This window comes from Monodelphis domestica, chromosome 2 (assembly GCF_027887165.1).
Source record: "Monodelphis domestica isolate mMonDom1 chromosome 2, mMonDom1.pri, whole genome shotgun sequence".
NCBI classification, from domain to species: Eukaryota; Metazoa; Chordata; class Mammalia; order Didelphimorphia; family Didelphidae; genus Monodelphis; species Monodelphis domestica.
Window position 1 is genome coordinate 19,325,729 of NC_077228.1, and position 71,335 is coordinate 19,397,063.

General features: G+C 45.2%; 1 protein-coding gene across 3 annotated transcripts; it reads left to right on the forward strand.

Annotated features, from left to right (window-relative positions):
* Positions 1-15,957: 15,957 nt before the first annotated feature.
* On the forward strand, positions 15,958-48,490 carry MYSM1 (Myb like, SWIRM and MPN domains 1). Of its 3 annotated transcripts, XM_001381122.5 has the most exons (20): positions 15,958-16,093; positions 18,143-18,221; positions 18,501-18,571; positions 20,319-20,396; positions 20,498-20,521; positions 23,981-24,059; positions 25,930-26,028; positions 28,499-29,259; positions 30,334-30,464; positions 32,808-32,911; positions 33,365-33,442; positions 34,874-34,962; positions 36,412-36,466; positions 37,273-37,323; positions 37,895-37,969; positions 38,289-38,477; positions 39,514-39,646; positions 42,911-43,016; positions 43,159-43,216; positions 45,848-48,490. In XM_001381122.5, exons 1-20 carry the CDS (start codon positions 16,014-16,016, stop codon positions 46,013-46,015), a joined length of 2,508 nt encoding a protein of 835 aa, XP_001381159.3. In that variant the 5' UTR covers positions 15,958-16,013; the 3' UTR covers positions 46,016-48,490. The 3 variants fall into 3 exon arrangements, with proteins under 3 accessions (XP_001381159.3, XP_007480567.1, XP_007480568.1); XM_007480505.2 differs by lacking the exons at positions 18,143-18,221; positions 18,501-18,571; positions 20,319-20,396 and having other exon boundaries at positions 15,962-16,093; XM_007480506.2 differs by lacking the exons at positions 18,143-18,221; positions 18,501-18,571; positions 20,319-20,396; positions 20,498-20,521 and having other exon boundaries at positions 15,973-16,093.
* Positions 48,491-71,335: the final 22,845 nt, after the last annotated feature.

Consider the following 71,335-nt stretch of genomic DNA (forward strand, 5'->3'; position numbering starts at 1 on the left):
TCCCCCTGTGGACTTTACCATAGCAATGATCTCCACACATACCACCATCTGTAGCTTCTGGAATGTTTTTGCACTCTGGCAAATATTGTAGAAAAATACATTCATTCATGATGGCTATAGCAGACACCAGGTTTTTCAATTTATTCTATTTTGCTTTAGTTAGCCATTTGTGCCAATTTGTGCCATTAAACTCTAGGGCTTTTTGACATTCTCTTCTGCCCATCACTCTTTCAAATTCTAATAAGGCTTCATTTTTCCCATCTGTTTACTTTATTATTAGATAGCAAGTCTGGAATTTGTGTGAATATCATCAGATTCTTTAGCTTTTCCCTCTTCAAATTTAAGTAACTCCTCAATTTCTACTCTGATTTCATCTGATAGGAGTTTAAGAATGAAATTATTTCTTATAATTGTACTGAATTGATTATAAGGTGTTAGAATGGAGGATGTCATTGATAAAGAGCAGTGTGAAATGGCAATATAAAGTCTTTGCCTATAATATTGCTTAGCAAAGTGTCTAGTATACAGTAGGTGCCTAATAGATGTTGTATGATTAATTGATAACTGCTCAGATCTGGTTCCAGTTTTGCTATAATATCACATAGGTATTTTTAAACCCTTATCTTTCATCTTAGAACCAATACTGTGTATTAGTTCCAAGGCAGAAGAGCAATAAGAACTAGGCAGTCAGGGTTAAGTGACTTGCACAGGGTCACACAAGTAGAAAGTATCGGAGGTCAGATTTGAACCCAGGGCCTCCTGGCACTCTATCCATGGTGCTACCTAGCCTTCATGTTCTCACAATTTAGTAGCTTTAAATGGTCAGCACCATCTTCAATGAAACATTTCTAGCAGATGGGTTCTTGGTACTTCGGATTTGTCCTGATGTATCTCACTTTCTTTTGGTACCAAAAGCAGAAAGAGAATTAACTCGGTTCATGGTAGTTTTTATTAAGATGATCACCACAGGAGAACAATTTATACAATAAAAGCATTGTCAGATCGAAGAGATTTAAGAACTCTGATCAATCTAATAATCCGCCACAGTCCAGAAGACTGATGGACGGTCCCCACCTCCTGACAGAGAGATGATGGACTAATGCCCCAGACGAGAGCCTGCTTTGGAGAGTTGGCCAATGTGGGAATTTGTTTTGCTTGACCACGCTTCTTTTGTATAAGGGTTTGTTTTTCTTTCCTTTAAGGGACCAAAAAGGGTAAAATAAATGCCCTAGTAATGGGGAAAAATAAATTTAATTTGAAAAAAAAGAAATTCTTGTGAGTTGGCAGCTCTGTTGCTGCACTAGGCACTCACAGCTACCATCCTTGGCCCCTTGCGGGTACCCAGAGACTCATAAATGTCCAACACCTTGGCTGGCATTCCTTTACTTTGCTGTTGCCCCCTTCTCATTAAATAATGAATGAGGGACTGGGACTCAAGGGGGGATAATAATAATAATAATAATAGCAATGCTTATAATGATAATAAATGACTTTCATTAGCACTTTAAGGTTTGTAGAGCTCTTAATTTAAATTATTTCATTTTTTCCTCACATCAGCCCTGAAGTAGGTGCTATTATTTTCCCTATTTGCTAGCTGTGTGACCTAGAGCAAATCAGTTAACCTTTCTGAGCCTCAGCTCCCTCAGATGAAGCAGTCAGACTTTTTATCAAACTGTCTTCTAGCTCTTGGCTCATCCCAGAGAACATTTAACCACTCTGAATCATGGATAAAAGGCCAAAGGATGCCTTTACCTGGAGAGGAAAAGGAAGTTTAGAAGGTTTAGAAAGCTGCTGTCCCCCAATGTAAAGTTTAAAAGTATGGGTGCTTAAAAGGGCCAAACCAGTGGATTGGAAAATTCTTCATGGAACCCCTTATCATCCAGTGATTCATGATAAACACGGGGCTCTAAGGAGGCTTCGTGATGTCATAGAACAAGGGCAGGGTTAGAAGTCAGGATGGAACTGCATTCAAATCCTGCTTTAAACACTAAATACCTGTGCAATTAGGGACAAGTCAATTCACCTCATTAAGCTTCATTTTTTTCTAGTCTGGAAAATGGAGCCAATAATAATACTGAGTAGCTTGCTGTGAGGTTCAAAAGAGAGAATGGGGGTAAAAATGTTTTATAAGCCAGAAATGCTGGCTATTATCGTCATTAAGATTGTTGGGTGGGGGCAGCTGGGTAGCTCAGTGGATTGAGAACCAGGCCTAGAGACAGGAGGTCCTAGGTTCAAATCCGGCCTCAGCCACTTCCCAGCTGTGTGATCCTGGGCAAGTCACTTGACCCCCATTGCCTAGCCCTTACCACTCTTCTGCCTTGGAGCCAATACACAGTATTGACTCCAAGATGGAAGGTAAGGGTTTAATAAAAAAAAAAAAAGATTGTTGGGAGGCAGCTGGGTAGCTCAGTGTATTAAGAGCCAGGCCTAGAGATGGGAGGTCCTAGGTTCAAATCTGGCCTCAGACACTTCCCAGCTGGGTGACCCTGGACAAGTCCCTTAACCCCCATTGCCTAGCCCTGACCACTCTTCTGCTTTGGAGCCAATACACAGTATTGATTACAAGATGGAAGGTGAGGGTTTAAAAAAAAAGATAAGATTATTGGCAGAATCTCCTTTAACATACTGGAGGCAACTGTCTAGAAGGGGGAGCCTTGTGGTTTGGGGGAAGAGAAATATACACACCACACCCCACATCATATCTCGCCTCTTCTGGAAAAACCCAAGCCATTTCAGTCACCCTGCCAAGCTGAGGCTTTCTCGATCACTTCTCTATACATTCCATCCCTCTTCGCAAAAACGAGCTATTTTCTTCTTCAAATGTAAAATAGTTCGCATGCAAAACAATCATTTTACTGGCAGTTAGGAGCCATAATGTAATAATAACAAGCCTGAAGATGCAGAGTTCCAACTTCTGGGCTCCAAAGTACTTCGCAAATACCACCCAATTAGCATGGCCACTAGCGTGCCAACTTTCACAGCACTGATCCTCTAATTATGCTTTCCTGCTCTCACCGAAAAAGCCTCGAAATCTGATTGGCAAGAAGCAGGCAAGAAGAGGGGGTGAAGAAAGGCCCCCCGAAATGAGCTGAAGTCGAACACTCCCCAGCCAGGTTAGCACAGCAGTCTGATGTTTATTTGGATTCCGGCAAAGCACTCCAGAGAGAAGGACGGCAAAAGAATTCATGACGTTCTGTCAACAAGAAGGCAGTTCTAGGATGCTCTACAGCTGACAAAGTGCACGGCAGACTTTATCCTATTTGAGCCCTAGACAGCCCTGTGAGGTAGATGCTCTGATCATCCCCACTTCATGGATAAGAAAGAGTATCATGGAGAGCAGCTAGGTGACTCAATGGACAAAGCACGGGGCTGGGAATCAGGAAGACTCATCTTCCTGAATTCAAATCTAGCCTTGGACACCAACTCTGTGACTCTGGGCAAATCACTTCACCTTTTTTGCCTCCGTTTCCTCATCTTTAAAATGAACTAGAGACAGTAATGATAAGTCACTCTAATATCTTAGCTGCGTGACCCTGGACAAGTCATTGAACATTATTTGCCTCAGTTTCCTCACCTGTTCAATGAGCTAGGAAAGGAAAGGGCAAACCACCTCAATATCTCTGCCAAGAAAAGCCCAAATGGGGTCAGGGAGAATCAGACCCAACTAAACAAAAACAAAAGCATGGAGTAGTTTAGAAAACTCATTGGACTACAAGTTGGTGAGGAAAATGCTGACCTCAATTAGTTAGGGTAGTTTCCTAACAGGAGAATTTCCCATAGGAATAAGAAGGGATGCAGTCCCTGTTCACAGAGAACCGAGATGCAGAGAGGGCTAGCTGGTAAACATATGAAGTGGGATTCTTCGTGGCACAGTGAGAAGAACATTGGCTGTAAAGTCAGAGGGCATAGGTGTGAATTCCATCCTTACTGTTTATTGTCTATGTGACCTTGGACAAGTCATCTGACCTGAGTGGACTCCAGTTTTCATATCTGTGAAATGGGGATATGAATAGTCTTTACCTCATGGAGCTGATTTGAGGCTTAAATAAGACAATATCTTTAAAGTACTTCATAAACCTTAAAGGGTTGTATAAAGGTGAACTACCCTTAATCCAAGGTCATCAATTCTTTTTTTCCCCAACCGGAATTCACCCACTCAATCCACTTGAAGTGCCACTACTAAATACGTCAATCTTTTATTCTATTTTTTTGCTATAGAGCATCTTTAGTGAATCAAAATTAGCAATAGATTCTAACCTGCAAATCCCTCTACGTGGGACCAGGAGAATGCTAAGTCAGTAAAGCTCCCACCTCATATTTGATGTTTGGAATGAGAAACTGATATTGGATGGCCTCTAAGGCCCCCCACTTCTAAATCTATGTAACCCCAAGTCCAGCGTTCTGGCTACTTTGGTTCTGAGAGGGCGTGAGGGGAACTAGGGTTCTAATCTGTACGAATGGGTCAGTAGTTATTAAGCATTTACTATGCCCCAGGCACTGTGCTAAGTACTGAGGATGCAAAAAGAGGTAAAAGGCAGCCCCTATCCTAGTTTATTTCTTTTGTCCTTTTTAAATATATATGTATGTATGTATGTACGTATCTATAATTTATTTTTAATCTTTTAAATTTTTGAGTTCCCAATTCTCTCTCCCTCCCTCCTATCTCTACCCACCCCACCGAGAAGGCAAGCAATATGATACCAATTATACATGTAAAATCATGCAAAACATATTTCCAAATTAGCCATATTGCAAAAAAAAAAAAGTGAAACAAAAACAAAGCGAGAAAATGATTCTCCAGCTTACACTCTGGTTTGCACTCAGAACTGATGAGTTTCTCTCCAGAGGTGACCAGCGTCTTTGGTCATGAGTCCTTTAGGGTTCTCTTGGATCACTGCATGGATCGGAATAGCTCAGTCTTTCACAGTTACACACCATTACAGCATTGCTGTTATTGTGTGCAATGATCTCTGGGGTTTTCTCTCTTCCTTTCGCATCAGTTCAGAAAGCTCTTGCCATGTTTTTTTCTGAAACGAGCCCCTCAACATTTCTTATAGCATAGTGTTCCATCACACTCAACCGCCATAACTTGTTCGTCCATTCCCCCATTGATGGGCATCCCCTCGATTTCCAGTTCTTAAATATTGTTCTACATGTAGGTCCCTTTCCTTTTACTTGGATCTCTTTAGGGTCCAGACCTAGTAGTGGTATCTCAACCACTTTACAATGGAATATAATCTGTATAGAGGGGAAAGACAGAAAGGATCATATCCCAACCTTCCTATCTCTGTGGAGGGCACTACCAGGCTCCCAGCTACTCAGGGGAAAATCCACAACTCTTTCCTCTCTCTAAAATGCCAAGGTGGGTGGCTCAGTGGATTGAAAGCCAGGCCTAGAGAAGGGAGGTTCTAGCTTCAAATCTGGCCTCAGACACTTCCCAGCTGGGTGACCCTGGTCAAGTCACTTCACCACCATTGTCTAATCCTTACCACTCTTCTGCCTTGGAGCCAATACACAGTATTGACTCCAAGATGGAAGGTGAGGGTTTTAAAAAAAAAAAAAGAATCAGGCCTAGAGATGGGAGGTCCTGGGTTCAAATCTGGCCTCAGACACTTCCCAGTTGTGTGACCCTGGGCAAGTCACTTGACCCCCATTGCCTAGCCCTTACCACTCTTCTGCCTTGGAGCCAATACACAGTATTAATTCTAAGGCAGAAGGTGAGGGTTTAAAAAAATAAAATGCCGAGTCTTGTTGATTCAGCCTCCACAATCTTTTCTTCCTTCACTGCCAATGTAATCCTGTAACTCAATCCCACGTTGCCCAAGACTCTCTGCCAGCCATTCAACAACAAATAAAACTCAACCAATATCTATCTGGTAAGTAGCTGTGTTGTTCTGGGCACTGGGATACCAAGCCACAAAGTCACAAAAGAAAGAACTCCCTCCTGATTAGAGCCCTCCCCAAAGAGGAAAAAGCACGAGCTTTGAATCAGGGAAGATTCCAATTCCCCCTCCTGGACTTTTTAGCTGGGTGACTTCAGGCAATCCATTGGACCTCTTGAGTCTTCCGCTTTCTCTTCTGTAACATGAGAGCTGTAATCTATATTCTACGTGCCTTTTAAGGTTTGGTCAGGAGAGTGCTTTGGAAACCTTATCGTGCCACAAAAACAGGAGTTATTATTTCCTAATCCGTTGCCTTCTCGGTGAGTTTTCTATTTTCCAGTCCTCTCTGACTCTTCATGACCCTATCTGGGGTTTTCTTGGCAGAGATACGAGAGAGGTTTGCTATTTCCTTCTCTGGTTCATTTGACAGATGAGGAAATTGAGGTAAAAAGGGTAAAGGGATTTGCCCAGTGCCACCCAGCTAGGATACATCTGAGGCCAGATTTGAACTCAGGACTTCCTGATTCCCAAGCCCAGAGGTCTACCTAGCCTACCCCGACCTAACACTGCAGGGTTTTAAGTAGGGGCTGGAGGCCCTGATAGAGATCCTAGATGTTTCGGGGGAGGCTTGGTTTAGATGGCCTCTGAATTCCTGTTAAACTCCATGAATCCACAATTCTATGATTCTTTTTTTGCAGGAAATGGGGGTAGGGAGAGGTATATGTGCTGGTTGGTTGTTTTTTCAAATGATAACAAAAACAATAACAACCCAATTTTTCTACTTCAAGGATTGGGTTTGTGTTTTTAAAGGGCACCTGGGAAGTCGGGCAAATTGAATTTCTATTACGCCTTGGACGGAATTGATGAAGCAAGGCCTAGGAGGGAGAAAAGTTCATTTCTGTGGGGAAAGTCTCAACAGACGGTTGTGAGCAGGTTACGTAGTTGGGAAAATTCACAAGTCTCAAGCTCAAGGTCATTTCTTTTGCACAAGGTAGTTTCTATTTCGTGAATGCCAAAGCTAGGCTGGCAAATGTGTGTTTGGCTTTCTTTATATTCATTTCATTGTAATTGTAGCTTTTGAAAATTAAAAAAACCAAGAATGCAAAAAAAAAAGTTTTACAAGGCTGGAAAGAGCTAATATTTTTGTAGGTGTGTTTGCACATGGAGCGTGATTATAGAAGCCAGAGTTCTCCCTCTCCACCACCTTCATTTTTCCTCTCTCTTGGACGGGGGAACTTGACTGACGTCATAATGAAAAACCGCCTTGGTGAAACTGATGAATTTCCCCCAAACTCATGGCTGGTTAGTGCCAGGTTTTTGTAAAAGAAATTTTCTAGGAACACGTCTCCCCGAGCTCTGGCAGTCAGGACTAAGCTTTGGGAATCCCGCCCTACTTTTGCCTGCTTTCAGTCTGTTATGATGGGAGGGAAGGTGAGGGAGCACAGTGGATAGAGTGCTAAGCTTAGAGTTGGGAGGATCTGGGTTCGAATTTGAGCTCGGACACTTCCTAGTTATGGGTGACCCTAAGCAAATCCCATAATCCCAACTGCCTAATCCTTGCTGGAACTGATACTAAGACAGAAGGTAAGGACTTTAAAACAAAAATCTGTTATTAAGGGAGTTTTTCAATTCCACAAGCTCTTAAAAGGGAATTTGAGAAGAGGGAGGACTGAAAAATGTTCTGATTACTCCCAAGTGACTCTGGTCATCACCTCTTTACATTCCCCAGAAATTGTTTAGGAGGTCCTTCCTTGCCATCTACAAAACGTGTGATTCTGAGAGAGTTATATTATAGCCGTGATCCTCAATTTTTTCATCTCCCTGGGGAAGGGAGAGGGCATTAACAGCCAGAGGGGTGGGAGGGAGAGGAGAGAGGTGAAGACCACCATTTCCATCAGGCAGAGCCAGGACTCACACCCATATTTTCTGGCTCTACTAGAATTCTCAAACTGTACAACATGGGGCAGCTAGGTAGCCCAGTAGAGAGAGTGCCTGGAGTCAGGAAGACTTGAGTTCAAATTTGACCTCAGACACCAATTGGGTGACCCAGGGCAAGTCACTTTACTCTGTTTGCCTCCATTTCTTCATCTATAAAATGAACTGGAAAAGGAAATGGCAGACAACTCCAGTATCTTTGCCCAAAAAACCTCCAAATAAGGTCAAACCCTTTCACTATCTAAGCTTATCTCTTATCATAGATCTCTGCCCCAGAGACACCCCATGACCTTCTTCCTTCTAGATATTCCATTCCTAGAATTTCCTTGTCCCATCAATGGGAACACAGTTTTCTCAAGGAGACCCTCCTCCTCCATGACATGATGTCTCTCAGCCCTGGGTGAGCCTTTCCTTTATTCTGATGACCCCCTCAACGTACACATTTATTAACATATACTTTGTAGAAGGTTACTTCTACTGGCACCGGAACTGTTTCCATGGCATTTGGCTCATCTGACCATTGAGACTAGAAACTTCCTTGTGGGCAGGGACAGAGATGTGACACAATGTATTGGAAATGAGTGCTGAAACTTGAGTCAGGAGACCTGGATTCAAATACTGCCACGGGCACTTCCTAGCTACATGATACCCTCCGGAAGCTGTGGTTTCTGTATCTGCTCTAAGGGTGATGGTCATGATGATGGATGGATGATGACGATGATAGCTAGCATTTATATCGTGCTTTCCATTTGGTCACTTCCACTTATCTCATTTGATCTTCATAATTATCAGCATTTTACATATGTCAGAACTGAGGCTGCCAGAAGTGAAGTGACTTATTCACGACCATAAAGTGCCTAAGGCAGGAAGCTCTTCCTGCCTCCAGTCCAGCACTCTCTCCACCTCACTCCCTTGGACCTGGAGTAAGCAAAGGAAGAATGCAAAAGGATTTTTGCAATATGAACATTCATTTGATTGACAGGGATATGGGACAGAAGGTCACATGGGGAGCCTGAGTCAAGAATTCTAATGTCCCAACTGTAAGCAGTCTCCTGAAGGAAGTTTTGGAGATTGGAGAGTCTCCATCTGTCTACCAGGTTTCTGGCCCTTTGGAAGATACCAGCTTGATTGAGAGAAAACCTGCTAGGACTGGCTGCTGGCAGCTGGACAGAAGACCAAAGAAGAACTGCTTCTCTGCTGGACCTAATTTGGACATTTTCTTCTGGGATGTTGGCTCATTTACTGGACTCTATTTTGTGAGATTGTGTTTGGGGAAACTTAATTTATTTAGCTGAGATAAGTTAGCTATTAAGATAGTTTTTTTACGGGAATTAGTTTTGGGTTAAAGATCAAAAACCATCCCTTACCCTTTTACCCTCCTTCCTCTCAACCTTCCATCAATAAACTTAAAATATTTAGATGCTTTTCCCTCTTGTTATTCCCCCTAACAATCCCACCGTAACAGACCTGACCAGTAAGCCTCTATAGATCTAAGAGCAGGGAGGAATTACAGGCCGTCTACTCTAACCCTATCATTTTGCAAATGGCGGGCCATAAATACCAGTCTGGGGAGTTTAGATTTCATTTTAATAGCAAATAAGGAACCACATGAGGTGGTTTGTTTAGAAGAAATAGCTTTGTACACCTTGAAGGACTACTGAAATGTGAGTTCAGAGGATACTAGGATTTGGAGTTTAAACCCTCTGATCGAGCAGATAAGGAAACTGAGGCCAAGAGGAAGTTAAAGTTAGAAACAGCTGAGAATGATCATAGCCTGGATTCAAACCCAACTCAAGTAAATAACTAACTCGATCCTTCTTATTCCTGACTAGCTTATTGGAAAATGGATGCTACCTTGGCTTGTACTCCATTGGGAATGTAACCAAAAGACTGTTTCTGTCCTTACTGCACCATGCTCATTTTCATACCATCACCATACTAACCCAAATAAGCTCGTAGCGCTTCCCAATTTCATTTTCCCCGGGCCTCAAATGCAATCCTTCCATTTCGTGTAATATTTGAAATCTTTTTCTGAAGACCCATTTCAGAATTCATATCTTCCCAGCTGAAAGACATGTCTCCTTCCTCAAATGTTCTTGAGCTTTTCTCACTTTGGACTTTGACATATCTACTTCTTTTTTTTTTAATTGAAAAAATGTATTTAATTAATTTAGAATATTTTTCCAGGGTTACATGATTCATGTTCTTTCCCTTCCCACCCCCCTCAAGGACCCCCCCCCCCACCATAGCCCATGAGCAATTTCACTGGGTTTTAAATGTGACATATCTACTTCTTACCATAGCTTGGGACCTTCTGACATGAGTTTGAGCACCTGGAGGTAATCTATTGAAAGTCTAAGGCCCCCCACCCATAATTCCCTTTGAACACACCAAACCAGATTATACATTAATCAAAGCAAAAGGCATTTAAATAGAACAGAACAGCTAAGCAAATAATAAGAAATGCCCCACATATACAGATCTATGACCAAGTTAAAGGACTTCTTTGCCTCTGAAACTTCTGCTAGCTGCCTTCTCCTATAGCTGCTGCTTTATCCAAAGCTCCCCAGATGCTTTAGCAGAATCTCATGTTTTCTGTTGAATTACTCCTGCCATCTACTGCATTTTTCCTGAATTGCAGAGGTGGTGGACCGGTCACAGCTTTTTAACAAAATCAATCCAGTGCCTAAGAGAAGGGGCTCTTCACTTGGTGGGGTATACAGAGACTTCCCCAAAAAGTTCATGAGAAGATTTCAGGGGATCCATGAACTTAGATGGGAAAATAATTACATGCTTATTTCAACAACTTTTGGATTCATTTGTAATATATATGTTTATACATATGTATAATTTGTATTTTTATTTTACGCATTCATGAACTTGATGCTGAGAAGGCTCCAAGGCAGATTTCACCGAATTGCCAAAAAAAGAAGAAGGAGGAGGAAGAGGAGGAGGAGGAGGAGGAAGAGGAAGAGGAAGAGGAAGAGGAAGAGGAAGAAGAAGAAGAAAGAAGAAGAAGAAGAAGAAGAAGAAGAAGAAGAAGAAGAAGAAGAAGAAGAAGAAGAAGAAGAAGAAGAAGAAGAAGAAGAAGAAGAAGAAGAAGAAGAAGAAAGAAGAAGAAGAAGAAAGAAGAAGAAGAAGATGGAAACCCTTTGCCTCAAAGCTATTTGGGGTTTTGGTGGATTAGATCACTAAGTAGCAGAAAGAGGCAACCAAACAAAATTTCCCTCAGACAAAATCTTTTTTTTTAATGATTTTACTTCCCCCTTAGGAGCATATCCCCAGATCCATATGACATGTAAGCACCGAGATGAAAGAATTCTTGCCAACTCCTGTCATGGCCCTGATAGAGATGACATCCTGGAGTTTCACTTAATAAGACTGGGGGAAGGATTTTGGGGAAGAACTGGCAAAAGTGGAATCTGAGCTAAACTAACCTCGTGGGACTCTTATCCCACCCAACCCTTCTGAAGGCTTTAGATTTCTTAACTACTAGATCTGAATTCAAAGGAGTTTATTTCAAAACAATTCCAGATATGCAAATAACTACTCTAAACATCACTATTTACCTCCAAGCTTTCACTGAAAGGATTAGCTTTTCAGTCACAAGCTTCCTGGCCTTCAAGTCTCACCATGTGGTATCAAGAATTGGTCCTTCAAGAGACATTTATGAACCATCTACTACTTGCCAAAGCTGTTTTTCTTTTTTTTTTTCCAGTAGCAATGTATGGCTGTGAGAGTTGAACTATGAGCACAGCTGAACACGGTAGAATCAATGCTTTCAAATTGTGGTGCTGCAGAAGACTTGAGAGTTCTTTGGACAGCAAGGATATTAAATCAGTTAATACCTGAAGGAAATTAATTCAGACTACTCATTTTAAGGTCAAATACTGAAGTTGCAGCTCAAATACTTTGGCTATATAATAATAAGACAGGACTCATTGGAAAAGACCCTGATGTTGGGAAAGATTGCTGCAACAGAAGGGGACAGAGGGTTAGATGGATAGATAATGTCATGGAAACAATAAACATGAGCTTGAACAGATTTTGGGAGACAGTAAAAGACAGAAAGGCCAATGGTCCTTGGAGTGCTGAAGAATCAGACATGACTGAACAATTGCCAAGTGTTGAGCCAAACTCTGGGGATCTGAAGAAAGGAGAAGAAAGTCCCTACCCTCAAGGGGCTCTCAGTCTAATGGGGGAGAAAACATGTGATCCATCCATCCATCCATCCATCCGTCCATCCATCCATCCATCCATCCATCCGCCCATCCATCCGTCCGTCTGTCCATCCATCTGTCTATTTACCTGTCTATCTATCTAGCTATCTGTCTGCCTGTCTGTCTATCCATCTATCTACCTACCTACCTATCCACTTATCCATCTCTATCATCTATTAATCTGTCTGTTTGTCTTTCTTTCTATCTATTATAAATTAGAAATAATCACAGAGGAAAGGCACTACCATTGAGGGGAATGAGGAAAGACTTCCTATAAAATCTAGTCAAAAGACCTGGTTTTGAATATTAATTCTGCTGTTAACTACCTGTGTGACATTGGAGAAGTCCCATTCTCTTCATAAGCTTTGGTTTCCTTCTTTGGAAAATGGAGGAGTGAGATTAGATGAAGTATAAAGTTCTTCCTGTTCTAAGATCACAGATTTTATGGCCTTATGACCCAAACATAAAAATAATTAGAAATAACTCAGACAGACTCTGCACGTGAGAAAAGTACCAATTGTCATTTGAGATTAGAGGAATACAAAATTTCTAACTGGGGTGTGGGGAGATCAGGGAAGGCTACATAGAGGAGATGGCATTTGAACTGGGGCTTAAAAGATATGTCAGAAAGTGAAGATGGCTTTAAAGGGCCTCAGTTCCCCTCTCTATAAAAAGTAGAGATCTGAGGGCAGCTGGGTGGCTCAGTGGATTGAGAGCCAGCCCTATCTGACCTCAGACAGACCCTGGGCAAGTCACTTAACCCCCTTACCTGGCCCTTACCAGTCTTCTGCCTTGGAACCCATACATAATATTGATTCTAAGACAGAAAATAAGGCTTTAAAAAAAGAAAAGTAGAGATTGGATTAGATGCCTTCTATATTTAGTCCAATCCTGAATCTTATTGCAAAGTAAGGAGTGGATACAGAATCAAACTTAGAGATAGAAAATTCAAAACTTGCCATAGGTACTTGGTTGGTGGCTGGTTGGTTGTCCTTACTCAGAGAGGACCAACATGGCATCCCTCTGGTGATGTCTTCCGCCTCGAGTATAAATCAGATTGAAGTGATTTGCACAAAGTCTTCAGCCTCACTCTCTCTTCCAGGGTCGTCCAAGTCCAGTGGCAGGACAAAAGTCAAGATGGCCTGCGATGGCCCAGGATGCAGTGGGTGACCTTGGCTTCTTCGATGTCTATAATCTCTCAGGACTCCACAGTGCCTGCTTCAGCCTGCTTTATAGCCACTGAAACAAATTGTTTTCATCTGCCTCTTTGGTCAAGGGAAGTCTTCACATGCTTAGGATAGATATCACACTAGTTCATTGACAGTTTTGAAGCCTGTCAATTATCCTAAGCCAGGTTTAACCAACCTGATGGGACAGCTAATAAAGTGTGCCCACTAGACATGCTACAGAGAGTCAAAAAAGAGAGCTGGGTGGCAGGTAGACATCAAAGGGGGATGAGCAGCCCTGAAAAGGACTCAGCAAACCCTCCCACCAGAGCTGCTAGTCTTTCCTGAACACTTCTTTCACCCCTACAGACACCAGCTATATATGATTATGGGCAATTCTTATTTTCCTTCTCTGTAAAAAGACTACTAGGTGGCACAGTAGACCTGAGTTCAAATCTAGCTTCAGACATTTCCTAGTTACATGACCATGGACAAGTCACTTAACCCTGTTGGCCTCAGTTTCCTCATCTGTCAAATGAGCCAAAGAAGGAAATGGCAAAGCACTGCAGTATCTTTGCCAAGAAAACCCCAAATGGGGTCATAAAGAGTCAGACATGTTTGAAAGACAATAACAACAAGGTATCTATTTCAGAGAGTTATTGTGAGGCTTAAGGGAGAAAATGAATGTATTTTTTTTATAAGTATTGCACAAATGTTCCTTATGACTCCACCCACCTTACCTATGGAAGATTGTTTCCCTCCCAAGAGAAGACTGGTGCTAGGGGGTAGTTATTGTACCCCAAGTGCCTAGAAACCTATCAAGCATTGAATGAAGGAGTGAATAATCATTCTAAGGTCACAGGCTCACAGATCTAGAGGTAGAAGGATCCTTAGGGATCATCAGGTTCAACCCTCTCATTTTACAGAGGAAGAAACTAAGTTCCAGAAGGTTAAATAACAGCTAGAATGCTCAAGACCTGGAGTCAGGAAGATCTGAGGTCAAATCCAGTCTCAGACACTCCCTAGCTGTGTGACTCTGGGAAACTTATTCAACCTCTATCTGCCTCAGTTTCCCCATCTGTAAAGTAGGATTGATAATAATAGTACCTGCCTACTCCAGTTGTTCTGAAGATCAGGTGAATTAATATATGTAAAATGCTTTGCAAATCTTAAAATGTTATCTAAATGTGAACTATAAATGTTGTGGCATTATGATCATCATTACCCAAGGTCACATGGTTGATCTATAGAGCCCATTTATAATATAAGTGAAATCCCCTCATTTTCAAGTGGGGAAACAGAGGCCCAAAGAAAGTAGGAGGTTGATGTACTCAAGGTCACACAAAGAGTAGGTATTTGAGGAAGCATTTGGACCCAGACGTCTTGGCCCTTGAAGGACACCATTCTGTTTCTTCTAGGGGCAGGATCAGATGATCTCCAGATTTCCTTCTAGCTCTCAATCCAACATTTCTCTGCACTGGAAAAAAGCACTAGGTTTGGAGGGCATCATGAAGTTGAACTCCAACTCATTCTATAGTATCATATTATGCATTATATAATATCCATTATTATACTGTGAATTATTTATACTTATTGACTGATGGATGACTGACTACCTCTCTGTTCCTGTGAAATGAAGGGGTTGTCAAGATCTCCAAGTCTTCTTCCAGGTCCAGATGCAAAAAGTAGTAATTCTGGAGTCTGTGACCCAAGGGAACACAGAAAAACTTTCTGGGTCACTGTCTCCTCATAGGGAAAATAATGGAATTTGATTAGCTGGGCTCAGTAGGCCCTTCTAGCTCTAGATTCATGACTAGAATGATCTTAAGGCACTTTATAAATCTCAGCTATAATTACTATTGCCCCTGTGAGCTCAATCAAGTCAGTCTTTGTCTCTTTAGGGCTCAGTTTCACCAACTGTAACAGAAACAGATGACCTTAGATCCTCTCTAAGTCTATGGCCCCAATTCACTTTAACCACTCTGAGCGTTACTCTATCTGTAAAAGGTCCAGTTCAGGTAATATGGTCTTCTTCCCACTGATCTGGTCAATTAACGTTCGGGGCTCAGTTTCTCCATCTGTAAAATGAGGTAGCTGAATTAAATCACCTTGTACATCTCTTCCAGTTCTACCTCAAAGATCGGGTCCTTTCCCTTCCCTGGGGCTCAGCTTTCAGCTGTAAAACGTAAAGGTGATACAGAGCAGAGACAGAAACGTATTGGGGGGAACTCGGGCAGTTGGAGGAATGTTATGGAAGACTGGTCGCATTTTCTTTTTCTTTTTTCAATAGTGAGGGGTGGGAATAAGAAAAAAAATCTTTCTTTTTTTTTTTTTTTGTTAGTTCAAAAAATAAAACAAATTACTAGGAATCAAAAATAAAGTTAATGACAAAATAAAATTGTGAGCTCTAAATCAATGTCCTTTCAAGGAAGGCGGCTCCACAGAGTTCACAGATTAACAGAATTAGAAGGGAAGGGGACGGTCAGACATGTCCTGTCCACTTTTCTTGGGGACCCCGAGCTTCCAAACGGTGAGCACAGCAACATTCAGGCAGCCGTCAGTTTCCCCCTACTTCCGGCTCGACCCTCTCCTAAATCCGTCCCTCCGGCCTTAGGGTACGTCCCTGAGCTGTAGACCCGCCCCTCGCGGCTAGCCGTCCCTGGTGGAAGCCATGCCTCCAAGCCATAGTCCCGCCTACTCCGGCCTCTCCTCTCGGGTGATGCTCCCTCCCCTCCCCGTCTGTTTTCCCAAGTCTCGCGGGATCTCGTGCGGGGTCGCGCGGGGCCACGGCGAGGTCGAGAGTCGCGATCATGGCGGCCGAGGAAGCGGATGTGGATATCGAGGGAGACTCGGGGGTGGTGGTGGCGGCGGTGCCTCCTCTTCCGCACGGGTGAGGCCGGGGTCGAGGTTAGGGCCGAGAGGAGCGGGCGGGAGATCGAGGCCGCCTCGGGCAGAGCTTGCTCCTCGGAGCGGGCCGGGGTCACGAGGTCACGGGCCTCACCTTCCCTGGTTGTCAAATGGAATGGCCACTCCCCCATAGCACAGAGGAGGAAACTGAGACCAAGGTCACTGTGGAGGCCAGCCCCGTCCTTGTACAGTCGGGGAAACTGAAACCTGGGTTTGGGGCCTCGCTGAAACCCTGACTCTCCCTCCTAGGCAGGTGCCGCCTTGTTGTCCCACGTGATCCTGCGCACCGCCCGCCCTAAGGGAGCTTCCATTCTGCGGAGGCGGGCAGGGAGCCCTTGCTTCTACTGGAGCTTTAGTGGGGAGGGAGGGTCTGTCCATTTCTGCCCGGGACCTTCTCTGGAGCGGGGCCTGTGGGTCATGTCTGTTCTTGGTCCAGAAAGGCCAGGCTTGGCAGGGCTGGCGTGTGCTGAACCCGGGACTAAGCGACCGATTCCTGCCTTAGAATCAGTGCCGTGGATCGGCTATAACACCGAAGAATGTTAAGTGACTTGGGCAGGGTCACCCAGTCAAGAAGTTCTAAGGTCGGATTGGAACCCAGGACCTCTGGCTCTAACCACTGAGCCCCCCAGCGGGCATTTCTCAAACACTAACCCCGGGTTCAGCGCTTTTCTTGGGGTGGCGATCAGAGGCCAGAATGGAACACGGCCCTGTAGGAGCTTCCACTCTGTTCCATGGACCTGGCTCGGGAAGCAGGAGGCCTAGGAAGACCCAGAGCTACAGGGCCATTGAGTGTTAGCACAAAGGTTGTGGAAGGGGGAGGGAACCCCTTGGGCATCTGTGACTTAATAAACCCAGAACAGTCTCTAGAATCTGAGATCCTTGTTACATTCAGCTCTAACCCTGGTCTGGAACCCTAGACCCCAAGTTGGGCCACCCTCAACCCTAACCCTAGAGTCCACCCATAACCTGGTGTTTGAGACCCTCCCTTCCCCCTTGGGAAGATGCAGGGACTCAACATAGACTGGATGAAGGTGGATCCTAATTTCCTTTTACACAAGTTTGTCCAAAGGCACCCCACAGGTGTCCCAGAACTGACCTTTTCATTCCACACTGCAGGTGATGCCAGTGAGAGTAAGTGATTGGCCCAGGACCACACACCGGGCCAGTTAGGAAACTTTTGGATATCCAGACTCTGGGCCTCATGACCACTCCTCCCCTTACTCTTGGTTCTGCCCCTGGGGCAAAAGAAAGTCTAGTATCTCATTCCCTGGGCAGCCTTCACACACTTCAAGGCAGCTCCCATGGCCTCCTTGAGCATTTGCTTCTCCATCCCCAGTTCCTTCATCCAGTCCTGCTTGTGGCCTTTGGACAACTCTCTCACCTTAATTGTGCTTACTAGACCCAAACATTGTACTCCAGAGCTTGTCTGTCTATGACTAAGGATGATGGGACTCTTCAGGTGCCAGATTACAGGAGCCTTTTGGCTGGCACATCTCACTTGGCACATATTCTTGTTTTTCATCCTGCTTTAAGATGACCCTATTGGTGGTGGGCCTGTTTTCTTGATGCCTTAAAAAAAAAATTCCACTTATCATCAGCAGCCTTTGCTGTGTGCTCATCTTCTAATGCCATCATAAGACAAGGTGAGATAGCCAGAGGAACCCTAGAGGCTTTCTGACCTTGAACTGTCTCTGGCACTTACTCGATGGATGTTCACTGGCACGCAACTCTTATGAATCAATCTCTTGTTTCCTCTCTGAAACGGCATGGTTGGGCTTTTGATACCCACCTCCTGTGATTATCATTGTGAGAGAAGCCATATGTAAGTGTGAAGAGAATTCTTTTAAGGAGGCACCAGCTAGTGTGGAGAGCTGGCTAATGGTTGTGGAGGCTGGTCCTAAAGTCAGCAGACTGAATTGCTACATCGAAAGCAGTGAGAGAAGGCCAGCAAGGACCTCAAGGCCCAGGAGAAAGTCCCAAAGCAGGCTCACTGTTTTAAGCATCTTTGTACCCATTTTCTTATCTATTACAGAGGCCATGAAAATACAGCAGGTGATTTCCAGCAAGATCACTACCTTGATTCAACCTGGAGAACTGATAATGGCCTCATTGTAAGTGCTTTATGAGAAGATCATGTCATTTTGCTTTTTAAAATATGCAAATGAGAGAGGCTTCCTATCTTGGACTCCTACTTTTTCTGCTTCTGTCTTTGTTCTCAGTTCTTGCAGATTTTCCTTGGTTTAAAAAAGATAAATCTGAATTCTTTTGATCTTGAAGAAGGTCTTGGTGGGCTGTTTCAATTAAACATCACACATTTTTATCTGATATATCAAAGTAGATATTTTCAAAAATCAATTAGTTAAAAAAAAATTACCTTTCTCTTTTAATAGCCTTGGACTCTGGATAATACCATCAGTGCTGAGAACAGGGCTGTCATCGAGAAAATGTTACTGGAAGAAGAGTATCCTTTATTGCTTATGAAGATGAAAACCCATCAAGTTAGATTTTTAAAAGCTACAAATAGTTTGGACCAAAAATCACTTATAGTCATTATGTGGGGTTTTTCACCTGAGTCTCCAAGGTCTCTGATTTTCTGAATATCATTAGGGTATTCCATGTACCCATTTTTAGCAAAAAGCAGGCTTTCCCTTCCAGAAGACCTGCATTATTTTAAAGCCCATTATAACTCTCAAAAATGTGGGGACCTCTACAGGATTTAAGCATTCCCTGCCTAATGTTCATTAATGCTTTCAAAAGTAGGTAAAAGCCATGGTTATTTGTGGGACAGGTTGGGCCTGTAGGCATGATGTTCTCATATGCAATTGTCCAAATACACTTCCAGTGGAATTTTCTGAATCCAGTTATTGACGTATTCATGATGTTAGATTGAAAACTCTAACATATAGAGGCAACTACACTGGCAGGTGCTGGAACTGATGTAGCCATTCATGCCAGCAGGCTAGATCATCTCAGTCTTAACTAAGCACTTGGAGAAGGTTATCATTTGGGACAAGCCTCTTGCTTCATAGTCACCTACAAGGACACATCTATTCCTGTTTGATTTTTGACTATTCCTCCTTTAGGTTATCTGCAAAGACTAAAGCAAAACACCCAAATACTACAGAGGGAAGAAATCAGGTCTTTTGATTTCAAAACAGAACAAAGAAATAACTGACAAGTGATGGAAGAGGTGGTGTAGTTCAGTGGGAAAAGCACTCAATTGAAAGCTTCAATCCAGGAGACCTTGACTAGTTTTTATCTCTGCTATTAGCTGGAAATGTGTGACTTCATTTAAATCACATGAGCACTGTGGGTCTTTGGGACTTCATCTTTAAAACAAGTGTTGGACTCCCCCAACAATAGTTCATTTCAATCAGAGCATTCCAGCCCCTCAATGTACCCATAGTCATTGCTGCAATGAAATCAGAGCATCTGTCAGCTACACACCACCTCATGCCTAGAAGGGATTTAAGAATTCATAGCCTTCATTTTACCTAGGAAAAGCGTACATGTTTTCCTTAGGTTCTCTCTTACTCCCAATCTTTCCTGCCATCTGAAAAGTTACGGGGCTCTCAAGTTTGGGGGGACAGAATAAGGGAATGAAGTGATATTTTGTTATTTCACCTGCAGATGCTGTGGTCAGCTAGTTTTACAGATTATGGAAGATCCTTTGTCAAAACCTCTCTATTCCTTGCAGAGCAGGGATGGGTCCAGAAAGCAGATTTCAGATCAGTCAACTAAAATGGGGGGGAGTGGGGGATGACATCTTTTATTTTCATTAACCTTTGGTTTCCTTTGCAAGTCTATACATTCTATTATATTCATTTAAAAACATTCTGAGAAGGGGTCCTAGACTTTTTCAGAATTTCAACAGTATCTATGACATACAATGACAGGTTACTGCCCCCCTGTTATTGAAGAAGAAGGTTGAAATGGCTTTGCTTGATATGAGAGAATTCTATTCCAGGACTCAACCTCATGCCACTAAATGGCCTGTCTTAAGCACCCAGTACTTTTCTCCTATCTACGTGCCCTATAAACCCAAATGGGATTCAGGGGAAGCAGGGAGAATAAGGCTACTTTGTTCTTTCCTCATTCCATCCTCCACACTTAAATCTAGGTCATCTCTTGCTAATAGCATCCACTGTGTATGGAAAGACTTCATTTTTTACTTATGTTTTCAAAAAGTTTCCTTAGTAACTTCACAGATATTACATGTCTAACAAATCAATTCCAGACAAGTTCTGGCTTGATCATAAGGAAAGTAATAAAAAGTACATGAAAAGGTAAAAAAAAAAATTAGTTGGATAATCCATTAGGAGATTGCGGAGAATTTGAAAAAGTTAACTACAGAAACCAGAATTTTTCTTCTTTTTCTCTTTTACAGTCCACCAAAATCAGGAAAACTCACGTATGTACTTTCTATATTTTTAAAGCCTTTTTTACTGAGTTATTTTACATTTAACCTCAAAGTAGTATAAAAATGTTTGTATGAAACAATTCTTTTGACCTTGAATTATGAAAAAAGTTGGGTTTCTTTTGGAAATGTAAGAATTTGAGTGCCATTATTTAGTTGACTAGAAATGCAGTTAATTTCAGCCAGCCAGCATTCTTGTCCCTTCTCATGGTAGGTCAATCAGAAACTTGGACTCAGAATGACATTTGCTTCTCTTAAGTGCTTTTAGCCTGTTATGGGTGAGATACTTTGCTAAATCTTAGAAATCTTAATAGAATAACTTGAAGGCGTGCTCATTTGATTCTCTGACATGTTCCATTGCAATGGATTTCGAGGATATTTAAAACAAAAATAGTATTTAAGTAAGCAAAAGAAATTAAGTACAGAATCACAGAATTTTAGGGTTGGAAGGGCCCTCGGCAGCCATTTGACCAGGCCCAAAACAAAAGGAATCTGTTCTAATGTGCCTGACAGGTGGTTGTCCAGCCTCTGCCCAAAGATCTTCAAGAAAGGGGACCTCTAGGCCTCTCATTCCAATTTTGGTCAATTCTGTGTTGGGAAGTTTTCCTAACATTGAGCCTCCATTTTTTCCCCCTTTGAAACTTCCATTTATTGTTCCTTGTTCTAAAATTTGAGGCCACACAGAATGAGTTGGTTCCCTCCAAAGGTCAACCTTATAAAAACCTTTGGTAATAGCTATCAGGTCCATTTGAGTCCAAGTTAAACATGCCCAATTTCATCAGCCAGTTATCAGGAGATACAAGAGTTGAGGCTGTCACCATCCTGCTTCTCCTTTAGACACTACATCTTATCAATGTCTTTTTTTTTTTTAATGCTTGTTTTCTGTCTTAGAATCAATACTGAATAACAGTTTCAAGACAGAAAGGTGGTAAGGGTTGGACATTTGAGGTTAAGTGACTTGCCCAGTCTCCCACAGCTAACAATGATGTCAGATTTGAACCCAAGACCTCCCAATTCCAATTCTAGAGCTCTGTCCACTACTGGCTACCTGATTGCCCTTATTAAACAGTGGTGTCCAGAAATGAACACAATGCTCCCAATGAGGGCAGAATTGTTACTTCTCTATTCCTGGAAGCCTTCTTACAGTATTCTGGATGCCATATCCCACTGATGACTCATCCCTAACTTTTTCCAACGGTGATTTCTGTCTATGAATTCTCCTTATTATACTTGTGAAATTGATTTTATTTATTTTTTTGCCCAAGCACAAGGGAAAGGAGGAAAGAGAATAAGCATTTGTATGGTTCCTACTATGTGCCAGGTGTTGTGCCAAGTGGTTTACAGTTATTATCTCATTTGACAAGACTTTATATTTATCTCTATTGAATTTCATGTTATTAGATTCAACCCAGAGCTCTCGTGCCTGTCAAAGTCCGTTTAGACCTTGATTCTCATCCAGGGTGAGCTCCCCCTCTTAGCCTGCTGTAATCAGCAAATTGGGTTAGGAAATATCCCTTTATCCAGGTCATTGATAAAAAGGCTAAACTCCATAGGCCCAAGCATGGATCCCTAGGACTCCACTGGAAACCTGAGAGATTGATGTTAAGCCATTTAAAACTAATAGAGTCTAAGTCTGGCAATCCAATTAGTTATGCATCTCTGGTTGTATGATTGTCTTACCTATGTCAATCTCTATAAGAGATATCTTCTCTACAAGAATATCACTATGAGGATGTTTAGCTTTGCTAAAATATAGCTAAATTTTTTCCATGTCATTCTCCTCATCTCGGTTAGTAATCGTGTTAAAAAAGGAAGTGAAGTTAGTCTTGCATGCCTCTTGTTGATAATGTTGACCCTTGATAACCTCTGCTTCCTCTCCAGATGTTCCCCAACTATCTCTGTAATCAGCTATTCTAGAATTTAAATTCTAGAATAGTGTCAGTCTCATTGGCCTATAGTTTATGGGCTCTGTTCTCCAATGATCTTCTCCCTGATCTTTCACTGACAATGCCCCAGAAAGCCTATCTGCCACTTCTTTCTGGACCATGGCATGCCACTTCTCTTGGCCCAGTGACTTGCATTCATCAAAGACACTCTTCTCTTATCTCAAGGATCACCTCCCTGTTGACTGTTTTTGTTTTTTGTCATTTCCAGCCTATTGGCCATTGAAAACAGAAACACATTATTTGAGTACACGCTTACTAAAGATTTTCTGCTTTCTCAATATATCTTATAGTGCATTAGTATTCCTTAAAAACAAACAAACAGGGGGCAGCTGGGTAGCTCAGTGGATTGAGAGCCAGGCCTAGAGGCAGGAGGTCCTAGCTTCAAATCTGGCCTCAGACACTTCCCAGCTGTGTGACCCTGGCCTAGTCACTTAACCCCCATTGCCTAGCCCTTTACCTCTTCTGCCTTGGAGCCAATACACAGTATTGAGTCCAAGAGGGGAAGGTAAGGGTTTTAAAAACAAACAAAAAAAAAACATAAGTTGCCTAACTGGCCATCTTATAGAGCTGATGGGACCACACATGTCTCTCATTTAGTCATAGACTAGTAACAGTGTCTTGAAATTGCCAGGTATTTAAGCACTAAACTAGCTTCATGAGTATTTTTAATTCTTTTCTCTTAGGTTAATTGAAGGGACAGCTGAGTAAATTAGTAGATTGAGTCAGACCTAGAAACAGAAGGTCCTGGGTTCAAATGTGGTTTTAGACAATTCCTAGTTGTGTAACCTTGGGCAAGTCATTTAACCCCCATAGCCTAGCTCTTACTTCTTTTCTGCCATGGAACCTATACTTAGTACCAATTCTAAGACAAAAGGTGGGGGTTTAAAAAAAACAAAGGCAATTGAGATGGATAGATTGGGTTATTTCCCTAAGGTCATACAGTGAACATTGTTAACTAGCCCACTGACTCTATACATTTATCTAGATAGACATTTAAAGACATATAGATGTTACTAAGTTCTAAAGGAATAAAAGCAGTGCCATAGATATATAGAACTACTTGATGTCATTTGCTTTTTCCTGCCATTAATTACACAGAGTACTTAAAAAGTGGAGCTTGTGAAAAGTCATAGGAGGCAAGAGGTTGGGGAAGGCAGAATTCTGGGAAGAGGGGAGGAAGGAAAGAGAATTTGATTTCTAAGAAACTTGGAATACATGTCCCAAGACTAACTATTTTTTATGATCTGAAGATTTAAGAAGTATTAGCCAGTACTGTGTTCTTCCTAAAGACACCTATCCCTGTTACCTGCTATTCTTTGGTCCCTTTCTGTTTTTTCTTAGCATTAGCTCCAGTCCTCCTAAAAGAATGTGCCCTCAAATGCTACTGGATTTGGGACTCCAAATTTGAGCCAAACCCATAAACACATGAGTTCTGGTTGTACTGAATATGAATTGTTTCTTTGAGATCCTTTTTTGTTCATAATTCCTTTTCTTCTCTCTTTGTTAGGACTCTGTCACCTCCAAAACCGGCCAGTCACTCAGTCAAGTGGACTGTGGGAGAAAAAGAACTATTCGAACAAGGCCTGGTAAATAAGAGCCTTTTTATCATTTCAGATAAAATGATCCTAGAAGCTCTGGCATAGGGGTGCCAGCTGGCACTAAAGAGATTAAGCATTAGGCATTGCCAACTCAAAATGTTTTTTTAATTGCAACTTTCACATTTTTTTCTAGAGATGAATAAAATAATAAACTAGAATTAAACTACCATAGGAAGCCACTGAGGTCATTGTGATTGATTGTAAGCAGCCTTTACCCACAAAAGGTTTTTTCTGGCCTGCAGAAATTAGACTGGTGCCAAGTGTCAAGACAAAAAGTGAAAAAACCTTCTTGTTCTTAGTTGTTCCTTTGCCTAATGCCAGCCCATCTGGATCTGTCACAATATCTTGGCTATTGCTTGAAATTTTCATTTAATTCAAGTATTTGGAATTCTGTAAGCAATCGAAATGGCATCAATTTGGTTGGAAACCAGAAACAACCTATTTGCATAAACATTTCATAAAGATCAATTTAAATGTTTCTAGGTAAACAGTGTAGAAAGATTGCATGAATTAACTTCCCTATACCTGGGGCCCTTTGTAAAAAATACAGACTATATTTACTTTTTTTTTTAAAAACCCTTACTTTCTGTCTTGGAGTCAATACTGTGTATTGGCTCCAAGGCAGAAGAGTGGTAAGGGCTAGGCAATGGGGGTCAAGTGACTTGGCCAGGGTCACACAGCTGGGAAGTGTCTGAGACCAGATTTGAACCTAGGACCTCCAGCCTCTAGGCCTGACTCTCAATCCACTGAGCCACCCAGCTGCCCCCTATATTTACTTTTAAATACTGTTTGATGTCCAAAATGGAGTTTTTCGTGTCTTTACAAATTTGCGTATGCATTAAATGATATTAATATGGTTGAATCCTAAAATACGAGCATTTTTAATGTTCTCTTCACTATAACACCATAATAACATTTGAATGCAGACATAACAGTATCTCTTCCTGGAACTTTTTCTACATGGTGCAGGAGCAAAGGCAGCTATTGGTTAATATTTTAATTGGTCAAAGACTAATTTAGTTGGTTATTGTAGACTAATCTCAAATGAGAAGGTCCAACATAGATGAGTGTCATCAGGAGGCGTGGGCTAGACCCCAGAATTAATTGCCACTGCCATAATTTTTTTTTAACCCTTACTTTTTTGTCTAGTAACAACTCAAGGCTGAAAGGGCAAGTAAGGGCCAGGCAAATGAGGTTAAGTGGCTTGCCCAGGATCATAGGATCACATGGCTAAGAATTATCTGAGGCCAAAATTTGAATCCACATCCTTCCAACTCCAGTTCTTAAAGACAAGAATAGAAATTTGTTATCATTCCACTTTAATAATCTTTGTTTTCACTTTTGTCCTTGGACTCTGAAAGAACTTTCTTCTGTAAGTGTAAGCTGTTCATTACTATGGATATGTATAGATTTGGTGGACTATTTATTTAAAAGAAACATAACTGGAAACATCATGCACTATTTAGAGTGGAAATATTGTGACTTGGCATTTTCATTTTTAAGGTTTGCAGAGCACTTTCCCTTTGTTATTTCATCTTATCCTCACTATAGCCCTAAGTAGTAGGTGCTGTTTTTATCCCCATTTGACAAATGAGGAAATTGCTGAAGGAGGTCAGGTGACTGCCCCAAGAGTGTATGGTGAACGCAGTGTCCCAGACAGAATTTGGACTTGGGTCTTCCTAATTCCACGGCCATGTCTGTTATCATTGATTTTCACAGCCCAGTAATAATTAAGACTTGATTATCTACAGGCTCACTCATTAAATTTAGAAAGAAAGTGAAAATGGCTTCTTGAAAGATGTTTCTGATATTTCCAAACTAATAAAAATATTTTTAACATTTCTCTTTGATATGGCAGGCCAAGTTTGGGAGGAGGTGGACAAAAATTGCAAAATTAATAGGAAGTCGCACTGTTTTGCAAGTAAGGAGTTATGCCAGACAGTACTTTAAGAACAAGGTAAGTGAGACTTCAGTTGTTTAGTTAATAGAAAATCATGACTTTTAGAAAAATAGAAGAAACTACCACCCATGTAAATATTGTAAATAGAAAACAAAAGTACTTACAATTCAGTCCTTAAAGTCTTACTATCAAATTTTATGTTTCAAATCATTCATAATATGCTGACACATTGTTTGGCCATCATCCTCAAAGTATATTAAGCCACACAGTCTTGATGTCATTCCCCAAGTTGCAACATCAGCCTTTCTGTCAGTACCAAGCTTTAGCTCAAACACCAGGAATCATAAGTCAACATTTCCTCTGAAATTCTAGTAAAATGTGAGTTCTCTATTTGTCTTTATATACCCAACACTTGTCGGGCACATCAGAGGTATAAATAAATGACTATTGAATTGTTGGTTGAATTGAAAGATTGCCTTAACTTTATTTTTTTTAAACCCTTACCTTCTATGTATTACCAATACTATGTATTGGTTCCAAGGCAGAAGAGTGGTAAGGGTTAGGCAATGGGGGTCAAGTGACTGGCCCAGGGTCACACAGCTGGGAAGTGTCTGAGGCCAGATTTGAACCTAGGATCTCCCATCTAGGCCTGGCTCTCAATCCACTGAGCTGCCCCCTGCCTTAACTTTAAAATGTCACTTAGAATACAGCCTTGAATTAGCAAAACAACAAAAACAAGCCACAAGATTAATTATTAAAAAGTGAAGATTACTTATCTTTACTTCTAAATCTAACATTCTTTTTACTACATGGTATCATACATTGAGCGTACCCAAATTTGAACATTTTGTTTTCCTCACCCAAGCTACAGAGAGTGTAGTTTGTGTATTTATTAAAAGTCATCTTTAAAAATGATCTTCCAGGAGGCAGCTAGTTGACTCAGTGGATTGAGAGTTAGGCCTAGAGACAGGAGATTCTGGGTTCACATTTAGCTGTGGCTATTTCCTGGCTATGTGACCTTGGGCAAGTAACTTAGCCCCCATTGCCTAGCCCTTACTGCTCTTCTACCTTGAAACAATACACAGTATTGATTCTAAGATGGAAGGTAAGGGTTTAAAAAAAAATGACCTGCCTCGTATGTGTCTGTTATGCCTTTGGCAATGCTTGCTTCCATGCCCACTCCTCATCAGCCATCTCACCTACCTGGTAGAATCTAATAGAGACTTCTTTTAGAGGTCATTTTTCAAGCTCTTAGAGAATGGGGTTTGCAAGTACAATGTCCCCAATAAAGGGAAGCATTTGTTGATTGGAGCCCTCCATGAAAGAGTCTCATGTGGCAATCTTTTCTACTTTTGTGATGGGTCCTTCTTACATCTATCCAGTTTGCCTGTTGCAGATTCCACTTATGACTCCTAGGGCATAGAATCATAGATTTAGAGCTTCAGGGACTCTCATTTTACTGAGGATTGAAACTGGGGCCTGGTGGTGAGGTGACTAGCTCAGGATCCAACTAGTAGTTCATATCATAGTGGGTGGGGTTGGATTCAGGGCCTCTGACGCCAGAGTCTTGCACATGGCATCTGATTCCTCCTTTACTCACTAGATCTTTAAATACTTAGGAGTTTCCTCTTAGTTTTCCTATGTTTCCCCCTCCCTTCTCTTCTCCATCATAAATATCTTAGTGGCTTCATCCATGCTTTACATGGCATGGTCTCCAGCCTCTCTTGCCATTCCCATTGCCTTCTGGATTTGTCCAGTTCCCTTGACAGCTCCAGAGCTGATTTCTAGTTCCTCAGCATGAGTTTATCCAACACCTCCATTTTACCAGTAAGAGAAATAAGTGACGCACCCTCATTTTTGGTGATGGCAACATTCACATTACATGAGAAATGACCAAGCCTAAAGGAATGAGGCAATGAGCAAGTTTGAAACTTGAATCGATCAGTGTGTTAAGATTAAAATTATTTGAGAGATTGCTTTGGGTTTATTTATTAGGTTAGCATCATAACCAATGAAGTGGCAAGTCATTGCCCTTCGTGACAGCCAGTGACCCCCTCCCTCCTGGGTCAGGTCCTCTGTGCCCTTTTGAGCACTTATTCAGCTCTCTCTTGAACATCCCAAGATATTGCTAATTGGTAAAGAGCTAATTAGAAGGTGATTTCTCAGCCCTTCCCTATGCCAATCGGTGATGGTTGTCACTCAGACAGAGAATCATTGTTTCCTATGTCAGTCAGCCAGATTTTGTTAAAAGGAAGACATTTCTTGGTTTTTCTAAAGATTTAAAAAAATGCAGAAACTGGTAAACTGGATAAAATCTCTGACCCAGAAATTCTCTCTGACCCTTACATGGAGATTAATATAGTATATTGATAATAAATGCTCACAAATGTTTATGTTTGCAGCATGAGTAAAACTTAATGAACTCTCAAGCCTCCTCATGAGCCTAAGATTAATCGAGTTCTCTTTGTCTTATTAAGTTGTAAAGTCATCTTCTTGTTCTCTTTTTCTCTTTCTTAAAATTGCTAAGACAAAATTAGATGGTCTGGAAAAAGGTGTGCCCAAGCAGAAGAGTAGCAGTCATCTTCAGGTGCCAGACAAGCTTTCAGGGAAGAAATCCTGGCTTTCATTAGGCTTACAAGGGCATGCTGACCCTAACCTGAATGCTGTAAAAATTGAAACATTATCTGATGATGAAGAAGTGAACATCACTGATGAATCAGATGAATTTTTTCAGATCCCCTTAAGGAATCCTAGCAGTGTTCTCTTATTTGATGTTCCCAATAATACTGATCATAAAATGGACCCTCGAGGGCTCATTCATCCTGAAGGACGAGACTGGGCCATTTCTGCAACACCCAGAAAGGACCTTCCCAGCCCTTCACAAGATCAGAGGAAGGCCCTCCCTCTCTCAGGAACTGCTTCCTATCTGCCAAAGTCCAGTAGCAATGAGGGTAGATCTGACCATGCACTCAATGATCAGTCATCTATTCCCAGCATAGAAGGAAGCTCCAAGCAGGATGAAAAAGGAGAGGAGGTAGCCAGCCCAGAAGTTGGCCAAAAGCCAAAGGATGTCCTTGAGAACGAGGTGCATTTTCACCCTTCCTGTCAAGTGGAAGAAGAGAGCCCAGAGGATGGGGAGGAGCTTAAAGCACCTGAGCAGGAGGTGGAAGTTGACAGAACCACCATTCAGGAGGAGGAGAAGCAGGCCATCCCCGAGTTTTTTGAGGGCCGCCAGGCCAAGACACCAGAACGATATTTGAAGATAAGGAATTATATTTTGGATCAGTGGTAAGAAGCAAAATCCCTTTTTTGTGTTCTTGGGAGCCTTTTTAATTCAGCTCATAACTAGATAGAACTCCTGTATTGTGAGTCCACAATTTGTTTTGTTTCTGAACTCTATCCATCATACCTTCTCTCTGCCCAGTGTCAACATCTTTTCATTAAAGTGGGTAGAATGGTAGTGTGACAGCTGGATACAGCACCCTATCTAGAGGCAGGAAGACCCGAATTCAGATCTGATCTCAGACACTAAGCTGCCATATCCTGGGCATGTCTCATAACCCTGTTTGCCTCAGTTTCTTCATCTTTAAAAGGAGCTGGAGAAGGAAATGGCAAACCACCGAAAAACCCAAATAGGTCCTGAAAAGTTAGACACTGCTGAACAACAACAATAAACTGTAGTTTATTTTGTGGGGGAAATAGGGAGAAAACTTGATCAGGAAGCTGTTTCAAAGAACAGTGCATACTTTTTCTTCTCTTTCCAAGGATTCACCCTCAGGGAAGGCATCTAGAGCTACTCCCCTCTCTTTACAGAGAAGGAAAAGTGATTGGCCCCAGATCTCATAAGTAGTAAACAGCCTTGACAGGATTTGAACTTGGGTCCTGTGTCTCCAGTACTATATAACCTCACCTCCTTCAGAGGCATTATACAATTTTCACGTTTAAAATTCATTCTGTATCAAAACAAGAAAAATAGTAACTATGCTTGTGTTAAATCTAATAAACACATTTAAAATTTAGTAATCAGCTTATTTCTGGAAAACATAAAGTCTAATTGACATACAAGTTTGTGGCTTCTAGCTTTTTTGTGACTAAAATTCGATGAATTTAACATTGGAGGAAAAAATTGCAATGCAAAGGCAAATATGTTTTTCTACCTTGTCAGTTACTATATATATAACTTTTCACATGCATGGATGTATTTTCACTATTGGAGAAATCATTCCCTATGGGCCCTTTCTTACTTTTCCAGGAGCAATGGAAAGTTTTGCCATATAATAAGAGGGGAAATGTTCAGAAATGACAGGTATTAAAATGTTTTTGTAGAAATGCAATCATGGTTTTTATTTTCCAAAATATTAGGGAAAGATGTAAACCGAAATATCTGAATAAGACTTCTGTGCGTCCAGGCCTGAAGAACTGCGGTGACGTTAACTGCATTGGACGGATACACACATATCTGGAGTTAATAGGAGCCATCAATTTTGGATGTGGTAAAAAAAATTAAGTTTATCAACATTCTTATTCTTGCATCACATGCTAATGCCTTTGACCTCTTCAAAGAAGAAACATTATCTTGAAAAGTTAGCTATGAAAGCTTTCTTTTGACTGACTTATTAACATTTTTTGACCTGCCTTTGAGAATTTCATATAGAAGACTATCTGGACCCCACACAAAATAAAAACTAGGTTTAATAGTGCTTTTCTTTAAAAATCAGATAAAAGAAAACCCCTTGTTTTATAGCAAAATTATAATTGTACCCAGAGTATATTGGTGGGCGATATGCCTAATAGTCCAAATCACTTCCTAGGAATCAGTCTCCTTTTAAAATTGTTTGAATATTAAAAACCAAATTAATATCCCATGAATCAGTCATCACTCAGCTTTTACTTAGAAGGAAAATGCCTTAACATTTTTCCCGAGAAGCTTCTGCCCTGCCCCTCAGTATCTTTTTTTTTTTTTAACCCTTACCTTCCATCTTGGACTCAATACTGTGTATTGGTTCCAAGGCAGAAGAATGGTATAGGCTAGACAATGGGAGTCAAGTGACTTGCCCAGGGTCACACAGCTGGGAAGTATCTGAGGCCAGATTTGAACCCAGGACCTCCAATCTCTAGACCTGGCTCTCCATCCACTGAGCTACCCAGCTGAGCCCCCTCAGCCTCTTAACAGATAAAGCTGCTGTGTGTTTCTTTGAAAACTGCATGTATTTTATTAAGTAAGCATCATATCTAATTGGAGGTTAGGAAATAATTAGATCAAACCTCCCCAAAACAGAACCCTCTACAAAGGGACTATCCTTTTGTACTATAAGTACGCGTCTCATTCTGAAGCTGGGTCTCAAAAAGGAAAAGATTCTCAGGTGTGTTTTCTGGCAGGGATACCTGCCGGCCACACTCCTTCTTCACATAGACAAAACCACACCCTGAGGATGGAGTTAGACCCGATGACTGGTTTCAGACACTCATGAATTATGTTTACCATGTTCTTAGGCTTCAAGGCAGGAAATTCCCCCAGTTCAAAGCTGTAGAAAAGTTTCTTACCCATTTTGAAACATTGGGAGTGCATACTTCTTGGATAGATTGAAAATAAATGCCCTGAGCATTCCAGTTTTGCTGTTATTTCAGTGGTTTAGGTTAGCTTTCCTGCTGCTGCATAAGAACCACCAAGTTTCCTGAGTGCCCTCTGTCTGAAGTATTAAATTTATTTGTGGTTGGACTCTGAATATTTATGTAGGTGGTCGCCGGGGATTTAATTTCTAAATCCCAAAATGAATTACTAAGTAAATGGAATTTATGGTAGTTTTATTTGCAATAGAGGGAAGATACTAAAGAACGAAAGAGAGGAAACTCTAGCTTCCTCTGAGCCAGGTAGAAATACTAAGGCCCTATTCAGGGAAAAGAGTCTCAAGACAATGGGCCTTTCTTGGAGGTTTACACCTCCCAGAAGGCAGGGCCACTAAAAGGCTGACACCTTTCACTCACCAATGGTGATTGTCTAAAATGAAAGCAGTCTGAGGTCTCCTGAAGGAGTTCCTCCAGGGGTCCAGTTCCTCCAGTCCAACTCTGAGTTAGAGATCTCCTCGATCTCCTCGAACCAAATCAAATATCTCTCTCTTCTGGCCTCTCGTCCTCTTTTTAAAGATTTTTTTCTCTTGTGTCACCTCCCCTAAATTTCACATCTACCAATCACAACAGACACTTTTCTCCAGGACTGCCCATTCTTTAGTTCATTTCTTCTTTGGTTAGATTATATCTTTTGGGGTTACTTAACACCTTTTTTGGTTAGTTCACCTTTTGTAGTTACTCAACACCTTTTTGTAATTAAAATGGGTAGATCTACTTAAAATACTGATTTATCACCTTTTGGGGATTAAAATCTAAAAAAGAGATTGTGGATTACAATTCGGGATTAAAATCTAAAAAGAGATTGCGGATTACAATTCAATCTTCCCAATAAAGGAAGAGCTGAGTATCTTTATTGTTACAATCAGGAGAGAGCTAAATCCAATCTTCACAGAAGTGAGCCTCACTGCCAAATGACATCCCCAACACTGATGACTCAGAAAGCTTACAGGGCCAGGGAGGGAAGATTGCAGGGCTGGGAACTCAGTGCTTTTGATGGCCCCTCAGGAATGGCTTGGAATAAGTCTTGGATCTCAGATACTTCAGAACTGGGACCACAGGCAGGCCATTTAGCCTGTCTGTTAAGTGAGCATTTGTACCCCCAGGGTTTTCCCACTGTTCTTTCTTATATCTCATGAGGATTGATCAATATTCTCTAAAATCATTTCAATAAACTGATAAAGTTCGATTCTGTCTCTGGGTTCCAATAGAACAGGCTGTGTACAACAGACCCCAGCCAGCTGATAAGACACGAGTCAGGGAAGGAAGAGATGCAGAAGAAGCCTACCAGCTAGCCCAGCGTCTACAGTCAATGGTGAGCTGCCCATGAGAGTCTGCCTTGCTCAGGGCTATCTCCTTCCCTCTTCCCCTTTCCTTTTCTTGTCCTCTCTCCTCTGTCTCCATTGTAGCAGGATTTGACTCAATAATAATCATGAAGTGCTTTGGCAGGTGTAACATCTATTTGTTTTTGCCTGCCATCCCACTCCCCAGCCTTTCATTTGCCTGGCTTCCACTCACTGCTTCATTCTGTCTAATTTTGTTAAAAGCAGTGTCTATATGTAAACTTAATCCCAGAAAAGCATATTTTGCCAGGGTTGTGTAAACCAATTCTTTTTCATTCCTAGATTCAATGCTAGTATTTTGTTTGAATTGAATAGCTGAATTGACCAGGGGGAAGGGGGTCCATCATGTTTAGTTCCACAGCGGTTCAGTGATTTGATTTTAATAGATCGATAACATTTGATTTATTTCATCCTCCTTATCACAGCGCACGCGCAGACGCCGGGTACGAGACCCATGGGGGAACTGGTGCGATGCAAGAGACTTGGAAGGACAGACGTTTGAGGTAGCAGCCACCATGTTCTTGGTGTATTCTAAAGAAATATTTGGGCCATTGGAACCAAAACCCTACCCTCCTTCCCCGCTTCCCTTGGCACTTGCCCTTAGAGAGATGTGAGCTCCAATTAGAAATGTGGTCAGAGAAAGGTCAGCGGTGAGAAAACATGGAGGTTCAAAAGTTTAAAAGTTACAGAATTTGGGGAGCCCTTCAGAGACCTTGTACTGTAAGCCCTGGTGGTTCCCTAGCAGAGAGAAGGTCGTTTCTTCTTCAGCAGTATCCTTGAGCCCCCCAAACCTAGCATTGGCTCTGTCTGTCCTTGTCATCACCTCATTGACCTCTAGGTAGAGCTCAGTTTTCCTGCCATCCACCAGACTGAGGCCTGGTAGGGAGCTATTTCCTACCTATAGGGAGCCCCACTTCTCCAGAGCTCCTGTGGGGTTCAGTCCCTTGTCTGTCAGTGCCATGAGGGGTTGGGGAAGGATCCTGGCCTCATCTAAACCATCTTGTGTGTTCTAAGGAGTTCCTTGTCCCCCAAGACTCAGACAGGAAGGGCCACCCTGCCTGAGGTCAGGGGCTGGTCAGGTCCCATTGGGATGATCCTACCATGGTTGGGTGGAGTCGATAGCTTGTCTTTCCATTAAGCTCTACTTGGATAGTGTGGTTTGCTGCTCTGTGAGCTGAGGGCTCCCACTGTCTGAAAAGGTCAAGCACAGCATCCTCCAGGGCCCAGCTCTGACATAGTTCCCCTCATCCCTGCTGGCCTCTAACTGCATCTCCCACCTCTGTGTCTTTATTGCCACCCTCCCTGGACCTGGAATGCTCTTCCCCAAACATGAGTGCCCACCTGCCCAGCCCCCAGTCAGCTTCCTGTCTGTTGTCTATGTTGTCGGTCTGCCTAGACCTGCATGTGGGTCACCTTCTTTCCCAAGGGTGTTTCTGTTTGTATCCTCAGCCCCAGGGCTGGGGGTCATTTCACTGAGCTGCCCTTTGCCCTGGCCACAGATCATCACTGAAGCAGGAGCCTTCAGGTCTCTCTGGAGGTGGTCACTGCCCTAGCCTGCATAGGGCAGCAAGTGTTATGCTCCTATGCTTGGCTTCAGTAGTACCGTGATGGGGCCCTACCAGAATGAGCCCGTGTGCTTCGCCAGGCTTTTCTTTCATTAGCCTGAGGAGACAAATCAGTGAGTGACAAGGAAGCAACTGCCAGACCCCCAGACCTCTTACCCAGCATCTGGTCCAGGCCTCTGGGAGGAGTGGCCAGTTCTTGACCATTCAGGCTGGTGCCTGTTGTCTCTAGTAGCAGCAAATGCTGAAGCTGGGCACACAGGTCAATAGGAGGGACCATCCTGGGAGAGATCTGTTTCTACCCAATCTGTTTGAATAGCTTTGCCTTGCCCTTGCCAGGGGTCGTTTGCTCCAATGGTTTTTCTGTTTCAGCACCTCTCAGCTGAGGAGCTGGCCAGAAGAAGGGAAGATGAAGGAAACAAGCCTGTGAAATATCCCAAAGCGCCCAGGTACCCCAAAAGGTAAGTCCCTTGCTGTTTTCAAAGAGTAATTTAAGAGGCGTCAGGAAATAATGTCCTCACGAGTGACCAGGTCCCAGAAGCTCCTTCAGCATTTAGTGTTTGCCATGTCTTTGCTGAGGGCTCATCCCCTATGTAGTGAGGAAATTAGGACATTGATTAAGATATTGAATAAAATAAGATATTTGATAAAAGGATCTCTAAGGGTACAAGCAAGGTAGAGAGCAGGGCATGAGACCAGAATTTGGAAGGAGGAACATAGGAACAGATTCAGGTCAGTTGGTGAGGTCCTCTCACTGGGCTTGGTGGGTGAGCTTGCTTTCTCTGGCTGCTCTTGGAGACAGACATCTGACTTTGACATCTAACCTTGGCTGGTGAAAGGGAAGAGAGACCTCTGAATCCTTGCTGAAGAGAGTTTCTACTTTCCTGATGGAGAGAAGTCCTCTTTGAGAAGAAGCTGATAGATCTGCTTTGCTGGATAACAGATTTGGAGAAGGAGAAAGATTGAAGCCGTTTGTCTGGTCTCTGGGCAATAAATACCAGGGTGACTGGATTGTCAGTTAGCAGCTATCATCTTGGCTGACTGAATTTATTTATATGTGCTTGAAGACTCTCTTTATCAAATTAAGTTCATTAAATAAGGATTTAGGTAGGTTTGGGGGGTTTTAGTAAGTGCGAGGCAGTTTTAGTGTAGCTGGAAGAAACAGTCTCTGTTGTGAGATAGATGTAGAAAGTTAGTTCCCTTTTAGTTTAAGGCTTTCCTTGTTATTAATCCTTATTTCCATATTATCAAACATGAATATATATATTGGGTCTCCAAGAACCTCCCATATTGACCTAAGAAGGGAAGCCGTCCCTGGCTTTCCTTCAGAGGGGAAGAGTTAAAAGATACTTTGTGAACACCAAAGTATCTTATCACATCCTCCTCCTCCCAACTCCACCTTATCAACATTATTTCACTTGCAGTTACCCCATGGCCCCTTTGCTATGTGGTGTCCATGCCTGCTTGTTCAGCCCTGGGGTGGCCCTCCGCTGGCCTGGACACTTGGACCATAGTCTTCCTACCACGTCCACTTCAGCATCTTTTGACTTCGGCCCTGAGGATCTGTCTCAGCAGAGCATGCACAGACTCTGAGCCACCATCCCTTCCTCCAGCTCTGCCCACAGCCCTTCCATGCCCTCATCCAGGCGTGTCATGTCTGAGCCACGCTACTGGGTGGTAGAGGCCCAGAACCTCAGCCTTCCACATGGTTAGGTTGCTCTGGGCTGTGGAGCTGCCTCTTGTTTCTGCCTATTTGGGCCTTGGCATCTGCAGCCAGAATTTCTGTGGATTTATTCTGCTCCCACAACACTTTGTATCAGCATTGGCACTTTAAAAATACTTCATAGCATCCCCTTCTGGTTCTCTTTTCCCATTCATTGTAATAAAATGAAAAACGTTTCCTTCTGCAGCTCCTTTGACCCCTTCCAGCTGATTCCTTGCAGCATCTTCAATGAAGCAAAACAGGTACTTGCCCTCCCCTCCCTCCCAATTTGTGCCTGGGGCTGGGCCCTGAGGGTCTGCTCCATTGGCTTTATGTGCTCAGCCCCTCACCATGCTTCTCAGGGAATGGAGACATTAGCGTTTTGTTTCCTCCCCTCCCAGACAAGCCATGGTCCAGGGGTCCCCTCAGGCAGGCAGTCTGTTGTAGAGCCCGCAGGCTGAGGTTAGTGACAGGGGAGTTGTCTTTATTTCCCATTCCAATCTGTGACCCCCTCAGAGCTCCATGAACTGCAGGCCAAGACCACATCCTGCCCTGCCTCCGACATTTAGAAAGCCAAGGGATGACCCTTGGACAATCCACAGGCCTCCCAGCCTCATCCTTGGGGGCTCCCCCGTGCCATCACTGTGGGGCCTTTGTGGCCCACGTCCTTCTGGTCTCTCATCCTGGCTCCTGAGCACCTCACTCAGTGCGACGATCCCACACTTTCCCCTTCACCTGCATCCATAGTGGTGTTTGTGTAATGCATCTGCCGTCACCCTTGGTGGACTGCAGCCCACGTCACCCCCTGCCTTTGCTCTTTGACATCCTCTGAAGACTCCAGGGAGCCCGGCTTGTACAGCAGCAGACCGACCATTGGTGCAGTCAGTGCAATAAGCAATTTGGGGCAGGGGGATCCTAGGCTCATGGTGGCACAGGCAGGCCATCAACGCAGTCCTTTAGGGGCCCAAGGGGATGTCTGGCCCACTAGAAGGGATGGAGCTGGGGGAGAGCAGGCCCAGGCCCCTGGGCCCTGCCTCTGTCTTCATGCTGTTTTTCTCTTATATTTCAGGAGCCATTTCAGGTGCAAGTGGCTTCCGAAGCGCTTTTAATAATGGATTTGGTAAGGATGTGATGCCATCTAGGTAGTCTGATCTATACTCTTGTATATTTTTATTGCAGGCATAAGGGGCAATTAGAAGACATATTTTGGAACTTAACTGTCCTTTACAAAGAATCTAAAAATAAGATTTTTCTTTTGGAGCAAAGCCAAACAGTTGCATGTTCCCATATTTTAGAGAGAATAAATTAATGTGAGTTTTGCAAACTGCTTATCATCCTTGTTATCCTATTAAGTTTCATTTATTTCTTAATATCCCTTGTCTGCTCCTTGCAAATAACTGCCACAAAGCCAGCCCCAGCAGTTTGGGAGTTCTTGTCTGCCACTGCCATGGTGGGGTTCTCTGACCTCTGGCACAGAAGGGCTTGTGGTCATCTCACACAGTCTGTGGCAGGTGGCGGCCCTGGTCTAGAGGGAAGGACACAGGCCAGAGGGCTCAGTCAGTGTCTGCCCCAAGCCTCTCCGCCAGCCGCCCCTCCCCGCCCCCCGGCTCCCTCTTAAGACACATGCAGCTCCTCTCAGCCGACTGTTCCCCTTCCCGGGGAGTTTGTCTCACTGTGTCTGTCCCCTGCAGCACGCTCATGTTTCCATGGCGGAGGTGATCGGTCTCCTAGGAGGGCGCTACTCAGAGGCTGAGAAGGTGCTGGAGGTGAGTCAGCTTCTAGCCCCCGCCAGCTTCATTCCCACCTTCCTCCCTTGAGCGGGAGATAGAGGGTCGCTGCCCTCCCTTGGGGAGGCCTCAGCTTCCTAAGCCAGAGAAGGGAAGGATGCTCCTGCGGAGCGAATGAACCCGTCTCCCAGCCTGGGCCCCTGGGACCCTAGCAGGACAGGAGGGGTGGACCCAAGAGAGCCCCTCACTGCCTCACTCCCTTGGAAATGCATCCGGGAGTGTGACTCCCCCAACCGGAGTGGGGCGCGTGAGCCTCCCCGTGCTTGGGGCCATAATCTCAGAGGATGGTCCTTGGTAGGTGTGTGCGGCTGAGCCCTGCAACAGTCTGAGCACCGGCCTGCAGTGCGAGATGGACCCCGTGTCCCAGACCCAGGCTTCGGAGACCTTGGCCGTCAGAGGGTACAGCGTGATCGGATGGTACCACTCCCATCCGGCCTTCGACCCCAACCCTTCCCTCCGGGACATCGACACCCAGGCCAAATACCAGGTGGGCTTGGAGAGAGGACAGTGGGTGAGCAGACGGATATTGTGTCCACTGGGTGCCAGGCACCGGGCCCAGTCTGGAGGGAGGCAGAAGACAGCCTGTGCCCTCGAGGACCTCACAGTCTAAGGGGGGAGAGAACCCCTAAAGAGAAGCTGAAAAGAGGGGGACTGGTGGGAGCTTGGGGAGGAGGATAAGACCCAGAGGAGAGCAGCAGGACAGAAGATGACAAGGGTTGCTAACAGGCACCCCTTAAATGGAGTGTCGGGGATAGGTTCTCCAAGGTCAGCAGGCAGGGCCTGGGGTTTCATTCCTTCCTTGTACGGGGGCGGGAGGGGGGCGGGATATGCCCCTGCTGGGTTCACTGAGAGGAAGTGAGTGCCCTCAGGGGACACCAGCTGGCCATAGCACTGCCTGCAGCTCTGTGATGGCCAAATGACTGGCGCTGGTCACATGGACAGTATAGAGAGAAAACCTAGCTTATAGGCGGCCCACCCTCTACCCCTTCCACCTTGTTGACCCTCCCCTGTACATAAATATTTAAGTCCTACAACTTCTCATCAGCCCAGTCCAATGACTTCTTCCTGCCCTGCTAGTGGTGCCCACTACAGTTTGCCACTTCCAGATTACCAAACCCCTCCTTCCTCTCCCCCAAGCAGTTTTTAAGACCAGCCTTCGTTCACCTACTGCTAACCAAGATGAAGGAGGGTGGGAGGCACCAGCGTCCCCTGAATCCCCCGGCAACCTCCCACCCCGTTGGGGGGAAGCCTCCTCAGCCAAAAGCCAACACCTGCCCAGCCGCCCTAGCTTTTAAGCCAGGCCCCTGAAGGCCAGGATTTCTTGTTATTTATAGTAACACCAAAAAGAAGGAAATGCCTGTTTGTTTGGAAGCAAAGAGCAAATGAGTGGGGGCTTTTTTTTCCCCCAGCTTTTCTGGGGATGCTAATTAGATTTCCTGATGGGGAGAAGCATTTGCTTCTTAAATTATATAGTCGTAACTCAGCATTTTCCTGGTTTGGTTTTTTCTTTCTCTTTGTTTTAGAGTTATTTCTCCAGAGGTGGAGCGATGTTCATTGGGATGATCGTTAGCCCATATAATCGAAACAATCCTTTACCATATTCCCAAATTACCTGCCTGGTTATAAGTGATGAAGTTAGTTCTGATGGTTCCTACCGTAAGTATTAGATGAAAATTCCTTCCTATTTCCCATCTTCAGTACTTGGAATTCTAAAAGCAAAGGAATTGACTGATGGGGAATTTTTACCCCCAAGAGAGTTTTATGGTATCGACAGAGGTTCCTCAACTCCCAGACAACCCAGACTTAGAGATAACTGCCCCCACCTCCGCAAAAGCCTGGAAGAAATTTCAGAGCTTTTAGTTGTCCCTGAATTCAGGAAGGAGAGAAGGGACACCAATGGGGGCTCTTAGAGCAAGCAAGGCTGTGGCCCAAGATTTTCTGGCTTACTCCTTGATTTGACACTGCCTGAAGTTCTCCCTAGTTGAATTTCTTAACCTGGTTTGCCAACATCCTCTTCTTTAAAATGCAGATACCTGTGAGAGTCTGTTTGTCCCAGGAGGGAGACCTGACAGAAAGTAGACCCCTAAACATGTCTCCTGAATACTTCGTTGATTTGTTGGGGTTTTTTTAAACCTTTATCTTCCACCTTAGAAGCAATACTATGTATTGGTCTTAAGGCAGAAGAGTGGTAAGGGCTAGGCAATGGGGGTTAAGTGACTCACCCAGGGGTCACATAGGAAGTGACTGAGGCCAAATTTGAACCCAGAACCTCCCATCTCCAGGCTTGATTCTCGATCCACTGAGTTACTTTGCTGTTCCCTCTGAATACTTAACCCTGGTAGCTGCTGCCCCCACCTGAGGAATTCAGAGCTTGATTGTGGGGAGGATGATGTTTGTCCCTGGAAAGCACAGAACACCTTAGGGGGAAGACGTGCTGATCCAGGACTGCCTGTGGCTGGGTGTTCCTGTCTACCAGAAGAAAGAAAGGGCCATCAGCAGGAATGTGGGCAGGAGAGGCAGGACTCTTGGGAACAGATCCCAGCTCTGTTGTGGCAACTGTAAAGATTACAATTTAGGAATATGGGGAGACTGAGGCAGGTAGAAATTAGTTTCTCTCTGCAAAGAGTATTATATTTTTTAGAGGTTTATTAAGGATTAAAGAATATACAAGTAAGAAACATGTACCTAGGCCAGAGGCCTAGACAAAATAACCTCACATTATAGAAGAGACGCCTCTGCTCCAAAATGGAAGTCCAAAAGAGCCCCCAAAACCTTTGCCACCAGCTTAAATCCTTCCTCAATCTCGGCCCACCTCAGAATTCCCATGAGATTACAAAGCATTTTGGGGAAGTGAAGCAAAGGCTTGTGGGGATTGTAGTCCTGTTTTCGAGGCTATTTTTTACACTCCCAAGGCAAGTCTTGATATCAGGCCTCACATCCTCATTCCTAATATGCCTTCGAGTTTTCAGTATGATTCTCCCATTGGATGCGGGCTTAAGATGACCATAAATAACTATTATACTGTTTGACAGGAGGGAGGGAGGGAGGGAAAGGAAGAGACAGGAGAGAGAATGAGAATCAGGCAGGCAGACCTGCCTCTGACACTTGGGTGACATTTCACTGGAGAGTACTGCAGAATTTCTGGATGACAGTCCATAAGGTGAAAATACTAACCTCAGCTTGACTGCTGGGCTGGCTGTCTTTACTTACTGGCCCAAGAGTCCAAAGGCTAAAGTCTCAGCTGCCCTGTGTGTCCAAAAATCTAGAAAGGAGATAATAACACTCATCCCGTCCCCCAGTGAGGTCACAATAGACCACAGAGACCGAGCCAAGGGCAGCTCTATAATCGGCCTCGGAAGAGGGAGCTCTGAGTTTTAGTAACATTTGAGCATTTCTAAGAAATTAAATGTCTTGAAAAAATAACTTCCTCAGTCTTTTAACTTTTAATTCTCTTCATAACTTCTTTAGTCTCTTGTGGTTAAACACTTTGCTTAGTATTAATGAAGAATGTGCCGGAGCATCTTATTTTTTTCTCAATATTTTATTGGACGAAAACTTTCTATCTGGAAGGCAGTTTTCATTGGCTTAAATGTACTTCAAATCCAAAAAATATTTCTATAATGTAATTTGGCATTTTGGGGGGGCCTGTTGATGTTTCCATAGTTATGATCTTGCCTCAGCTCTGTAGGGACCACAAATAGTGTTTGCTACTTCCTTTTCTTTCTCCTTTCTGTCTTAGTTAAGAATGAGATTCAGGAGCTGGTGCCTAAGATGAATTTTCTATCATCTAAATGGGTTCCTCAGTGTCCTGGGCATTTGAGTCCTCTTTCTTCCTGGCTTCCCCCCATTCCCTTAATGGGCAGTTGAGTAATGAACCAGTTGTTCTTCGCTCTCATTTTGTTTCTAAAACTTTCAAGATGTAATTCCCTGTTTGGGACCTCACCTGTTGCACCTCAAAGCAAGCAGAGATTGCTTAGCACTGTTCTGGGCAGATGGATGCAGGAATCCTCCTTGGAGGGGCCTTCCTTGGTTCTCCTGAGAAGAATCCGTTCCATGTGCTCTCTCTCCCCCTTTCCCCCCACCCCAGGCCCTGTGTCTGCATTTGTATACATCCTGCATTGATGTATCTGATCAGGAAGAGAACATGAGCTCCTCGGGGCCATGGCCTGTCTCACTCTGCTTCTCAGGGATCCAGCACCTTCCCTAGCACTGAATAAATGCTTGCTAATTGTTAACCAAGAAGACAGAGTTTTTTTAAATAACCAGATTTGGTACATTTGGGGTTTTATGTATATGTGTGTAAATACATAGATTATACACATATACATTCCATATCTATACACGTGTATGTGCAGGTGTGTTTTATGTATAGACATATATAATTTATCTTGTATCTGTACATACATGCATGCATTCACACTGACCACAGAGGAGGGGCAGAAAAAGGGTTGTGCAGCAGTATGAGCCTTCCCTAGATTGGAATCATTCATTTGTACTTCCTCCTTCCCCATTCCTGACCCACACACTCCAGGGCAGTGCATGGTAGCCCCACCTCAAGCCCATCTCTCTCCCTCCTGAGCCTCTGAAAGGCTTTATGGAAGGAGCCTGGGTTCAGATGCTAGGACAGATGCTAACTGTGTTCCCCCAGGGAATCCCTTTGTTTCTCCAAGACTGACTTTCCTCCTTGGTAAACTGAGATTTTGGTAGGAAGCATTTTGGAAAACATCGCCAAATTGTGACCTATTGTTAGTCTGTGTTTTTATGAAGTCAGATTTTTCAGTCATGGCCTAGTTACAGAGTGCCTGCTGGGGACAAGGCCTGGCCAGGCCCTGGGTCTAGGCTAGGACCACAAGAATCCTTGTCTCCTTCATTGTAAGAAATAAAGAACAATGGTTGATGGAAATTATGGCTTTTTCCTAGGTGTACCTTATAAATTTGAAGTACAACAGATGTTAGGAGAACCTCAGTGGGAATTAGTGTTTGAAAAAACAAGATGGATGATTGAAAAATACCGGCTCTCCCCGAGGTATGTTCTTTGACTATTGAACTATCGTGTCTCCTCATTAACTCATGCTTTAAAGAAAACCCAAGTTAAATGTCAACTTGGACCGCAGCTGATTAGCTCATATTACTTGTTTCTTTACCCTATTTTCCTATTCTTCCTACAGCGGCGTCCCTATGGATAAAATCTTTCACCGGGATTCTGACCTGACTTGTTTGCAGAAAGTAAGCTGCCTTTTAAAAATTGGTTTCCTTGTTCACGGTATCTGAAGCTATTCATCTCCGTGTGTTATCCCATGGTGCCAAATGCTTCATAGATGAATTTGCTGTATATTTCCTTTTATTACTTTTCCCTTTCTAAAATTAATTTTCAGGAGATAATTAGAAATGTGTTTTGGTGCCTAGGCTTACATATGAAATGATGATGCCTTGGTATACATTCTTGTTAGTGTTGAGAGATAAATCTTCTAATAGATTATCATCACCAATGGGGGGTAATTTTTTTTCCATTTGCTTAAGTATAAAAAAGCATTGTGGTGAAATCTCAGCTTTGCGTTTGATAACTTTAGGACAGGCAGCCTAAATCTCACTGTTAAATTATAAATTAGCTCTTTTCTGGCCAGCATTTTTATTAATGACTTCCATAAAATCTATGAGTTTTCACAGAGCTGGAAGGGATGACTAATACAATGAAATGCCAGAATCAGGATCCAGAATCTTAATGAGATGGAATGATGGCCCAGGCTCATTGGATAATGTTCAGTAGATAAAAGCATAAGATCCTGTATGTACATTTAAAAGGTCAGCTCTCAGGGGGCAGCTAGGTGGCTCAGCCAGTCCTAGAGATAGGAGGTCCTGGGTTCAAATATGGACTCAGACACTTATTTTTTTTAAAAGCCAGCTCTCTAAGCCAGAGCAAGATGATGGCTAGAAACTAATTTAGATTAGGATAAGAATGATGATGGTGAAAATGTAGTAAGCATTTCTGTGCTCTATAAGGTACTGATAGCTCAATCCCTGGGATGTCTCATTTGGAAAGACCATCTTTTAATGGCATATATGGATCTGAGGTCAACCAACATGGGCAGCCAGGAAAGCCTGTGTCATCTCAGGCAGCATCAATAGGTGGCAACAATGACAATGACAATGACGGGTCTGCCTGCCCTCTTCTACCATGTTTGGAACCCATCTGGGGTATCATGGCTAGAATTGGGCACCAGAGTATAGGAAGGGCCTTGGCCACTGAAACAGCCCTAGGGAAAGGGTGAACAGTGTAAAGACACATGACAATGAACTGGGTGTTTGAGCCTAAAGAAGTATCTTTGAGATGGAGAAAAGATGGACCCCCATGAGCCTCAGAAGACACAATTTGGCTCCCAGACTCTGAAAGCAGGACGATGACAAGAGCTGCTCAGAACTGGAAGGGGGTCCTCAAAAGCAAGAGCAGGATGCTTGAGGTCAAACACATTATCCAGGGGCTTGATGCTTCTGATGGTGGATGAACCAGGCGACCTGTTGGAGCCCTTCCAAGCCCAGGGTCCTGTGAACCTGTAATTCCTGGCCTAGGTGCTAGATTTAACTAAGAGAGAGGAAATAAGAGTTTGGGGTTTTTTCTGTTATCTCAGTGACTTTGTTCCTTGTCTAAGAAATTTAGACCTGACAAGGAACATGGACATCTTTTAAAGCTGCGTTTCAGATGGGGTATTTGAAATGGATTCGGAGCATTTATACGAACTCAGTGTTCTTGGTGACATATCACAGGAAGTTTGTACAGCCATTAGGTCACAGAAAGGGACAGAGGATCACTTCCCTAGGCTTGATTGGGACCCCTGATGCCATCTTGTCTATCCTGCATCTCACCAAGCATCCTGTCTGCAACATCCCCCAAGTGCTCCTCTGGCGTTACAGCTCCAGGGAGGATAGAGCCCATGCCTACACTGCTTCAGTTTGGCTCCTAGTTCTACCCTCTGTAGATCCCTCCTCCCTCCTCATGGGAACCTTTCAGGTACTTGAAAATGACCTTTATTTCATTTCTTCAATGCCTGGTTGCAGTTGAACTCACAAAGACTTAAATTATCCAAACAGAGAAACACCCACCTTACATTTTAATTAGTCATATACCAAGAGTCAGTGGATCAGAATAAATTATAATAAAAAAAACTCACATGGGGGGGCAGTTGGGTGGCACAGTGGATGGAGAGCCATGCCTAGAGATGGAAGTCCTAGGTTCAAATTAGGCTTCAGACACTTCCTAGCTGTGTGACCCTGGGCAAGTCACTTGCCACCCCACCCCCACCCCCCTTGCCTAGCCTTTATCACTCTTTTGCCTTGGAACCCACACACATAGTATTGATTTTAAGACAAAAGGTAAGTGTTAAAAAAAAAAGAAACATAGCCTACTCCTGATTCAACAGAAGTGATATCTAAGCCTCTTCTGGTCCAGTCATTAAGTGGGTTTTCCACTGCATCCATGGAGAATGATTTTCATTCAGTGTGCCTTGGCAAGGGCTTTGGGATAGAGGGTATCAAGGGGGCCAAAGTGGAAGCAAGGATTTTGTCATTACCCAGATTACCTTTAATTGGCAGGGATAGAACATTGTAAAGAAAACTCAGACTGGCATGGAATGGTTGTTCGTGGAAGGCTTAAAAATCGGTGATGTTCTCCTCAAATGATCTTATTTGTAGCATCAGCCCTTCCCTTCACTCTTGAGCCTTCCCAGTGAGGATTACATAACACTTTCACTTCCATCTCCCCCCCTTAAAACCTGTCAGGTGTTGACTTCTGCCATTTATTGAATGCTTTCATTCTGTGATGGAATACATGGCACTAAAGATGAGCATTTTCTTTTAAACCAGCTCTTGGAGTGTCTAAGGAAGACCCTGGGCAAAGCGACCAACTGCCACATTGCTGAGGAATTCTTGACGCAGTTAGAGAATTTGTTCCTTTCCCATTATAGAAGCAAACCAGAGAAGGGCACCGCTGGAGAGGGCTGCCTCGTGTGTCCACCACAGCTGGCACTGTGAAAGTTTTATAACTGGACATGTTCGTTTTTAAAGGCAAAATGGCATCCATAGAAAGCCCGCCTGCAAAGTTTTTCCAGTTCTCCCATGTACTGTTCAGGCAGCGAGAGCAGCGATGGTACCAGTGTCTTGTCTAGTTAAAGAAATCCAGGCTGAATCATACAAATCGATCATGTAAAACCACTTGCAGTCACAGAACTTTGGACTCGGACGTCGAAGGTGCTCCACCAAAGGGTGGGCCATAGCAGCTGTCCAAGTGGTCAAAAGATGTGTCTGTTAGCATCACACCGTTTTTGTTTCTGTCCCTTTTCATTTGCCTGTGACTTTCCTCTCTGATTTTTCCCCCACGCCGCCATTGTTCTTCCCATTCAGCCTCATGAAGTCTTTTTGGTTTGTTTCCAGTAAAGAAGGGGGCAGGTCAGTGGTGGGATCTGCATTAGATGGGCAACAGATCAAAGCCTTTCTGCATAAGGGTATTCACATGTGTGTGTGTGTGTATATGTATGTATGTATCTATTTACATATACACACATAAGGGCTGTTGGGAAACGAGGAGAGCCAAAGGTTTTAGTCCACGTGTAGCAACTAACTTACTGTTAGGAAGAAGGGAAAAGTTAGGCCCATCAAGGCAAGTTGGTCAGTTGTTAAAGAAGACTCTTGATTTCTCCTTGGCTGCATGGCCATGGCACTTAAACTTGCCCCAGGTTCTCCTAAGGACAAAGAGCATTCTCTCTTCCCCACGCCACCCCCCAACTGCCAATGTCAGTCTCCCTATTGCTCCTACACAAGAGGCAGAAGAGGGTTCCAAGAGCCAGGATGCTGGTACATTTGTTTGGTTTTTATTGGATTCCTGGGCCCACCCTCAGGACAATCTAGGCTGGGGACAATTTCCTGGACTTTCCTCATCTAGAGCAGGGATTGATCATTCATCCAGAGGAAAATCCCTGCAAGGGACTTGATCGTACAAACCAATGATGTTCCCCTCTAATATTTGCTAAGGCGTAAATTCTAATTAGTCAATTGATTGAAATTAAGCTTTCTGCTTAATCCTCAGTTACTAAGAAAATTTGATTAATTCCATTCCTCCCTGCCCCCACCCCACCCCCCTACGCCAGCATCCTAATTACTAACCAATCAGCAAGTATTTACCGAGGCCCCACGATTTACCCAGTGCTGCGCTGGGTACCAGGGCTTCCCATACAAAGTAAGACAATAGCTGCCGGGTGCTTGCTAGGGGACCCCAGCACGTATAAAGATCATGTTTGAGAAGTAAGGTAGGCCCATGAGACTGGAGGGGGGCAGTGATGTGCCCTCAACCCTGGAGGGGAGACTGAGTCAGATTGTGAAGTTTCTTGAGCAGCAGTCACATTCCTGCTTCAGGAATATCACTTTGGCAGCAAACTGGAGAGATTGGCTGCATAGAGGGAGGCCACACCGCAGCAGGTGATACTGCCCAAACCAGAGTGATGAGGGCTGGGCTGGGCAAATATGTCCATGACTGAAGGTGGTTCTCTCTAAGCCAGAGTTTGGAAACACGGAACTAAGCTTATTCTTAAACAATGCTAAATGTGCCAGCCTGGCCTAGAGCAGCTGGAGAATGAGGCAGGACCCCTCAGGAGCTGTGCAGTTTGGGGCAAATCACAACCTCTCTGGCCTTCCGTTCCTTCCCCAGTACAATGAAAGATTTGGACTAGAAGATCTCTAAGGGCCTGATTTATCAATGTGCTCTGAATTAATGCCGGGACTGTTTTTTAAAGGAATGTGTTGTCCCTTCCACTCCCACCCCCAAAGTCACTGCAGGAAAATGGGGCATCTTACCCATTGAGTCAGTGGGAGCCAGTGAAACTTGTCGACCACAGAAGTCCCAAAGTCGTGGGACTGACCCAGCCTGTCTCCTCTGTCTGAGAAGGTACAGCAGGCCCGTGAGGGATCTCAGCAGGCTGGGCTCTTCGTCGTCTCATGGACGTAGCCTGGCCCACTTTTGTTTGAGAAGTGCCTGACCTGGTATTCTTGGCCTTTCTAAGATGGCCTCACCTGCCTGTTAAATGTCTCATTTCATAATCATGTTTACAGGCCCACTCCATGCAGGTCACTCAGAAGAACTGACATCCTGCGATAGGGTCCACACCGGCGTTCCATCACCCCAAGTTGTGTCCGACTTCTGTATTGCATGGTTGTTGGTTCTCCTGCCGGGCCTTCCCCAAGGGCTCTCAGCATCCTCAGGAGAGGAAAACTCCGCTTAGAACATGCCCTTGGGGGCAGGAGGCCATTTTACACAGAAAGCAAAGCTGTTCTGTACAGACCCGTCCTGTATGTAGATAGTGTTTATTTGCAGTAGTCTGCAGGTTCCCCATCAGGATGATGGGACTTCCTATCCATTGAAACTGGAGAGTGTGCCACAAGACTAGCATCTCTCTGGGGAAGTGAAAGGAACAGATCCCAAAGGATGGAGGATGAATAAAAAGATGAAAAACCCAACTTGCCTCTTTTTGTTTTTAAATTCAACAAGCATTTATCATGCACCTGCTGTGTGCCAAACAGCTGTTCCAAAGAGTTCTGAACCCCAAGGGAAAAGCACTGATGGACAATACAGGGGAGTTTTGTGGGCAGACGAGGTCACTGACAACAGGGGTATCAGAAAGATGAGCCCTATTAGGTGGTGGCACAGACGGACTGTGTAGAGGCTGGAAATGGGATGTCGTGCAGAGCAAGTAGGCTCAGAAGCCTAGGCCATAGTATTCAGGAAGCTGGGGGCTGTGAAATGCACCTGAAGATTAGGAAGAGTAGCACCAAACGGGTTAGGCTGCCAGGTGGTGGGCAGATTGGAGAAGGAAAACTAGCCAGAAGCCAAGAATTTGGGAAATCTCAGTGGGGAGGGACCTGGGAACAATCCAGGTTGGCTATTCTTGAACACAGACCTATTTCAGAGGAGTGGTCATCCAGCCCTGGTTTGGAACCCTCCAAGGTGGGGAAGTACAGCCAACCAACGTGTGGCCCAGGGACCGAGCCTGTCCGCTGCTTAGTGTCTGCCACCAAATTGAGCTGCTTGGGAGTTTGGATCCATTTCCCTGCTGAAGGTGTGGAGGAAAGAAGGGGCCCATTGCTTCTCCAGGTCAGGCAGTGTTTGCATCCCCAGAAACATCTGCTCCTCGTGAGGCCTGCGGCTGAATAATTGCCTGGTGGCTAACCTGTGGGGATGAGCATCTCCAGAGCTAACTTACTGGGCCTCTACTGAGGGAGGCCACCAAGGGGTCCGGAGCCATGCCAATTCCATGAAGGATGGTTACTAGTTCATCCAACTTGGCTGTGAGCCTTTGTTAATTAAGTAGTTCCTGACCATTCCTGCCCAGGCTGGTTCATTCAGATTCCCCAATTACTCAAAAGACTTCTGAACTTTGGCCATTATCTACTGGAACCTCGTTTCCCAGGATTCTGCATCTCGGCCTGCTTTACCCTTCCAAATTAATGTTTCTATTCTTGGAATTAGAAGGCTGAATACAGAACCCTGGAAAGCCCTTCTGTAGTCATCTGAATTCACTTCCTGGCCTCTGCCTTTGCTCTTCCTGCTGTCTAGGCTTGTTTGGCCCTTCTGTCCCCCTGAAATTCGACCTTTGCTTGAAGCAAAGGCCGGTGGTCACTGTACGTTATAGTAGGATTCCTTTGGGGTATCCATGGTTTGCACTAGATGGCGATAGTCTTGTCCAACACTGGGCCTGGCCAAAAAAGCCTCTTCCCGGAAGAGGAGAGCTCCCTAATCCTTCCTGTCCCCCACCCCAGTAACTCCTCTAGGTCTCAATCTCATGAGTTCTATAGGGATTTCTCACAACAAATTGCCCAGTGTAGGGCTAAACCCATAATGAACATGTAAAAACATTTCAAAAATCATTTCAAGGAGGCAGCTGCTATGTGACGCAACAAATTGAGAGCCAGGCCTAGAGCTGGGAGGTCCAGAGTTCAAATCCGACCTTAAGACACTTTCTAGCTGGGTGACCCTGGGCAAGTCATTTAACCTCCAAAGCCTAGCCCTCACAGCTCTTTTGCTGTGGAACCAAAACACAGAACTGAGTCTAAGACAAAATGGTAACCCTAAAAAAGATCATTTCAAGACAGCACTTTTGACAATGAAAAATCAAATTGAGTCCATCTTCTCCCTGTGATTCCTTACTGGCTGGCTCCTGACCATCCCCAAGTGGTATTCTTTGCTTAAATCTCTCATGCTGTGGGTGGAACAGGATTTCCAAGTCAAAAATTTCAGGTCCAGCCTGGAGAGTCTTGTTCCTGGTGGGGCAGAAGATGAGGCATTTCTGTGAAAGCTCAGCAGCCCATCTCTGGGTGCTAAGCCAGAGAATTCAGCCTGTCCAGGAGCTTCTCTGACCACTGAGATCCTGAGCTCAGAGGAGATGGGTGGGTTAGAAATGGGAGCCCCAGCTTCGGACCCTTCCAAGGGAAATTAACCGCTGAGCCTGTTCTTTTTCCTTCTTTCATTTCTGATGGCCAAGGGCTCCTGGTTTCCATTCAACAAGAGCAATTTACGAAGGAGCTGGCATTTGCCAGGGACTGTGCTGGACTGGTATGGAGGCAGAAGTGGAGCATTATGTACCGCTGGATTGGAGGATGTCTACAGGAGAGAAATACCAACAGCAAGGGAGAAACAGTGTGTCTTGGAATTCATACTGTGTATTGGTTCCAAGGTAGAAGAGTGGTAGGTGGCTGAGGTTAAGTGACTCGCCCAAGGTCACCCTACTGGGAAGTGCGTGAGGCCAGATTGGAACCCAGGACCATCTGTTTCTGGGCCCGACTCTCTCTGTTCACTACATAGCTCCCGCCTTGTGTACAACTTTTAAAGCCAGGTTGTGGATTCCGTATTTTTATCCTCAAGCCATGGAAATTTCCCATTTGTTTCAGGTTGGTGATATTCCGATTTAGAGAGGATGAAGAGGGCATTGGCCTGGGTCAGTTACTAGCTTTGGGCCCTTGGACAGAACATCGAACCTTTACAGTTCTCGGCTATAGCCCGAGATATCATCGAGCCAGGGCGGTCATGAGTTCTTCCCCAAGGACTTGGCGCCTCGTCCTCGCCTGTCCTGTCCCCTGTTTGCAAGTGCCTTCTCTGGACGTCGGTTTTCTCTTCTGTCCCATGATCGCGGAGGCCGCGATCCTCTTAAAGATCCGTCCTGGCTCCCCAACCGGCCTGCTGGATGCTCGGCTCGTCCTGCCTTTCCACCTGAAGCACGACTCATCAACGCGATCTTTTCTGGAAACACCGAGCAGCCTGGGAAATGGCCCTGACACTGCGGCAAAGGCGGAAACTACCTTCCCTGGGGCTGCTGGGAAAGGGCAGACGGAAGCTGCGCACCGAGGAGGTGGGCCCACTCCAAAGGCCCTCCCACGCTCAGAGCCCACGTGACAGGCCTGGTCCACCTGGCGGGAGGGCCCTAGCTGCGGAGTTCAGGTGGCATCCCGAGATTCGAAGGAAGAGATGAGGCCGGGGAGCCTCGGGAGGGCCACGAGAGGGCGCTCTGCCACAGTGAGTGACGGACAAGACCAGCCTGGGCTGCAGGGGCACTCCCCAGAGGCAGCACTGCTTTCCAAAGGGATCCTCTGCCGGCAAACCCTGAGGAGAGCCCGGGTCCGGGAGGTGAGTAGGAGCCGTCAGTAGTCCTGGGCTCTAGCTGGCAGGAGAGCAGCCCCAGGCTCAGTTCGGTGTAACACCCCCCCCCCCCCCCCCCAATGCCTGTTATTCGGAAAGATGCTTGAGGGTGGGAGGGGCAAAGAGGGAGGGTAGGGTCAGACAGGGGCCCGCCCTCCGGAAGTGCTCCCGGCTGCTTCCTTTTCCTTTTCTTGAACCCTCCCTTCTATATGTGGAAGGGCTGGGTGAAGGGGGTGAAGTGACTCGCCCAGGGTCACATCATTCGCAACGTCTGTGTTCAAATTTGAACCCAGGACCTCTTGTCTCCAGGCCTGACTCTCCACCCCCTGAGCCGTCCCACTGCCCCTTGTTCAGCTGAATCTTAGTTGCTTGATAAATTGGGACGAAATGGCTCAGAAAGGCCCGTTGGTGTAGGGCGCCGAGGTGGACATAAGGAACTTCACCAGCCCCAACAATGACTCACAGCGCCCAATTGTCTTGGAATCCGCTGCTTCTGGGAAAAGAAAGCCACCTCTGGGGCCCGAGGGAGCGCCCTGAACAGCCTCGGGCCAAGCCACCAACTCCCAGAAACCATTTCCTCATCCTTTTCTTTTTCACTAAGCATTTACTGCCTCGGAGGAACAAGAGTTTTCGCCACTATGATTTCATTTCATCCTGGACAATTGGGGGAGGGACATGCTGTTACTGTCCACATTTGCAGGACTTGGCATACAGCAGGGGCTTAATAAATGTTTATTCATTGATTACAGATGGATGGTAAAGCTGAGGACAAGGGACTTGCCCAAGTTCACATCACTAGTAAGTGTATGAGCTTAAATCTGAACTCAGGACTTTCAGACTCTAAATCCAGAACTTTATCGGGGGTCGACCAACCTGACTGCTTCTGTGAAATGGTGGCTTGGGGGAGCGTCCTGTCCAGCTCCCATCATGCCATCCTCCTATGATGCTTACAATCATCCTTCTAGACCAGCACGCTGTAGCTGAGAAGCCTGAATCCCACCATCAATCACAGCAGCTGGTAGTGGCCAGAGCCGCTAGTCCAAGCCCCTGCTCTTCGCCCAGAGCTCGTCAGAGAGGACCCAGGAAGGAGCTGGACCCTGGACAGCTTTGCCCAGCTGAGGCTCAGAGCGTCCTTCTCTCACCCAAGCTGGGGGCCCAGAACTGGCCTCCTCCTTTTCTTGGGACTCAGGGGGCCCCTGAAGGGCTAACGCTCTCCGCTTAGGGCTCTGCCTGCTGCCTTCCCCACCAGCATCCCCATCAGCCAAGACCGACTCAGCCATCTTCAGGGACTGGGCTGCTCCTTTGACTTACCCAGGTGAGGCAGTAACGTCTGCCCCGGCTCTGGGACCTGGGGAGAAGCTTCCTGTCCTCGGCTAAGTGCCGTGGCGGGCCTCGAGGAGCCGGATCAGACGGAGTTGGGTTTAATATGGCTTTATAGACTTATCATTCCGAGCTTCCTTTTAGCGGAAGCTCAGAAGGTCACGGCAAGGCCAACTGGCGAAGACAACCCAGCGCGGAAGAGCAACGGGCTGTGGCGCCCTCAGAAAGAAAACGCTCTTCTAAAGGAAGAGCCCTGATTTCATTTCATTTTCCAATCAGAAGGTGACGTCACTTGGAATCCTAGGCCCGAGCGACATCCGTTTGTTGCCAGCTCTTTGAATCCCTCAGTGTTCACATCACTTGGAAGCCACGAAGGCTCGGCATTTCCATCCGCGACCCCGTGTTCTGTTCAGAGATGGCAGCACTTAGAGAAAAGAGATCGGGATCATAAAGCCAATCCATTTGGAGATGTGGCGGGCGGGCGGCCGGCCTTCTTCCTTCCTGACCTCAGGTCACACAGGCTCATAAGTTAGGCTTGATCCTGGCACGTTCTGTTCATCTCATGATGAAATTAGCCTCCAAAATGTATCCACCTTCCAAATTGTATTCCATCTTGATTATACCTCGAATAACTGGAGGGCTTAAATTGAGGGCTACAAAGGGGCCTTAGAGGCAGCTGGTTCAATCGTCTCATTTTACAGGTGAAGAAACTGAGGTCCAAAGCAATTGCATCTTGCCTGTGAACTCACTGTTTCTGTTCAGCTCAAGAAATATTTATTAACCATCTGCTATGTGCAAGCTTCTAGTGATGGAAATAGAAAGATAGGGAAACAGCCATTTCTGCCCTTGCTTTGAAGCAGTTGGTGGTGCTGAGCCTGGAGTTAGAAAGACCTGAATTCAAGTCCTGCCTCAGACACTTATTAGCTGTGTGATTCTGGGTAAGTCACAACTTCTATCTCCCTCAATTTCCTCATTAGTCTAATGTGGATAATAATAGCATCTGCCTCCCAGGGTTGCTATGAGGATCAAATGAGATAATATTTGTAAAGTACTTAGCTTAGTGCCTGGCATACAGTAGGTGCTTAATAAATCTCTCTCTCCCTATCTTCCTTCCTTCTTTGCTTCCTTTCTTCCTTCCTTCCCTCCTTCCTTCTGTCCTTCCTTCCCTCCTTCCTTTGCTCTTTCCTTCCTTCCTTCTGTCCTTCCTTTCTTCCCTCCTTCCTTCCTTCCCTTCCTTCGCTCTTTCCTTCCTTCCTTCCTTCCTTCCTTCCTTCCTTCCTTCCTTCCTTCCTTCCTTCCTTCCTTCCTTCCTTCCTTCCTTCCTTCCTTCCTCCTTCTTCCCTTCCTTCCTTCCTCCCCTTCCCTCCCTCCCTCCCTCCCTTCCTTCCTTCCCTCCTTCCTCCCTTCCTTCCTTCCCTCCTTCCTTCCTTCCTTCCTTGAGAAACTTCCAATCTGAAATGGCACATTATAGTACAAAGGGTCCTGAATTTGAAGTTGAGAGCCCTGGGTTCAAATCCAGACTCGGATATAGCTGATGACATGACTTTGAGTGAATTGATTCAATCTTGAAATCCAGGCTTACTTTTTACCAAAGTAGATGGGGATGGTGACACTCGATTTCTCCAGAGTCCCCTTCAGCATTAAAATCCTACAGTCAAAGAAGAAATAAGCATTACACATCCCCCTGCCCCCCCCTTTGGTTGACAAGGTGAGGGACTATGGATGTGGAATGCAGCACACACTGTCAGATACAATCCAAGTGTACATTGGTTTTGCGGAACTACTTTTTCCCTTGGTTTCCAGAAAAGATTACAAAGGGCGAGGAATATGTGACAATTACTGTGATGTCAAAGGAAAAGACATTAATGAAACTTTTAATCCTATAATTTGGGGTCTGGACTTGTGGTTTCATCAATGTAGAATATTCTCTTCCCTGATACAGATCATCAATGTGGCAATAACTGAGGAACTCAGAAAGCCTAGAACGCAGAGAGGTCATCAGGGGTTAGTCCATGGCCATCCAGTGAGAGTGGACTTGAATGCAGGTCTTCTGACTCCCAAGGCAGCCTTCTCTCTACCATGCTACTTCCTGTGCGAGAGATCCTTTAACGTGATAATGTATTAAATCAAGTGTGATACTAGGTAGGAAGTCGGAAGGGTTAATGAGAAAATCCAGACAAAATGCTCCAGAAAAATGGGAGGAATGGGAGAAATCATCATGCAGCTGTCATAGAAGGGAGAGAGGCTCCTCGGCTCTGTTGTTCCAAACTGAAGACCTTTCTCTGCTTGGAAAATCCCCAGGTGATACAGAACCTTTCCTCTCACGGGATAAACACGTTCCTATCCGGAGGGGAGGAGGGGAAAATAAACCGCACCCTGGCCAGACCTGTTCCTCCAGCCAGAAGTTAGATTGTCAACATGCTCCTCCCTGCAGCCTGGTGGGAGGAGATCAGACCTGTGAAGGGTGCCTTCTGGTCCTCCAGAAACGGCAGTCTGGGAAGGAAGGGGGACCCCTCCCCACACCCCATGGGCGTCCTAATGGGTCACTTTTCCATCAGGCTCACAAAGTCCTTACCCCACAGCAGCCTATCCAACTAGACGGTATGAGTGTTCTCTCCATTTTACAGATGAGGAAAGAGATCTTGGTTCCTCCCAGTGACCCTGTGTGATGGGCAGAGCAGGTGTTTGGGAGGTGAGGGACCACATCATTCACTGGGGAAATCCTTGGGATGCTCTCGAGTTGTGTGTGAGCTCCACACTACAGTCATGTCATGAAGACCAGGATCTCTGATGGAGTAGAGATACTTCCCATCAGCCAAGAGGAAAGGAGTGACGAACTACAAGACTGTAGTCACTGGGGAGCCGAGGAAGAGATGGGACAAAATGGCGGCCAAGTTCAGAGCTCCGGCTTCCCACTTGGAGTTTGTTCATGATGGCAAGATTCTTGGTTCCAGGTTTTACTGTTCATTCTGTGGCTACATGGAGAAAACAGCGCCTCTGGGATTAGTTTGGCCAGGATGCAAGGGAAATGATTAAGCAGAGGCCACTTTGAACCCTTATTTCCAAAACCCTTACCTAAATGACCTGCTGGGTCCCTCCCCTGTTGCTTCTAGAAACCAAGGGGCTACCTGGGAGGTTCAAGTTTTCTGAGGTTGGTCACCACTTGGGTGTTGGTGCCGCGAATGGTTCCTACATTATTTCCTTCACTATAACTGATTTCACAAATGTCTTATTTCTCAGATTTCTTGAACCACGTGTTCAAGTCCAAGGCTCTCTCCACTGTGTCACCAAGCTATCTTTGTGATGGAGGGGAAGGGGGGAGTAAAAAAGTGGCATGGGGCGGGGTCACCAGCAACCCTGGACCTGGTCTCCTGGCTCTAAGATTTGAGTTCTTTCCTCTATAATAACCCCCTGCCTGACTCGGGGTGAATAGCTGCCCAGAGAACCGGATTCTATACCTTGGTGGAACTCTACTGTTGGAGAGTGCTGTGGAGGTCACCTAATTCAGTTCCTGGATCTGATGACTATAACATATTCCTACAGATGGATTGAATGCTGTTTGCCCTTGGGGTTGTACAGCTCATTGGGGCAAGAACTAGGACCCGAAGCTGAGTTTTCCCTGTACTCCCACCTTGACCTCACTACTTCACTTTTTAATGATAGTAAAATTTCTTGGGCGCACTTTTATGAGATGATCTTCAAATCACGAGCTGTTCATTTGGTGATATGGTAGCCAAAAAGGCTTGATTTGGGGCATCAGTAAGCTAGAGCTTCCAAGGACTGTGCCTGTCCTGTGGTCTAGCCTGGTCAGAGCTCATCTAAGGTGTTGTATGTAGGAGTGGGCTTTCCTTCGCTGGAGACTGATGGCAGATAGAAGCCAGGATGATCACCTAGCACAGTGATGGCAAACCTTTTAGAGACCAAGTTACTAAGCTGTACCCTCTGGCTGCATTTGAGCCTCCCCAGGCAGGGGAGGGATGAAGTGAAAAATGTCCTCGGGCATGGTGGAGAGGGGGAGCAGAGCAGCCTCCTCCGGCACACTTGCCATAGGCTCACCAACATGGACCTAGCAGATAGTATTACAGGTATAAGTTGGACCAAAGATCTAGTGCAATCTCTTCTAGCTTTAGGATTCTTGGACTGGGTTCACTTCTGGGTGCCAGAGTTTAGGATCGGCATTGATGAGCTGAAGATTTCCCCAAGGAGAGCAGCCAAGACGGTGAAGGGTCTTGAATCCATGTCACACTGGAAATCATTTGAAGGATCTGGAGATGATTAGCCAGGAGAACAGAAGACCTTCTTAGACTATGACAGTGATCTTCATTGAATGAGCAAATGAAAGAAAAACCATTTATTAAACACTATGTGCCAAAGATGGACAGAGCACTGGACCTGGCAGGAAGACCCGAGTTCAAATCAGCTTTAGACATTTACTAGCTATGTGACCCTGAACAGGTTAATTCACCCTGTGTGCCTCAGTTTCCTCATCTGTAAAATGAACTAGAGAACAAAATGGCCAACCACTCCAGTATCTTTGCTAAGAAAACCTCAAATGGAGTCATGAAGAGTCAAACAAATATGACTGAAACAACTGAACAACAACAATAACAATGTGCCAAAAGGGAGAAAGACCATGCTAGGCAGGATCTCCGACTTGTTGGGGGAGAACAGCCTCAGGACACACACAGAGACCCAGATATCCATGGTGGTGAGCAGCCACGGGGAGGACAGCAAGGCTCAGGGTTCTCCGAGGATCTAAGTGAGACAGTGATCCAGGGAACTGCGTAGAAGAAGGGCAGACGGAAAAGCCTGGTGGCTCTCCAGGTAGTCAAGGGAATCAGGTTGTGGACTTCCATAGCATCCCTGCTCTAAGGGCAGAAACCAGAGAATCTGCCCCCTGGAAGGAGGATTTCTCTGCTTGGCCCTACCAGGCCGACCTGCTGTGGAAATGGAGAGGCAAATGGAGGCTCGGTGTCGAGAGATCCTTCCTAGCCATCAGCTGCCTAACGACTAAATGGGGTGCCTCAGGACCAAGTGGTTTCCACTCCCTCCGAGATCTTTGGGGGGACGAGGGCGGCCTGGGACAGGCCCCTCTGGCTGCTGTTCTGCCCCCCGTGTTGGTTCGTTAGTCAGCAGAGACCGAGTACTCATTCATTAGGGCCTCCCCTCTACCTGGAGGCTGAGTTCTCTTGCCGGGCCAGCCCAGGGACTGGCATTTCTAGAGCTCGTGGAAGAGCCAACTCCCGGCTTTGGCAGACACTTCAAAGAGCCGGGACGACCTCTGGTGCATCCACACTGGCCCACAGAGGCCCCGGGTCCCTCCTCTTCATAGCCACTAACTGGACTGGGGCCGCCTGGGCCACATCACAAGGTTCCGGAGGAGTCCGGCCCTGAAGATCTCCTCCTGTTTGCCCCTTGGACTCTGTGCTCTGCCAGTGTGCGTGGAGAAGAGCCACCACCGACACGGGTGGGGCCGGTCAGGATTCTTGTGCCCACTTTCCAGGTGAGAAACTGCTGACGACGTGCCTTTGTCGCACATAGACAGAATGAGAATGAAAAATCAATGTCAGGGGCAGCCAGGTAGCCCAGTGGACAGAGCCCCAGGCCTGGAGTCTGAGGACTTGGGTTCAAATGTGATCTCAGATACTTCCTAGCCGTGGGACCCTGGGCAAGTCACTTAAGCCCCTTTGCCTAACCCTGTCCCTTCGGTCTTAACGTTGTTACTAAGCTGAAAAGTTTAAAGATCTGAAAAATAAATAAATATGTCCAGGTGACCCAACCAGCCGTACCTTTTGGGGCAGATTCTGGTGCAAGGAGATACCCCGAGGTGGTCAACACCAAAAGCAAAGGACCCCAAATGGGCTGAGAATCATAACAACTTCTTCAATTGGGGAGCACCATGGGGTCTAAGTAGAGCAGGGACAAGCAGAAGGCCTCGCTGGCACCCCAGGGCCATCCCACCCTAGCTAAGCCAGTTGCAACCTTGACCTATTTCCTTCTTTGTTTATTTTAAACCCTGACTTTACAGCTTAGAATCAATACTGAGTAAAAGTTCTAAGAAGAGCAGTAAGAGCTGGCCAATAAGGGTTAAGTGACTCACCCAGGGTCACACAGCTAGGAAATGTCTGAGGTCACATTTGAACCCAGCACCTCCCATCGTCAGGCCTGGCTCTATCCACTGCCCAGCTGCCTCCTGCTACTTCCTTCTTTTTAAAGTTGGGAAATGATAAGTCATGAATTTCCTCAAGCTGAAAGCCATTTTAGAGCCTCTGACCCAGTCCTTGAAAGCTTGGACTTGGGCAGGGGTTGGGGGAAAGATGGGATAGTAGAGAGAATACTGAGTGTGGAGTCAAGAACCCTAGCCAGTAAGCAGAAGAGGCAGGATTTGAAACCAGGTCTTTGGATTCGGAATCCAGCTCTCTGCCCCTTACTGGCTCTGTTACCTTGGGTAAGTCACTACCCCTTTGTGGGCTTCAGTTTCCTTTCAAATCAAATCAGTTCAACTAAGCATGGGCTGCTCCTTAGCAGGCACCATACTAGCTGCTGGATACGATGATCTCTGCCGCCGGGGAGCTGCCATTTGGCTGGAATGTCCTTCCATTTCTAATCTGAATCCCTCTAATGTGTAAGTTTGGGGGGCTGCTGATAATGAGATGATAAATGACTTACGAGACACACAGAATGGATAAGCTACACACACACACACACACACACACACACACACACACTTTAAACCCTTCCCTTGATCTTAGCACTGATATTAAGATTTGAACCCAGGACCTCCCATGTCCAGGTCTGGCTCCCTACCCATGAAGCCACCCAGCTGCCCCTATAAGATATTTATCAAGTTCACACACAAGCTCATGTTCATGCAAGAATTTATAAAGCATTCCAAGAGGCAACTGGAGCCAGGAGACCTGGGTTCAGATTTTGACTCTGATTCTTGTAATGTAGAGTCATAATTAGGGCAGCTGAGAATCATCTTCCTGAATTCAAATCTGGCCTCAGACACTTACCAACCAGGTGATCCTGGTCAAGTCACTGAACCTCCTTTGCCTCCACTTCCTCATGGGTAAAATGAGCTGGAGAAGAAAATGGCGAACCACTGTGGAATCCCCACCAAGAAACCTCCGAAGAGTCAGACACCCTGAAAACAACATTAATATAAACTAGTAGAACAGAAAGGGATCTAAAAATCACCAAGATCAATCCCCCATTTTACAGAGAAGGAAACTGAGGCCCACAAAGATAAAGTGACTTCTCCAGAGTCACACAGCCAGTGAGTGTCAGAGCTGAGATCAGCCTCGGGATCCAGCAGTGCTTCTCTGAGGGCAAAAGTCATTGCCAGAGAATCTGGGGAGGCTCTCTGGAAGAGGAAGCATTTTTATCGGGCAGGTACTTCCTGGTATTGCACCATAAAGCCACAGGATAAGCTCTGGCCTCTCAGACACTACTGGACAGAACACCACTGGCCCAGTGTTCCTTTTCCCCGTGAACTCCAGGGGGCTTACTGTCTTTCTCCCCCTGATTACTTCATCCAGAATAATCTTTGGAGTTCACATTTCTATTGTGCATGCCCACAGATCATCTCAGAGGTAGGTGATGCAAGCATCATTGTGCCCATCTTACTGAGGAGGACACTGAGGCTCAGGAAGGTGACTTGTCCAAGGTCTCTGTTACCACAGAGGGCAACACCACCCTCCCATCCCTCAGGTTCCTCTCTGAGGCGTCATCCTCGGTCCCTCCCTCACATCCAAGCTGTTGCTAAGATCCGTCAGACTCTCCTTGGAAGCATCTCCTCAATACACCCCCTTCTCTGATGCTGCGGCCCCCACGGGTACAGAACGTCATTCCCCAATGCTGGAACTATGGCAGTAGCCCCTGGGCATCACCCCCTTCCTCTCAAGCTCCAGGGGCTCCTTGTTGCGTCCAGGATCAAATACAGAACCCTCCTGGTAGCCTCCGCAGGCTGGGATCTAGGGGCACCGGCCCTGCGCTGTCACCGACTTTCTGCCTCAGCTCCTGGCACTTTTGCTGGCCGGCCCCAGTTGCCATCCTCCACTCTGGCTCCTGACCTCCTCAGCTTCCTTTAGATCCCCACTAAAATCTCGGGGCTTCCCCATTCCTCTCAATTCCCTGTTAATTATGTCCTGTTGTTGAGGTGTTTCTGTCATGTCCATCCTTTCCTACCACAGTTGGTGCTTTCTTGTTATAGATACTGCAATGATTTGCCATTTCCTTCTCCGGCTCCTTTGATGCATGAGGAAACTGAGGCAAAAGGGGTTCAGTGACTTGCCCAGGGTCACAGATAAGATCCTGGGGCAGTTTTCCATTTCTTTCTCCAGCTCGTTTTACAGATGAGGAAACTGAGGCAAATGGTTGTGCAGAGTCACTCGGTTAGTAAGAGTAAAGCTGGATGTGAGCTCATGAAGATGGGCTCCATCCACCAGGCCCCCGGCTGCCCCATGCAGCCTGCATCTCGTTCACTCTGGTCTCCATATTGCTTTGCGTGTTGTCTCCCGCACTGGACCAAACGTATTGCCTTTGGCCTTCTTTGTGATTTCCCAGCAATTAACACAGCAGGCGCTTAATTATTGCTTATTGACTAGAGGTATTTGAATGGAAGCATCCTGGCTTCCACTCCAGGGTTTAGCACTTCCTCTTGGCCTTAACATTTCCCCAAGGAGGGAAAGTGACTTGCCCAGGGTCACAGCGCTGGAAGTGTAGGAGGCCAGATTTGAACCCAGGACCTCCTGACTCCAGGCCTGGCTGCCCCTCACCTTTTATTTTCACACCGCCTGTGTTTCCCGGTGTGTCCCTCTCCCTCCTTCCTCAATCAGCCAAAGAAAACAGGAAGAAAACCGCTTAAGTAGGAGTCTGCGCCGGGCTCACCCTGTCAGCCAAGGAGCAGGAGGCGCTGCTGCTCTGGGCAGCCAAGCTCGGCCACTGGCCCAGGGTCGCGTTCAGTTTCTACGTTGTAAGGCTCTTGGTGGGTGTTTCGGGCCTTGGAGAACGTTCTGTCCCCGGCGCTGCTTGCTTTGCTTTGCCTCTGTTCATAGAAGTCTCCTCACGCCTCGTGCTGGCCCGCTAACACACGGCGCTACGTCCCGCACTCCGCTCACCGTCTCCCGGATGGGCCTCATCCTGACAAGACTAAGAGCCCACGTGACTGGCGCAGAGGGGCCTTTTCCGGTGCCACCCCTTTGGGGCTGGTGCCGAGCAGCGTAATGTCCAATCAGAGGCCTCGGAGGAGCCCTTATGGAGCTGCTTCCGGTTCATCATTGGGGAGAGAGCTCAAGAACAGGAACCCGCCCTTGGTTGCAGGTCTCAGCTCTTCGTGCCCTCTAGGCTTGGGCACGTTCTGTGAGGCAGCCCTGAGCTGGCCTGAGCCCGGGGAAGCCCTTTGGGCCGCAGATGATGGGCCGCCGCTGTGGCCCAGCAAAGGCGCCATTCATGAGAGAAGGCTCTGCCCCAGAGATACGGGGCTTCGTGGTGCAGCACTTCCGGCGGGCTCCGGGCACGGATGGGCTTCATTTGCTTCCAGAAGTCACAGTGATGAGGCCCATTTCATCCTCGTCAAATGGGGTGACGTCAGCTGGAGGGCCGGGCCAGAGGCTTCTCAGACAGCTTGATGCAGCGCCTTTGGATAGAGCGTCTGACATTGGGAGAAGAGCAGAGGAGAGCCCCGGGGCTGGCTCACGAGGCCTCAAACGCCATTCACTCTCCCTCCTTTTTCCTGTCCCTCTGACCCTGCCTGTCTTCAATACACCATTTTCTCACCATTTACGGGGATCATGTCAACATCGCCCTCCCTCCGGGCGCTGGGTGCCAGTCCTCCCCCTCCCCCCCAAGGGCCCGTCAGGTCCTTCTTTCTTCTTGCCTCTTTCCAGGGTCATCAATTCTAATCCACCCTGCACACAGCTCTCCCAAACAGGGCCGATCTGATCACATTATTTCCGTTAAATTCTTTTCTGTTGTTCAGTTGCTTCCAGTCTTGTCTGATTCTTCATGGCTCACTTAAGGGTTTTCTTGGCAGAGATACAGGAGTGGTTTGCCATTTCTTTCTTCAGCTCCTTTTACATATGAAGAAACTGAGGCAGAGAGAGTTAAATGACTTGCCCAGAGTCACAGAGCTACTAAATGTCTGAAGCCAGATTTGTAATCAGGAAGATGAGTCAGTCTAATAACTCAGAGACCAGCACCCTATCCACTACACCAGGAGGTGCCCCAAATTAGGGACTCCCTGCACCTGCTAAATGAAATCCCAGTTCCTTGGTGCAACATTCAACTCTCTCCAAACAACCCAGCCCCAGACAACCCATTGAGTATTCCCTCTCCTTCCAAGTGGCAATTCTGGTTGACTTTGGACAGATTCTACCTGCCCTACCTTTCTGTCTTTGTTCCCACTCTTCATTTCTCGGTGGACATCCTTCCTGTTCTTGAAGGCTCAGGAATTAGATTTCCCCCATCTGGGTATCCATCCTGGGCTCCTGAGATGAGACTCTGAGCTTGATGGCCTTTAAAGGTGCTTTTAACAAGTCAATGAGTCAACCATTTCCAGCCTCAAGGAATTCAAGAGGGACTTGACGGAATCACAGCCCCTGGGAGGAGGAGGGAGTTCAGAGGACACCCACTCTTTCCCCTCCCTGAGCAAGAAGCCCTTCTTCACCACCACTGACTAGGGATCATCCAGCTTTTGCCTGAGACGCCTAGAGAGAGCTAGGGCAGATCAGGCCACTTTGGGAGAGCTCTCATTAGGGAGTCCTTCCTTATGTCAAGCCTAAATTTACCCCGTCATTCTCAGTCTTGTCCTATGAGGACTAATCCCTCTCCCCATGAGAGTCTTGTAGCTCCTTAGAGTGAGCTCTTACAGCCCCCAAGTCCTCCCTTATCTCCAGGTCCTCGTCTTCATCGAGTGAAGTCTTAAGGCTCTTCACTCTCTCTACTGTCCTCCCGCTCTCCCACTCACTCCCTGTGTGGTCTGGGATCTCTCTGAATGTCTCCTCACCAAAAAAAGAGACCCAGAAGAGGAAGGAGATAAATGCTTGACTTGGAGTCAGGAATATCTGGATTCAAATCCTGCTTTGGTCACTTACTAGCCATGTGAGCTGAGGAAAGTGACAACCTCTGTGTCCCTCAGTTTCCTCATCTGTAAAATGGAGATTATAAAGAGTTTTTGATGTGAGGATCAAATGAAATAAGAAATGTAAAGCAGCTGAGAAACCTTCAAATGCCACATAAATGTGAGTTATTGTTCAAAACTAAATTCATATTATCATCACAAGATGAGTTCTTATGACCCAACCAGCTCTAACATCAAGAATTCCATGGACTTGCCAGAGATCTAGGGATTCAAGGACCCAACTTAGCTATATTGTTGTTCAATTGTTTCTGCCTCTTCACAATCTCATTTAGGGTTTTCTTGGTAAAGATGGTTTGCCATTGAATAGTTTTCCATTTCCTTCTCCAACTCATTTTACAGATCAGGATACTGAGGCAAACAGGTTAAAGGGACTTGCCCAAAGTCACTCATCCAGGAAGTGTCTGAGGCCAGATTTGAATTCAGGAAGATGAGTTTTCCTGACTCTAGACCCAGTGCTCTCTCCAATGTGCCACCATGCTACCCCAGTTATCTTCCTAAGGCCTAGCAAAGAGCTGGATACACCTCAGGGGAACTTCCTGAATAGAAAAGGACTTCCTTCCACTGAGGGACTGTGATTTCCCCCTTGCCACAGGTGATCTCTTAGCCTGAGCTCATTTCCCCCATATTCTGTCAGTCCTTGTGCAAGAGGCTGTCAGACTTTGGAGGAAGATGTTTTTTGTGTCAAATACTCTTAACTAAACCATCTCAGTAAATACACCTTTTAAGAAACTATTTGGCTCTGGTTGACTGATTGATAATCCCTGGAGACCACACCGGATGGGGGCTTGTGAGCGTCACACCTAGAACCCAGCTGCCCTCTGAGGGCCCAACCTTTCACGGCAAGTAGGAGTTGGGGAGGAGTCCAAGAGGGAGCGGCTACACACCAAGGAGGATAATGAGACTCAGAAAGGCCAAGTGGCTTGGCCAAAGTCACGCAGCAGCATTAGGAAGATTCTTCCCCCAGGACTGCGGTACTTCTGATTCGTTCCTACACAGCCATTATTTATTTGCAATCAGATCTTCCTTCAGTCCAGTTTACCCAACTGTAGAAGGTGTGGTCCAGTTACCAGGTGGAGAAACAATGGGGCTAGACACCCAGGAATGTGCTGAGGGGAAAGCAAGGGCGTATAATAGAAGTTGAAATAAAGTACAATTTACTGCTTTGGGGTCTTTGATCCATTGTAGGAGGCAAAGCGCCAGCTTTCCAATGGAGAGAAAGATGAAACTGGCCTCCTGGTAGCACAAAAGTCCCTCATGATCAGGCTCCAGCTGCCTCTGACACCTGATTTCATGGTAGTCACCTAAAGAGCTTGGTGCCTTCCAGCTGACTTGCATTGCCTCCTTCCACCCTCCCCATGTTAGAACGTGAAGCTTTGAAGAGCAGAACCCATCTCTATTCTCGATTTCTGTCTGCTGCTTGGCACAGGGTTTGGCGCATGGTACGCATTCAGTAATTACTCATTCATTCATTCATGGCATTCCAGTAGTACCGAAATCATTCAGTGCCAGGCCAGTCACACTCCCTAAGAATGAGAGCTTCAAAACCTTACTAATCACCAGATTCATCTGAAGGAGCAAAAGGAAATCGCACGGAAATATTGGGGCAGAAAAAGTGGGAGGGAGTGAAGACCAGCAGTGCTATTCCACAGTAGTAGCAAATCAAAATAATTTGAGACTGGCTAAGACATCGAGCAGTCAATCAGTGGAACAGATTAGGTACCTGATGTAGATGGTGGAGCCTAATGTTTGATAAACCCAAAGATGGCAGCTACTGAGGTAAGAGAGCTCACTATGAGACAGCTGGGAAGTCTGGCAGAAACTAGGTCTAGACCAATATCTCACGCTGTAGACCCAGATAAGGGCCAAAATGAGCACATGAATTAACAAAAGGTGACATTATAAACAAATTAAAGCAGCATGGAAGAAATTTCCTGTCAAAGCTATGGAAGGGAAAGGGTCTATGTTTGGTTCATAACCAAATGAGAGAGGAAGACAGAAAACAAATGGAGGGATGGAGGTAGGGTGGGGATTGAGAAGGAAAAATGGACAATTTTGATTATATAAAATAAACAGGTTTTACAGAAACAAATCAATGCTGCTAAAATTAAAAGTGAAACAAGTGAATAGTGAAAAAAAAATTTTGATTCAAAGATATTTTATTTCCCCAATTACATGTAATAATTGTTTTCAACATGTTTTCTGAAACTAAGATACACACTGTGACCCTGCCTCCCTGCTCTCCCTCCTCAGATGCTAAGCAGTTTGAGCTAGGCCATACATGTATTGGTTATAGTTGTAAGAGCACATTCATACAAAACCAAAAACTGGAAATAAAACCTTAAATATTCTGATGAAAAAAAAATTTGTTGCTGGTTTCTCCAATAAAGGTCTCATTTCATTTCTAAGCTATGTGGGGAACTGATTCAAATTTATAAAAATAAGAACCATTCTCCAATTGATAAATGATCAAAGGATATAAATAAGCAATTTTTAGAGGGAAAAAATTCAAGCCCTATTAACAAAAAGCTCCAAACGGCTAATAATTAGAGAGATGCAAATTAAAACTACTCTCAGGTTCCATCTCACACTCCTCAGTTTGGCAAAATTTACAAAAAGGGAAAATGACAAATGCTTAAGGGGCCGTGGGGGGGAAAAAAACATTAATGCACTGTTGGTGGAGCTGGGAACTGGTCCAGTCATTCTGGAAAGTAATTTGGAACTGTGCCCCCAAAGCTTTTAAACTGTGTGTACTCTTTGATAGCAATAGTGAGTCTATACCCCAAAGAGATCAAAGAAAGAGGAAAAGAACCTGTAAGTCCAAAATATTTAATAGCTCTGTTTGTGATGGCAAATAATTGGAAATTGAAGGGATGCCCATCATTTGGGGAATGACCAAACAAGTTAGGTTATAGTAATGTGATTCAATACTATTGTTAAGAAAGTGAATGGCTTTAAAAAAACAAAAACTGGGTAAGACTCATAGGAATCAATACAGAGAGAAGTAAGCAGGTCCAGAACCGTTTTTAAAATAATGACAATATCATAAAGGCTTAGAAACTTTGAAAGACTTAGGAGCTTTGATCAACACAATTACCTAATACAACACTAGAAGACCCATGATGAAATATGCCACCCACTTCCTGAGAGGTAAGTGATGGACTCAAGATATAGACTGAGGCAGAACTATTTTGGACCTGGCCAATGAGGGAATTTGTTTTCCTTGACTAGATTTGTCTGTAACAGGGATTTTGTTTTTCTTGCTTTCTCAATTAGGGGTGGGATGGGTGGAGGATGTAAGGGAGAGAAAATGGATCTTTGTTTAAAAAATAATATAATGTTAAAAAATATCTATTGACAAAACACATTTTATCCTCCCAGTCTTCTCTTCTCAGGACTCTGAGAGAGAATATAACTGCTACTCCCTCAGAATAACTGTCATTCCCAGAGACCAACTGCAACAGAAAAACCGTTAAAACCTCCCACATATACTGTCAACATTTGAAATTGACACTCTGTCTTAGATCTGCTTCAAACTCCAATTCTTTCTCAAGCCAGCTTCTCTGCTTCATATCTCTAAACTAATATAACAAGACCCAATTTCTAATATCATCATTCTAAGTATATGGTAGCAATTTAATAAATGCTTATTGATTATAATCTACCATAGGCATTTAATAAATGCTTTTACTTGTGACATAGGGTAGGTGCATAATAAATGTTGATTGTGGCATACAGTGGTTGATTAATAAATATGCTTGTGGCATGCGGTAGGTACTTAATAAAAGCTTGTTGCTTGTGGTATACAAGTATCTGCTGATTTTTACACCAGAAGGCTCTCTGGGTGTTGGAGAAATGAGCAGATCTCCCCAAATGGTGGTGATGCAAAGGCAAAAGGCATTGATAAACATTTTAAAATAAAATAAGAAACCTGCCCCCACCCCCAGGTAACTCTTACCCAGAGGGGCACAAAAAGGACCTAAGCAATAGCTCTGGAAGGGCCAGTTCACGCTCCCAGAGATGCTCCCTTCCAGGGATGCCCCCTCCCACAAGAGCTCCTGCCCTCCATGGCTATCCCAAGGGATAATGACATTTGCAGAGAGTTCTCTGAGGAGAGGCTCAGGCTGGCAGGGAGGGGAGTCATTTGGTTGGAGTTTCGATGCTGGTGCCAGGCTTTGCAGCCACATCTTTAATTAGGGAGCCTGAATGAGCAGGGAGCCAGGCAGCTCCAACCGGCCATTGGAATGTTCTTGTTCCCAATGTTTCTGCTTTAAGTGGCTGGGCTGGGACTGGATCCTAGGGGATACCTCCAGAATTTCATTAAAAAACAACCACCACATGCCCGGCTGCTGGGATAGTAGGAAGACTGAGGTCAGCTTCTGACTGTGTGATTTAACACCAAATCCTCTAACCTTCTCTCACCTTATGGACAGTGAAGGGCTTCAGTGGATGAAGGAAGAGACCTGGGGTCAGGAAGGCCTGCGTTCAAGCCTAAGCACTTATTAGCTTGTGTGACCTTGGACAAGTCACTTAATTATTGCCTGCCTCAGTTTCTTCATCTGTAAAAATGGGAATAATGTCCACCTCACAGAGTTGGTTTGGAGACCAAAGAAGATAATAATTTGTAAACTGCTTAAATCCTTCCATTTCTTTTTCTGTAAAATGAGGATAATAAAACCAGACTACAGGAAAGTAGGGAAAGTGCTTAACCATCCTTAAAATGCTATAGAAGCATGTGTTGTTATTTCTACTCCCTTATGAATACCAAATCATGAAATTCAGGATTGGAGGATCACAGACTTAGAGCTGCCAAAGACCTCTTGTTTTATAGAACTGAGTTCTTGGGATGTGCCTGCCTGCTTTCCTTCCTTCCTTCCTTTCTTCCTTCCTTCCTTCCTTCCTTCCTTCCTTCCTTCCTTCCTTCCTTCCTTCCTTCCTTCCTTCCTTCCTTCCTTTCTTCCTTCCTTCCTTCCTTCCTTTTTTCTTTCCTTTCCTTCTCTTCCTTCCTTCCTTCCTTCCCTCCTTTCCTTCTCTTCCTTCCTTCTTTCCTACCTTCCTTCCTTCTTTCTTTCCTTCTTTCCTTCCTTCCTTTCTTCCTTCCTTCTTTCCTTCTTTCCTTCTCTTCCTTCCATCCCTTCTCTTCCTTCCTTCCTTCCTTCTTTCCTTCTCTTCCTTCCTTCCTTTCTCCCTTCCTACTTTCCATCCTTCTTTCTTCAAGTCACCTCCTCTTTGAAGCCTTCTTTAATCTACCCTCCATGAAAGTATTAGAACACCTTGTCTGGGTCTCTCTTTTGCCCTTTTCACATCGTTCCTTGTAGGCTGCTCTCTCATGGTTAGGCCATTACCTCCCTCCACCCAGTAGCTTGTAAACTCCCTGCACAGAAAGTGGCCACATCATTTCTTGTCCCCAGATCTCCCTGAGGGCCCAGCACAGTGAAGAGCATATTAAAAGTTCCATGGGAAAATGCCTATTAAAGGTCCATTTAATTGAACTGAAGGGATAAGACAAAGAGAACAGTAAAGATATAGCGGGCATGGTGACAGGAGGACAACTCTCCATAGCCCTGCAGAACGTGCATGCTAGAACTGAAGAATATCTGAGTTCAAACCCTTGATGCTCCCATGTCCTTACTAGAGCATTTGCTAACCATGTGACTCTGGACAAGTCATTTAACCCTGGTCTGCCTCGGTTTCCTCATCTGTCAAATATGAATAATAATAGGATCTACTTCCCAGAGCTGTTGTGAGGATAAAATAAGAAGATGCTGGCAAAGTGATTTGCAAATCTTAAGCACTATAAAAATACTAGCCAGTATTATTACTTCATGATGTCTTCCCCATCGAACCCAAGCTTCTCAGGGCAGGAGCTGTCTTTGTTTTTCTTCTGTTTTCCTAACCCTAAAGCTTAGGAGACTGCCAGGTACATAGCAGTCAGTCAAGCCAACAAGCAAGCATTATGCACTTTCTGTGTTCCAGCCATTGTACTAAAAACCGGTCTGGAAGGTCTTCCGTTCTCTGGGAAATCCCACAGGTCCAAGCTCTCAGGGAGGAGGGAGGTAAAAATAGAAACCTTGTGATTTGGAAGGGCTGTTAGGGGAGGGGTGGGGGAAAGGCCTCTTGTAGGAAGTGGCCTCAAGCTGCGCCTTAAAAAGCCCCAGAGTTACTGAGGAAGCCAAGGTGAGGAGGAGAGCATGCCAGGAAGGGAAAAAATGATTGGTCAAGAGGTGAAGGGCCTTATGGGAGCTCTAGCAAGTTGGCCAGAGAAGGAGGGTCAAGGGTAATCAACACAGAAAGCCAGGGCAGAGCCACCTTGCAAAGGACTTTGAATGCCAAACGCAGATGTTTGCATTTTTGTCAGGGAGCCAGCGATTATTCTTGAGCTGCTGAAGGACCTGCAGCGAAGTCCCACTGAGTGCAAACAGTGCTATTTCCAGTGGGCGCTATTTTATGTGATTCAACTGCAAATAGAATGAGTCGGGATGCATGAGACCATCTCAAGGGATTGACTGCTTGCACTGATTGGGCCCTGGCAGGATTGTAGTACTGGAGTGGCTGGATTGGGAAAGGGAAAGCCTGGGAAAACCTCTGACAGGGACGACAGTTTAAGGAAGGTTAGTGAGTCATGTGAGTGAGTATGACGTCCAAAGGGCATTTATTAAGCACCTACTGTGTGCCCGGCACAAGCCTGGGGAACCGACTGGATGTGAGGGATGAGTAAAAGTGAGCAGCCTCGGAAGACTCTGGGCTTGTGGATCCCAAGTGATGGGACCATGGACAGAGCCCTGGACAGAACTGGGGAAGGGAGAAACAACGGGTACAGCTGTGGGCATGTTGAGTTTCCAGAGGTCTCTGGGCTATCCGGAACAGTGGCGATGGGGGTCTAGAACTCGGGAGAGGGATGGGAGCTGGATCCGGAGGACGGAGACACGGCTACCTAGAACTGCCAGGGGGACCCCTGTGGGCTCATGAGATCTCAGCACCAAGTACCAGAGGGAGAAAGGAGGGGCTCTGGGGTGCAGCATGATGGTAGTGACGCCTGTGCCCCACAAATTTGGGGGGAAGGGCTCCAGTTTCCTCCCACCTCAGCCCTCTCCCAGACTCCCTCATTCTTTTGAGAGTTCCCCCATCCTTTCAGTCACCCCGTTTCACAACTATAAATTGATCCTTGACTGTTCCCTCATCATCACAGGCATTTAGAATCCTGGATATTGAG

Coding starts and splice junctions, on each gene's coding strand:
- MYSM1 (XM_001381122.5), top strand. CDS start 16,014: ATGGCGGCCGAGGAAGCGGATGTGGATATCGAGGGAGACTCGGGGGTG. Junction 37,324..37,894: donor CGCTTTTAATAATGGATTTG/GTAAGGATGTGA, acceptor TGTCCCCTGCAG/CACGCTCATGTTTCCATGGC. Junction 38,478..39,513: donor ACACCCAGGCCAAATACCAG/GTGGGCTTGGAG, acceptor TCTTTGTTTTAG/AGTTATTTCTCCAGAGGTGG.